General features: G+C 49.3%; 1 long non-coding RNA gene and 1 pseudogene across 1 annotated transcript; both read right to left on the bottom strand.

Annotated features, from left to right (window-relative positions):
- Positions 1 to 23,782: 23,782 nt before the first annotated feature.
- On the bottom strand, positions 23,783 to 28,736 carry LOC135573625 (uncharacterized). The gene is made up of 2 exons (XR_010464800.1): positions 25,223 to 28,736; positions 23,783 to 24,871 (listed from the first exon to the last, which is right to left on the bottom strand). It is a non-coding gene; the product is annotated as an uncharacterized LOC135573625 (long non-coding RNA).
- Positions 28,737 to 34,692: 5,956 nt separating this feature from the next.
- Positions 34,693 to 69,113, bottom strand: LOC115121716 (protein FAM53B-like; annotated as a pseudogene).
- Between the last annotated feature and the right edge of the window lie 2,976 nt (positions 69,114 to 72,089).

Here is a 72,089-nt window from a genome sequence, read left to right as displayed (position 1 = left end):
GGAACAGGAAGTGCTTTAACGAGGAGATAAACGCTTCAAGGTAACACAGCTGGCAGTCGTTTAGGTGGGCCAACCATCTCTCTCTCTCTCTCTCTAACAGATACATAGAAAGAAATATCTAGGCTGTCATCTGTTTGCATACAGATCTCCTTACATGGGTCTGCCTACACACTGTACACACTACACACTACAGACTGCCGTTGTTGTAGGACACCTGTGTTGGGTTGGCCCACCGAAACGACTGCCAACTGTGTTACCTTGAAGCTTTCATCTCCTCTTTAAAGCACTTCCTGTTCCACAGGAAATGGTTATGTCAGCTGACCAACCAGACTTTACTGCACACTCCTGCAGCCACTTGTTTTGATACGAGCATTAAAGTGTTGGTTTCCCCTCCCTTTTGTGTGTCCTGTCTCAGCCCCCAGTGTTTATGCTGCAGTAGTTTATGTGTCGGGGGGCTGGGGTCAGTTTGGACCTGAGCCCTAGGACCATGCCTCAGGACTACCTGACATGATGACTCCTTGCTGTCCCCAGTCCACCTGGCCATGCTGCTGCTCCAGTTTCAACTGACCTGGGCCCTAGGACCATGCCTCAGGACTACCTGACATGATGACTCCTTGCTTTCCCCAGTCCACCTGGCCATGCTGCTGCTCCAGTTTCAACTGTTCTGCCTTATTATTATTCGACCATGCTGGTCATTTATGAACATTTTAACATCTTGGCCATGTTCTGTTATAATCTCCACCCAGCATAGCCAGAAGAGGACTGGCCACCCCTCATAGCCTGGTTCCTCTCTAGGTTTCTTTCTAGGTTCTGGCCTTTCTAGGGAGTTTTTCCTAGCCACCGTGCTTCTACACCTGCATTGCTTGCTGTTTGGGGTTTTAGGCTGGGTTTCTGTACAGCACTTTGAGATATCAGCTGATGTACGAAGGGCTATATAAATACATTTGATTTGATTTGGAGTGGAGCAGTGGTCTCTGTGGACTGCAGAGTGGAGGGAGGCCTCTCTCTTTCTTTCCATGGCCAAGCCGGTGGTCTCTGTGGACTGCAGAGTGGAGGGAGGCCTCTCTCTTTCTTTCCGTGGCCAAGCCGGTGGTCTCTGTGGACTGCAGAGTGGAGGGAGGCCTCTCTCTTTCTTTCCGTGGCCAAGCAGTGGTCTCTGTGGACTGCAGAGTGGAGAGAGGCCTCTCTCTTTCTTTCTGTGGCCAAGCAGTGGTCTCTGTGGACTGCAGAGTGGAGGGAGGCCTCTCTCTTTCTTTCCGTGGCCAAGCAGTGGTCTCTGTGGACTGCAGAGTGGAGGGAAGGGATACCTCCTCGTCTCAACCACAGGCCGAATCATCCCAAATGGCGCCCTATTCCCTACACAGTGCACTACTTTGAACCAGGGTCTATAGGGTAGTAGTGCACTATGTAGGGAATAGGGTACCATTTGGGGGACACACCCTTGATGTCTATTAATGAATTAGAGCATGTGTCAGTTAACCCTCAGACGACGTGAGCAGGCTAGATCCTTGCAACATGGGGTCGTGCATTATCGTACTGTTATTGTGCATTATCGTGCTATTATCATGCATTATCCTACTATTACCATGCTATTACCATACTATCGTCCATTATCATACTGTTGTCATGCATTCTCGTGGTGTTATTGTGCATTATCCTACTATTACCATGCTATTACCATACTATCGTCCATTATCATACTGTTGTCATGCATTATCGTGGTGTTATCATACATTACTGTACTATTATCATGCATGATCATACTGTCATCACACATTATCGTGCTATTATCATATTACTGTCATGCTATTATCATATTACTGTCATGCTATTATCACGCTATTATCACACATTACCATACTATAATCATGCATTATCATGCATTATCATACTATTATCCTGCTGTTATCGTGCTGAAACATGAGGTGATGTCGGTGGATGAAAGGCACAACAACGGGCCCCAGGATCTCGTCACGGTATCTCTCCGCATTCAAATTGCCATCGATAAAATGCAATTGTGTTCGTTGTTAATGACTGCCCCATACCATAACCCCACCACCACCATGGGGCGCTCTGCTGACGTCAACGTCGTGAACAATCTGCCCGGTAAACATGAAACCGGGATTCATCCGTGAAGAGCACACTTCTCCAGCGTGCCGGGGGGCCATCGAAGGTGAGCATGTCCCCACTGAAGTCAGTTACGACACTGAACTGCAGTCAGGTCAAGACTCTAGTGAGGACAACGAGCAGATGAGCTTCCCCGAGACGGTTTCTGACACTTTGTACCCTCCGTATCGGCAGCTTTCCAGGTGGCTGGTCTCGGTTGATCCCGCGGATGAAGAAGACGGATTCTAAGGTCCTGGGCTGGCGTGGTTGGCATGGTTACACGTGGTCTGCGGATGCGAGGCCTGTCGGACATCCTGTCAAAAAAATGTCTCTAAAACGACTTGATGCGGCTTATGGTGTGCGAAATTAACATGAAACTATCTGGCAACAGCTCTGGTGGACATTCCTGCAGTCGGCATGCTAATCGCACGCTCCCTCAAAACATGAGACATCTGTGGCGTTGTGTTGTGTGACAAAACTGCACATTTTAGAGAGTGGCCTTTTGTCGTCCCCAGCACAAGGTGCACCTTTGTAATGATCCTGCTGTTTAATCAGCTTCTTGATATGCCACACCTGTCAGGTGGATGGGATTATCTTTGCAAAGACGAAATGCTCACTAAACATGGGACCATGCTGTGTTCAGTATAGAATAGTAGAATGGTCATGAACCTTCCTATGAAGGGATGAAAGGTCAGCCATGCTGGTCAGGGAGGTGGTCAACCATGGTTTGCCAGTGCTGTGATACGATAGGGTGTAAATAATTAATTGTTTTTACCCAATGTTTGTTAGCCAGCCAGCCAGCCAAGTTTAGAGAGATGATACAATATTGTTTTCAAATTAACTGCCAACATTCTATTGAAACAATGCAGTTGATCCACAGCTATACACTGGCTGACATCAGTTGATCCACAGCTATACACTGGCTGACATCAGTTGATCCACAGCTATACACTGGCTGACATCAGTTGATCCACAGCTATACACTGGCTGACATCAGTTGATCCACAGCTATACACTGGCTGACATCAGTTGATCCACATCTATACACTGGCTGACATCAGTTGATCCACAGCTATACACTGGCTGACATCAGTTGATCCACAGCTATACACTGGCTGACATCAGTTGATCCACAGCTATACACTGGCTGACATCAGTTGATCCACAGCTATACACTGGCTGACATCAGTTGATCCACAGCTATACACTGGCTGACATCAGTTGATCCACAGCTATACACTGGCTGACATCAGTTGATCCACAGCTATACACTGGCTGACATCGGTTGATCCACAGCTATACACTGGCTGACATCAGTTGATCCACAGCTATACACTGGCTGACATCGGTTGATCGACAGCTATACACTGGCTGACATCGGTTGATCCACAGCTATACACTGGCTGACATCGGTTGATCCACAGCTATACACTGGCTGACATCGGTTGATCCACAGCTATACACTGGCTGACATCAGTTGATAGGACAGACTGGCAGACATCAGTTGATAGGACAGACTGACAGACATCAGTTGATAGGACAGACTGGCAGACATCAGTTGATAGGACAGACTGGCAGACATCAGTTGATAGGACAGACTGGCAGACATCAGTTGATAGGACAGACTGGCAGACATCCGTTGATAGGACAGACATCAGTTGATAGGACAGACTGGCAGACATCAGTTGATAGGACAGACTGGCAGACATCAGTTGATAGGACAGACTGGCAGACATCAGTTGATAGGACAGACTGGCAGACATCCGTTGATAGGACAGACATCAGTTGATAGGACAGACTGGCAGACATCAGTTGATAGGACAGACTGGCTGACATCGGTTGATAGGACAGACTGGCAGACATCAGTTGGTAGGACAGACTGACAGACATCAGTTGATAGGACAGACTGACAGACATCAGTTGATAGGACAGACTGACAGACATCAGTTGATAGGACAGACTGACAGACATCAGTTGATAGGACAGACTGACAGACATCAGTTGATAGGACAGACTGACAGACATCAGTTGATAGGACAGACTGGCTGACATCGGTTGATAGGACAGACTGGCTGACATCAGTTGGTAGGACAGACTGGCAGACATCAGTTGATAGGACAGACTGACAGACATCAGTTGATAGGACAGACTGGCAGACATCAGTTGATAGGACAGACTGGCAGACATCCGTTGATAGGACAGACATCAGTTGATAGGACAGACTGGCAGACATCAGTTGATAGGACAGACTGGCTGACATCGGTTGATAGGACAGACTGGCAGACATCGGTTGATAGGACAGATATCAGTTGATAGGACAGACTGGCTGACATCAGTTGATAGGACAGACATCAGTTGATAGGACAGACTGGCAGACATCGGTTGATAGGACAGACTGGCTGACATCGGTTGATAGGACAGACATCAGTTGATAGGACAGATATCAGTTGATAGGACAGACTGGCTGACATCAGTTGATAGGACAGACATCAGTTGATAGGACAGACATCAGTTGATAGGACAGACTGGCTGACATCAGTTGATAGGACAGACTGGCTGACATCAGTTGATAGGACAGACTGGCTGACATCGGTTGATAGGACAGACTGGCAGACATCAGTTGATAGGACAGACTGGCAGACATCAGTTGATAGGACAGACATCAGTTGATAGGACAGACTGGCAGACATCGGTTGATAGGACAGACATCAGTTGATAGGACAGACATCAGTTGATAGGACAGACTGGCTGACATCAGTTGATAGGACAGACTGGCTGACATCGGTTGATAGGACAGACATCAGTTGATAGGACAGACATCAGTTGATAGGACAGACTGGCAGACATCGGTTGATAGGACAGACATCAGTACATAGGACAGACATCAGTTGATAGGACAGACTGGCTGACATCGGTTGATAGGACAGACATCAGTTGATAGGACAGACTGGCAGACATCAGTTGATAGGACAGACTGGCAGACATCGGTTGATAGGACAGACTGGCTGACATCAGTTGATAGGACAGACATCAGTTGATAGGACAGACATCAGTTCATAGGACAGACTGGCAGACATCAGTTGATAGGACAGACATCAGTTGATAGGACAGACATCAGTTGATAGGACAGACATCAGTTGATAGGACAGACTGGCAGACATCGGTTGATAGGACAGACTGGCAGACATCGGTTGATAGGACAGACTGGCAGACATCGGTTGATAGGACAGACTGGCTGACATCGGTTGATAGGACAGACTGGCAGACATCAGTTGATAGGACAGACTGACAGACATCAGTTGATAGGACAGACTGGCTGACATCAGTTGATAGGACAGACATCAGTTGATAGGACAGACTGGCAGACATCAGTTGATAGGACAGACTGGCAGACATCGGTTGATAGGACAGACTGGCTGACATCAGTTGATAGGACAGACATCAGTTGATAGGACAGACATCAGTTCATAGGACAGACTGGCAGACATCAGTTGATAGGACAGACATCAGTTGATAGGACAGACATCAGTTGATAGGACAGACATCAGTTGATAGGACAGACTGGCAGACATCGGTTGATAGGACAGACTGGCAGACATCGGTTGATAGGACAGACTGGCTGACATCGGTTGATAGGACAGACTGGCAGACATCAGTTGATAGGACAGACTGACAGACATCAGTTGATAGGACAGACTGACAGACATCAGTTGATAGGACAGACTGGCAGACATCAGTTGATAGGACAGACTGACAGACATCAGTTGATAGGACAGACTGGCAGACATCAGTTGATAGGACAGACATCAGTTAATAGGACAGACTGGCAGACATCGGTTGATAGGACAGACTGGCTAACATTGGTTGATAGGACAGACTGGCAGACATCAGTTGATAGGACAGACTGACAGACATCAGTTGATAGGACAGACTGGCAGACATCGGTTGATAGGACAGACTGGCAGACATCGGTTGATAGGACAGACTGGCTGACATCAGTTGATAGGACAGACTGGCAGACATCAGTTGATAGGACAGACTGGCATACATCGGTTGATAGGACAGACTGGCTGACATCGGTTGATAGGACAGACTGGCAGACATCAGTTGATAGGACAGACTGGCAGACATCAGTTGATAGGACAGACTGGCAGACATCGGTTGATAGGACAGACTGGCTGACATCGGTTGATAGGACAGACATCAGTTGATAGGACAGACTGGCTGACATCAGTTGATAGGACAGACATCAGTTGATAGGACAGACATCAGTTGATAGGACAGACTGGCTGACATCAGTTGATAGGACAGACTGGCTGACATCGGTTGATAGGACAGACATCAGTTGATAGGACAGACTGGCAGACATCAGTTGATAGGACAGACTGGCAGACATCAGTTGATAGGACAGACATCAGTTGATAGGACAGACTGGCAGACATCGGTTGATAGGACAGACATCAGTTGATAGGACAGACATCAGTTGATAGGACAGACTGGCTGACATCAGTTGATAGGACAGACATCAGTTGATAGGACAGACATCAGTTGATAGGACAGACTGGCTGATATCAGTTGATAGGACAGACTGGCTGACATCGGTTGATAGGACAGACTGGCAGACATCAGTTGATAGGACAGACTGACAGACATCAGTTGATAGGACAGACTGGCAGACATCGGTTGATAGGACAGACATCAGTTGATAGGACAGACTGGCAGACATCAGTTGATAGGACAGACATCAGTTGATAGGACAGACTGGCATACATCGGTTGATAGGACAGACTGGCTGACATCGGTTGATAGGACAGACTGGCAGACATCAGTTGATAGGACAGACTGGCAGACATCAGTTGATAGGACAGACTGGCTGACATCAGTTGATAGGACAGACTGGCAGACATCAGTTGATAGGACAGACTGGCATACATCGGTTGATAGGACAGACTGGCTGACATCGGTTGATAGGACAGACTGGCAGACATCAGTTGATAGGACAGACTGGCAGACATCAGTTGATAGGACAGACTGGCAGACATCCGTTGATAGGACAGACTGGCAGACATCCGTTGATAGGACAGACATCAGTTGATAGGACAGACTGGCAGACATCAGTTGATAGGACAGACTGGCTGACATCGGTTGATAGGACAGACTGGCAGACATCAGTTGATAGGACAGACATCAGTTGATAGGACAGACTGGCAGACATCGGTTGATAGGACAGACTGGCTGACATCGGTTGATAGGACAGACATCAGTTGATAGGACAGATATCAGTTGATAGGACAGACTGGCTGACATCAGTTGATAGGACAGACATCAGTTGATAGGACAGACATCAGTTGATAGGACAGACTGGCTGACATCAGTTGATAGGACAGACTGGCTGACATCAGTTGATAGGACAGACTGGCTGACATCGGTTGATAGGACAGACATCAGTTGATAGGACAGACTGGCAGACATCAGTTGATAGGACAGACTGGCAGACATCAGTTGATAGGACAGACATCAGTTGATAGGACAGACTGGCAGACATCGGTTGATAGGACAGACATCAGTTGATAGGACAGACATCAGTTGATAGGACAGACTGGCTGACATCAGTTGATAGGACAGACATCAGTTGATAGGACAGACATCAGTTGATAGGACAGACATCAGTTGATAGGACAGACTGGCTGATATCAGTTGATAGGACAGACTGGCTGACATCGGTTGATAGGACAGACATCAGTTGATAGGACAGATTGGCAGACATCGGTTGATAGGACAGACATCAGTTGATAGGACAGACTGGCAGACATCGGTTGATAGGACAGACATCAGTTGATAGGACAGACATCAGTTGATAGGACAGACTGGCTGACATCGGTTGATAGGACAGACATCAGTTGATAGGACAGACTGGCAGACATCAGTTGATAGGACAGACTGGCAGACATCAGTTGATAGGACAGACTGGCTGACATCAGTTGATAGGACAGACATCAGTTGATAGGACAGACATCAGTTGATAGGACAGACTGGCAGACATCAGTTGATAGGACAGACATCAGTTGATAGGACAGACATCAGTTGATAGGACAGACATCAGTTGATAGGACAGACATCAGTTGATAGGACAGACTGGCTGATATCAGTTGATAGGACAGACTGGCTGACATCGGTTGATAGGACAGACATCAGTTGATAGGACAGATTGGCAGACATCGGTTGATAGGACAGACATCAGTTGATAGGACAGACTGGCAGACATCGGTTGATAGGACAGACATCAGTTGATAGGACAGACATCAGTTGATAGGACAGACTGGCTGACATCGGTTGATAGGACAGACATCAGTTGATAGGACAGACTGGCAGACATCAGTTGATAGGACAGACTGGCAGACATCGGTTGATAGGACAGACTGGCTGACATCAGTTGATAGGACAGACATCAGTTGATAGGACAGACATCAGTTGATAGGACAGACTGGCAGACATCAGTTGATAGGACAGACATCAGTTGATAGGATAGACATCAGTTGATAGGACAGACTGGCAGACATCGGTTGATAGGACAGACTGGCAGACATCGGTTGATAGGACAGACTGGCTGACATCAGTTGATAGGACAGACATCAGTTGATAGGACAGACTGACAGACATCAGTTGATAGGACAGACTGACAGACATCAGTTGATAGGACAGACTGGCAGACATCAGTTGATAGGACAGACTGGCAGACATCGGTTGATAGGACAGACTGGCTGACATCGGTTGATAGGACAGACTGGCAGACATCAGTTGATAGGACAGACTGACAGACATCAGTTGATAGGACAGACTGGCAGACATCAGTTGATAGGACAGACATCAGTTAATAGGACAGACTGGCAGACATCGGTTGATAGGACAGACTGGCTAACATTGGTTGATAGGACAGACTGGCAGACATCAGTTGATAGGACAGACTGACAGACATCAGTTGATAGGACAGACTGGCAGACATCAGTTGATAGGACAGACATCAGTTGATAGGACAGACTGGCAGACATCAGTTGATAGGACAGACATCAGTTGATAGGACAGACTGGCAGACATCGGTTGATAGGACAGACTGGCTGACATCGGTTGATAGGACAGACTGGCAGACATCAGTTGATAGGACAGACATCAGTTGATAGGACAGACTGGCTGACATCAGTTGATAGGACAGACTGGCAGACATCAGTTGATAGAACAGACTGGCAGACATCAGTTGATAGAACAGACATCAGTTGATAGGACAGACTGGCAGACATCAGTTGATAGGTCAGACATCAGTTGATAGGACAGACTGGCAGACATCAGTTGATAGGTCAGACATCAGTTGATAGGACAGACTGGCAGACATCAGTTGATAGGACAGACTGGCTGACATAAGTTGATAGGACAGACATCAGTTGATAGGACAGACTGGCAGACATCAGTTGATAGGACAGACTGGCAGACATCAGTTGATAGGACAGACATCAGTTGATAGGACAGACTGGCAGACATCAGTTGATAGGACAGACTGGCAGACATCAGTTGATAGGACAGACTGGCAGACATCAGTTGATAGGACAGACATCAGTTGATAGGACAGACTGGCAGACATCAGTTGATAGGACAGACTGGCAGACATCAGTTGATAGGACAGACTGGCAGACATCAGTTGATAGGACAGACATCAGTTGATAGGACAGACATCAGTTGATAGGACAGACATCAGTTAATAGGACAGACATCAGTTAATAGGACAGACATCAGTTGATAGGACAGACATCAGTTGATAGGACAGACTGGCAGACATCAGTTGATAGGACAGACATCAGTTGATAGGACAGACTGGCATACATCGGTTGATAGGACAGACTGGCTGACATCGGTTGATAGGACAGACTGGCAGACATCAGTTGATAGGACAGACTGGCAGACATCAGTTGATAGGACAGACTGGCAGACATCAGTTGATAGGACAGACTGGCAGACATCCGTTGATAGGACAGACATCAGTTGATAGGACAGACTGGCAGACATCAGTTGATAGGACAGACTGGCTGACATCGGTTGATAGGACAGACTGGCAGACATCAGTTGATAGGACAGACATCAGTTGATAGGACAGACTGGCAGGCATCGGTTGATAGGACAGACTGGCTGACATCGGTTGATAGGACAGACATCAGTTGATAGGACAGATATCAGTTGATAGGACAGACTGGCTGACATCAGTTGATAGGACAGACATCAGTTGATAGGACAGACATCAGTTGATAGGACAGACTGGCTGACATCAGTTGATAGGACAGACTGGCTGACATCAGTTGATAGGACAGACTGGCTGACATCGGTTGATAGGACAGACATCAGTTGATAGGACAGACTGGCAGACATCAGTTGATAGGACAGACTGGCAGACATCAGTTGATAGGACAGACATCAGTTGATAGGACAGACTGGCAGACATCGGTTGATAGGACAGACATCAGTTGATAGGACAGACTGGCTGACATCAGTTGATAGGACAGACATCAGTTGATAGGACAGACATCAGTTGATAGGACAGACTGGCTGACATCAGTTGATAGGACAGACTGGCTGACATCGGTTGATAGGACAGACATCAGTTGATAGGACAGATATCAGTTGATAGGACAGACTGGCTGACATCAGTTGATAGGACAGACATCAGTTGATAGGACAGACTGGCAGACATCGGTTGATAGGACAGACATCAGTTGATAGGACAGACATCAGTTGATAGGACAGACTGGCTGACATCGGTTGATAGGACAGACTGGCAGACTTCAGTTGATAGGACAGACTGGCAGACATCGGTTGATAGGACAGACTGGCTGACATCAGTTGATAGGACAGACACCATATATCCCTGGTAACCTAGGAAACAAGCCACACCCTGGAGTGAAGTTTCAACACACAACATATATCCCCGGTAACCTAGGAAACAAGCCACACCCTGGAGTGAAGTTTCAACACACAACATATATCCCCGGTAACCTAGGAAACAAGCAACACCCTGGAGTGAAGTTTCAACACACAACATATATCCCCGGTAACCTAGGAAACAAGCCACACCCTGGAGTGAAGTTTCAACACGGACCATATATCCCCGGTAACCTAGGAAACAAGCCACACCCTGGAGTGAAGTTTCAACACGCACCATATATCCCCGGTAACCTAGGAAACAAGCCACACCCTGGAGTGAAGTTTCACGAGACCAAGCCTTTAGTGTTGCATTTATTCAAGTGGACATGTTCTGTGGCTTTAGCGGAGACCAAGAGAGGGTTTCTCAGATTCAACCACATGAACTGCCTCTTTAGAGGTAGAGGGTAGTACTAGCCTGGAGGCACAGCTCAGCTCTGTGGTGTGTGTGTGTGTATGTGTGTGTATATATATTTGTTACTTAGGTTTCTCTCTTACTTCCAGGGGAGCTGTGCCTAACAGGGCATGTTGCTTTCAGACTCAAATTCTGTTTGTTTGTGGTGTGCTGTCTGCCTGTCTGTCTGTATGCCTGCCTGTCTATATGCCTGCCTGTCTGTATGCCTGCCTGCCTGTCTGTATGCCTGCCTGCCTGTCTGTATGCCTACCTGCCCTGCCTGTCTATATGCCTGTCTGTCTGCCTGTCTGTATGCCTGCCTGCCTGTCTGTATGCCTGTCTGTCTGCCTGTCTGTCTGTATGCCTGCCTGCCTGTCTGTATGCCTGTCTGTCTGTATGCCTGCCTGTCTGTCTGTCTGTCTGTCTGCATGCCTGTCTGTATGCCTGTCTGTATGCCTGTCTGTCTATATGCCTGCCTGCCTGCCTGTCTGTCTGTCTGTGTCTGTCTGTCTGCCTGCCTGTCTGTCTGTCTGCATGCCTGTCTGCCTGTCTGTATGCCTGTCTGCCTGTCTGTATGCCTGTCTGTATGCCTGTCTGTATGCCTGTCTGCCTGCCTGCCTGTCTATATGCCTGTCTGTCTGTCTGTCTGTCTGTCTGTATGCCTGCCTGCCTGGCTGTATGCCTGTCTGTCTGTCTGTCTGCCTGCCTGTCTGTCTGTCTGCATGCCTGTCTGCCTGTCTGTATGCCTGTCTGCCTGCCTGCCTGTCTGTCTGCCTGTCTGTCTATATGCCTGCCTGCCTGTCTGTCTGTCTGTCTGTATGCCTGCCTGCCTGGCTGTCTGTCTGTATGCCTGTCTGTCTGTCTGCCTGCCTGTCTGTCTGTCTACTTTGTGAGACCAACCAGGAAATGCTTTAAACTTCAAATGTCTTACATTTGTGTGTGAGAGTATAAGATACAGAAACAAGCTGCCTAGCGGTGCTGTGTGTCAGGTTGAGAACGGTGCTGTGTGTCAGGTTGAGGAGAACGGGGCTGTGTCAGGTTGAGGAGAACGGTGCTGTGTGTCAGGTTGAGGAGAACGGTGCTGTGTGAGGTTGAGGAGAACGGTGCTGTGTGAGGTTGAGGAGAACGGTGCTGTGTGAGGTTGAGGAGAACGGTGCTGTGTGTCAGGTTGAGGAGAACGGTGCTGTGTGAGGTTGAGGAGAACGGTGCTGTGTCAGGTTGAGGAGAACGGTGCTGTGTGAGTGTGTCAGGTTGAGGAGAACGGTGCTGTGTGTTAGGTTGAGGAGAACGGTGCTGTGTGAAGTTGAGGAGAACGGTGCTGTGTCAGGTTGAGGAGAACGGTGCTGTGTGTCAGGTTGAGGAGAACGGTGCTGTGTGAGTGTGTCAGGTTGAGGAGAACGGTGCTGTGTCAGGTTGAGGAGAACGGTGCTGTGTCAGGTTGAGGAGAACGGTGCTGTGTCAGGTTGAGGAGAACGGTGCTGTGTCAGGTTGAGGAGAACGGTGCTGTGTCAGGTTGAGGAGAACGGTGCTGAGTGTGTCAGGTTGAGGAGAATGGTGCTGTGTGTCAGGTTGAGGAGAAGGGTGCTGTGTCAGGTTGAGGAGAACGGTGCTGTGTCAGGTTGAGAACGGTGCAGTGCTGTGTCAGGTTGAGGAGAACGGTGCTGTGTCAGGTTGAGGAGAACGGTGCTGTGTCAGGTTCAGGTTGTCAGTGCTGTGTGTTGTTGAGCGGTGGGAGAACGGTGCTGTGTCAGGTTGAGGAGAACAGTGCTGTGTGAGGTTGAGGAGAACGGTGCTGTGTGAGTGTGTCAGGTTGAGGAGAACGGTGCTGTGTGAGTGTGTCAGGTTGAGGAGAACGGTGCTGTGTGTCAGGTTGAGGAGAACGGTGCTGTGTGTCAGGTTGAGGAGAACGGTGCTGTGTGTCAGGTTGAGGAGAACGGTGCTGTGTGTCAGGTTGAGGAGAACGGTGCTGTGTGTTAGGTTGAGGAGAACGGTGCTGTGTCAGGTTGAGGAGAACGGTGCTGTGTGTCAGGTTGAGGAGAACGGTGCTGTGTGTCAGGTTGAGGAGAACGGTGCTGTGTGAGGTTGAGGAGAACGGTGCTGTGTGAGGTTGAGGAGAACGGTGCTGTGTGAGTGTGTCAGGTTGAGGAGAACGGTGCTGTGTGTCAGGTTGAGGAGAACGGTGCTGTGTGAGTGTGTTAGGTTGAGGAGAACGGTGCTGTGTGTCAGGTTGAGGAGAACGGTGCTGTGTGAGTGTGTTAGGTTGAGGAGAACGGTGCTGTGTCAGGTTGAGGAGAACGGTGCTGTGTCAGGTTGAGGAGAACGGTGCTGTGTCAGGTTGAGGAGAACGGTGCTGTGTGTCAGGTTGAGGAGAACGGTGCTGTGTGTGATCGTGGAAGAGCAACAACAGCAAATTAGAATTTAATGAACATGTTTCTGTCTGAGCTGGTTAGAGGTCCCAGCCCTGTACAGGGACACAACACGTCCCCTCTGACCCCATAACAGTCCCATCTGACCCCAAAACAGTCCCATCTGACCCCAAAACAGTCCCATCTGACCCCAAAACAGTCCCATCTGACCCCAGAACAGTCCCATCTGACCCCAGAACAGTCCCTCCTGTAGTCCCATCTGACCCCAGAACAGTCCCATCTAACCCCAGAACAGTCCCATCTGACCCCAGAACAGTCCCATCTGACCCCAGAACAGTCCCTCCTGTTGTCCCATCTAACCCCAGAACAGTCCCATCTGACCCCAGAACAGTCCCATCTGACCCCAAAACAGTCCCATCTGACCCCAGAACAGTCCCATCTGACCCCAAAACAGTCCCATCTGACCCCAAAACAGTCCCATCTGACCCCAAAACAGTCCCATCTGCCCCCAAAACAGTCCCATCTGACCCCAAAACAGTCCCATCTGACCCCAGAACAGTCCCATCTGACCCCAGAACAGTCCCATCTGACCCCAAAACAGACCCATCTGACCCAAGAACAGACCCATCTGACCCAAGAACAGTCCCTCCTGTTGTCCCATCGGACCCCAGAACAGTCCCTCCTGTTGTCCCATCTGACCCCAAAACAGTCCCTTCTGACCCCAAAACAGTCCCTTCTGACCCCAAAACAGTCCCATCTAACCCCAAAACAGTCCCATCTAACCCCAAAACAGTCCCTCCTGTTGTCCCATCTGACCCCATAACAGTCCCTCCTGTAGTCCCATCTGACCCCAGAACAGTCCCTCCTGTTGTCCCATCTAACCCCAGAACAGTCCCATCTGACCCCATAACAGTCCCTCCTGTAGTCCCATCTGACCCCAGAACAGTCCCTCCTGTTGTCCCATCTGACCCCAGAACAGTCCCATCTGACCCCAGAACAGTCCCATCTGACCCCAGAACAGTCCCATCTGACCCCAGAACAGTCCCTCCTTTAATTTCTGTCACTAGTCAGATTAAAGGCTGTGGAGGTCGGAGAGAGCGTGTGTGTCTCCTCTCTTTACAAGGCCCTGCTGGCTCCACTCGTTTCCTTCTGAACTCACTACCCCAAAGAGGTCGACTCAGCCAAACCAAGCCTCCTTGTACAGCCAAACCAAGCCTCCTTCTCACTCAGAACAGCCATTTCACTCTCTCTCGCTCTCTCTCTCTCTCTCTCTCTCTCTCTCTCACTCTCTCCCTCACTCTCTCTCTCACTCTCTCTCTCTCGCTCTCTCAAGGCCAAGTTTTTTAAAAAAGGTCATTGTGCAAGAGGACAGATTCCTCTCAGGCATAACCTAATCCAATCCATTAAATAAATACCATTCGTCCCGTTTTTAGGGTAATTAAAGTCTCCAATTATTCTGTGTTGTATGTAGCGTGTCAACCGGTGGGGAGGTTATCTGATTGGCCTATTAGAGGAGGAGTTGTTCCACTTACACAGCAGGCTGACACTGCGTGTCATTTCACGACAAGAAGGAGTGAAGGTCTGCGTTGAGGGTAGCAGGTCTGAACTACGAGGGAAGGAGGTCTGAAGGAAGGCGTTGTGGTAGCAGGTCTGAACTACGAGAGAAGGGGTGGAGGACGTTGTGGTAGCAGGTCTGAACTACGAGGGAAGGAGTGAAGGACGTTGTGGTAGCAGGTCTGAACTAAGAGGAAGTGTAGGACGTTGTGGTAGCAGGTCTGAACTACGAGGAAGGAGACGGAGGACGTTGTGGTAGCAGGTCTGAACTACGAGGGAAGGAGGAAGGACGTTGTGGTAGCAGGTCTGAACTACGAGGGAAGGAGTGTAGGACGTTGTGGTAGCAGGTCTGAACTACGAGGGAAGGAGGAAGGGCGTTGTGAGCAGGTCTGTAGCAGGTCTGAACTACGAGAGGAAGGAGTGAAGGACGTTGTGGTAGCAGGTCTGAACTACGAGGGAAGGAGAACGGAGGGACGTCGTGGTAGCAGGTCTGAACTACGAGGAAGGAGAACGTAAGGCCCAAAGCCATGGCAGGTGACACAGTCGTGGCCAAAAGTTTTGAGAATGACACAAATATTAATTTACAAAAAGTTTGCTGCCTCAGTCTGATATTTTTGTCAGATGTTACTATGGAACACTGAGGTATAATTACAAGCATTTCATAAGTGTCAAAAGGCTTTTATTGACAATTACATGAAGTTGATGCAAAGAGTCAATATTTGAGTCAATATTTGCAGTGTTGACCCTTCTTTTCAAGACCTCTGCAATCCGCCCTGGCATGCTGTCAATTAACTTCTGGGCCACATCCTGACTGATGGCAGCCCATTCTTGCATAATCAATGCTTGGAGTTTGTCAGAATTTGTGGGGTTTTGTTTGTCCACCCGCCTCTTGAGGATTTACCACAAGTTCTCAATGAGATTCAGGTCTGGGGAGTTTCCTGGCGATGGACCCAAAATATTGATGTATTTTTCCCCGAGCCACTTAGTTATCACTGTTGCCTTATGGCAAGGTGCTCCATCATGCTGGAAAAGGCATTGTTCATCACCAAACTGTTCCTGGATGGTTGGGAGAAGTTGCTCTCGGAGGATGTGTTGGTACCATTCTTTATTCATGGCTGTGTTCTTGGGCAAAATTGTGAGTGAGCCACTCCCTTGGTTGAGAAGCAACCCCACACATGAATGGTCTCAGGATGCTTTACTGTTGGCATGACACAGGACTGATGGTAGCGCTCACCTTGTCTTCTCCGGACAAGCTTTTTTCTGGATGCCCCAAAAAATCGGAAAGAGGATTCATCAGAGAAAATGACTTTACCCCAGTCCTCAGCAACTCCCTGTACCTTTTACAGAATATCAGTCTCCCTGATGTTTTTCCTGGAGAGAAGTGGCTTCTTTGCTGCCCTTCTTGACAGGACTAGAGAACCCAGGGGGGAGGGAGGGAGACAGTACTAGAGAACCCAGTGGGGAGGGAGGGGAGAGACAGAACTAGAGAGCAATGGAGAGAAGCAGCACCAGCAGTCCTGACACATGGCCCACATTCACAGCCGTCCGCCTGCCTGCCCTCTCCTCCCTCCCTCCCTGTCCTCTCATCCCCTCATACAGCTCCTCTCCCTCCTCTCCTCTCCTCTCCTCTCCTCTCTCCTCCTCCTCCCTCGCTCTTCCCTGCCCTCTCCTCCCTCCCTCCCTGTCCTCTCATCCCCTCATACAGCTTCTCCTTCCCTCTCTTCTCCTCCCATGTCACTGCTGCTCTTCAGATAAAAAGCCCTTTGTTTCCCAGGAGGGAGGGAGGGAGAGGAAGGGAGGGAGAGAGGAAGGGAGGGAGAGGAAGGAGGGAGGGAGAAAGGAAGGGAGGGAGAGAGGAAGAAAGGAAGGAGGGAGGGAGAGAAAGGAAGGGAGGGAGAGAGGAAGGGAGGGAGAGAAAGGAAGGGAGGGAGAGAGAAAGGAAGGAGGGAGAGAGGAAGGAAGGGAGGGGAGAGAGAAAGGAGGGGAGGAGAGAGGAAGGGAGGAGAGAGAAAGGAAGGGAGGAGAGAGGAAAGGGAGGGAGAGGAGAAGAAAGGGAGGGAGAGAGAGGAAGGAAGGAGGAGAGAGGAAGGGGAGGAGAAAGGAAGGGAGGGAGAGAGGAAGGGAGGGAGAGAGAAGGGAGGGAGGGAGAGGAAGGGAGGGAGAGAGGAAGGGGAGGGAGAGAGGAAGGAGGGAGAGAGAAAGGAGAGAGGAAGGGAGGGAGAAAGGAAGGGAGGGAGAGAGGAAGGGAGGGAGAAAGGAAGGGAGGGAGAAAGGAGGGAAGGAAGGGAGGAGAGAGAGGAAGGGAGGGAGAGAGGAAGGGGAGAGAGAGAAAGGAAGGGAGGGAGAGAGGAAGGAGGGAGAAAGGAAGGGAGGGAGAAAGGAAGGGAGGGAGAAAGGAAGGGAGGGAGAGAGGAAGGGAGGGAGAAAGGAAGGGAGGGAGAGAGGGGAGGAGGGAGAAAGGAAGGGAGGGAGAGAGGAAGGAGGGAGAAGGAAGGGAGGGAGAAAGGAAGGGAGAGTGGGAAGGAAGGGAGGGAGAAAGGAAGGGAGGGAGAGAGGAAGGGAGGGAGAGAGGAAGGGAGGGAGAAAGGAAGGGAGGGAGAAAGGAAGGGAGGGAGAGAGGAAGGGAGGGAGAGAGGAAGGGAGGGGAGAGAGAAAGGGAGGGAGAGAGAGGAAGGGAGGGAGAAAGGGAGGGGAGGGAGAGAGGAAGGGAGGGAGAGAGGAAGGGAGGGAGAGGAGGAAGGGAGGGAGAGAGGAAGGGAGGGAGAGAGGAAGGGGGAGGGAGAAAGGAAGGGAGGGAGAGAGGAAGGAGGGAGGAGAGAGGAAGGGAGGGAGGGAGAGAGGAAGGGAGGGAGGGAGAGAGGAAGGGGGAGGGAGGGAGAAAGGAAGGGAGGGAGAGAGGAAGGAAGGGGGTCTCTAGGCTGCACTGCCACGATGCAACCCATCATTTAACATGGAAAAGAGGACTTCCCCAATGCCTGCCATCCCCTTCGCCTGTCATCCCCCTTGGCCTGTCATCCCCCTTGGCCTGTCATCCCCCCCTGGCCTGTCATCTCCCCTTGGCCTGTCATCTCCCCTTGGCCTGTCATCTCCCCTTGGCCTGTCATCTCCCCTTGGCCTGTCATCTCCCCTTGGCCTGTCATCTCCCCTTGGCCTGTCATCTCCCCTTGGCCTGTCATCTCCCCCTGGCCTGTCATCTCCCTTGGCCTGTCATCCCCCTTGGCCTGTCATCTCCCTGGCCTGTCATCCCCCCCTGGCCTGTCATCTCCCCTTGGCCTGTCATCTCCCCTTGGCCTGTCATCTCCCCTTGGCCTGTCATCTCCCCTTGGCCTGTTATCTCCCCCTTGGCCTGTCATCTCCCCTTGGCCTGTCATCTCCCCCTGGCCTGTCATCCCCCTGGCCTGTCATCCCCCTGGCCTGTCATCCCCCTTGGCCTGTCATCCCCCTGGCCTGTCATCTCCCCTGGCCTGTCATCCCCCCTGGCCTGTCATCCCCCTGGCCTGTCATCCCCCTTGGCCTGTCATCTCCCTGGCCTGTCATCCCCCTGGCCTGTCATCTCCCCTTGGCCTGTCATCTCCCCTTGGCCTGTCATCTCCCCTTGGCCTGTTATCTCCCCCTTGGCCTGTCATCTCCCCCTTGGCCTGTCATCCCCCTTGGCCTGTCATCCCCCTTGGCCTGTCATCTCCCACTGGCCTGGCTTTGCTTCAGTGCTCAAACACAGGGTCATCGGAGTCCACTACAGTGTCTGTGTAGTCCACTACAGTGAGCGTGTCTGTGTAGTCCACTACAGTGAGCGTGTCTGTGTAGTCCACTACAGTGAGCGTGTCTGTGTAGTCCACTACAGTGTCTGTGTAGTCCACTACAGTGTCTGTGTAGTCCACTACAGTGTCTGTGTCTGTGGAGTCCACTACAGTGAGCGTGTCTGTGTAGTCCACTACAGTGAGCGTGTCTGTGTAGTCCACTACAGTGAGCGTGTCTGTGTAGTCCACTACAGTGAGCGTGTCTGTGTAGTCCACTACAGTGTCTGTGTAGTCCACTACAGTGTCTGTGTAGTCCACTACAGTGTCTGTGGAGTCCACTACAGTGTCTGTGTCTGTGGAGTCCACTACAGTGAGCGTGTCTGTGTAGTCCACTACAGTGAGCGTGTCTGTGTAGTCCACTACAGTGAGCGTGTCTGTGTAGTCCACTACAGTGAGCGTGTCTGTGTGGTCCACTACAGTGAGCGTGTCTGTGCCATATTTATACACACGTTGGCCTGTCATACACACATGTTTCTTCTTGGGCCTCTATAACTATATCTATTGTTTTTATTTTTTTGTTGTTGTGTGATTTGGACTAATCCCCTCTACAACACGGAACTCCACTAATCTACTGACGGAACGCAAGAGGTGGCTAACAACAGACCTCCATCCTATGCTAGCTTGCTACCGATGTCCTGGCTAGCTGTCTAAATCGCCGCGACCCCCAAACCAACCTCTCCACTCCCTGGACCCTTTTGATCACTCGACTAAGGATGCCTCTCCTTAATGTCAATATGTCTTGTCCATTGCTGTTCTGGTTAGTGTTTATTGGCTTATTTCACTGTAGAGCCTCTAGTCCTGCTCACTATACCTTATCCAACTTATTAGTTCCACCACCCACACATGCAATGACATCTCCTGGTTTCAATGATGTTTCTAGAGACAATATCTCTCTCTTCATCACTCAATACCTAGGTTTACCTCCACTGTACTCACATCCTACCATACCTTTGTCTGTACATTATACCTTGATGCTATTTTATCGCCCCCAGAAACCTCCTTTTACTCTCTGTTCCAGACGTTCTAGACGACCAATTCTTATTGCTTTTAGCCGTACCCTTATTCTTCTCCTCCTATGTTCCTCTGGCGATGTAGAGGTGAATCCAGGCCCTGCAGTGCCTAGCTCCACTCCTATTTCCCAGGCGCTCTCTTTTGATGACTTCTGTAACCGTAATAGCCTTGGTTTCATGCATGTTAACATTAGAAGCCTCTTCCCTAAGTTTGTTCTTTTCACCGCTTTAGCACACTCTGCCAACCCGGATGTTCTAGCTGTGTCTGAATCCTGGCTTAGGAAGACCACCAAAAATTCAGAAATTTTAATTCCAAACTACAACATTTTCAGACAAGATAGAACTGCTAAAGGGGGCGGTGTTGCAATCTACTGCAAAGATAGCCTGCAGAGTTCTGTCCTACTATCCAGGTCTGTACCCAAACAATTTGAACTTCTACTTTTAAAAATCCACCTCTCTAAAAACAAGTCTCTCACCGTTGCCGCCTGCTATAGACCACCCTCTGCTCCCAGCTGTGCTCTGGACACCATATGTGAACTGATTGCCCCCATCTATCTTCAGAGCTCGTGCTGCTAGGCGACCTAAACTGGAACATGCTTAACACCCCAGCCATCCTACAATCTAAACTTGATGCCCTCAATCTCACACAAATTATCAATGAACCTACCAGGTACCCCCAAAGCCTTAAACACGGGCACCCTCATAGATATCATCCTAACCAACTTCCCCTCTAAATACACCTCTGCTGTCTTCAACCAAGATCTCAGCGATCACTGCCTCATTGCCTGCATCCGTAATGGGTCAGCGGTCAAACGACCTCCACTCATCACTGTAAAACGCTCCCTGAAACACTTCAGCGAGCAGGCCTTTCTAATCGACCTGGCCGGGGTGTCCTGGAAGGATATTGATCTCATCCCGTCAGTAGAGGATGCCTGGATATTTTTAAAAATGCCTTCCTAACAATGTTAAATAAACATGCCCCATTCAAGAAAATTAGAACCAGGAACAGATATAGCCCTTGGTTCTCCCCAGACCTGACTGCCCTTAACCAACACAAAAACATCCTATGGCGTACTGCATTAGCATCCAACAGCCCCCGTGATATGCAGCTGTTCAGGAAAGCTAGAAACCGTTATACACAGGCAGTTAGAAAAGCCAAGGCTAGCTTTTTCAAGCAGAAATTTGCTTCCTGCAACACTAACTCTAAAAAGTTCTGGGACACTGTAAAGTCCATGGAGAATAAGAACACCTCCTCCCAGCTGCCCACTGCACTGAAGATAGGAAACACTGTCACCACTGATAAATCCACCATAATTGAGAATTTCAATAAGCATTTTTCTACGGCTGGCCATGCTTTCCACCTGGCAACTCCTACCCCGGTCAACAGCACTGCACCCCCAACAGCAACTCGCCCAAGCCTTCCCATTTCTCCTTCTCCCAAATCCATTCAGCTGAAGTTCTGAAAGAGCTGAAAATCTGGACCCCTACAAATCAGCCGGGCTAGACAATCTGGACCCTTTCTTTCTAAAATTATCTGCCGAAATTGTTGCCACCCTATTACTAGCCTGTTCAACCTCTCTTTCGTGTCATCTGAGATTCCCAAAGATTGAAAGCAGCTGCGGTCATCCCCCTCTTCAAAGGGGGACACTCTTGACCCAAACTGCTATAGACCTATATCTATCCTACCATGCCTTTCTAAGGTCTTCGAAAGCCAAGTCAACAAACAGATTACCGACCATTTCGAATCTCACCATACCTTCTCTGCTATGCAATCTGGTTTCAGAGCTGGTCATGGGTGCACCTCAGCCACGCTCAAGGTCCTAAACGATATCTTAACCGCCATCGATAAGAAACATTACTGTGCAGCCGTATTCATTGATCTGGCCAAGGCTTTCGACTCTGTCAACCACCACATCCTCATCGGGCAGACTCAACAGCCTTGGTTTCTCAAATGATTGCCTCGCCTGGTTCACCAACTACTTCTCTGATAGAGTTCAGTGTGTCAAATCGGAGGGTCTGCTGTCCGGACCTCTGGCAGTCTCTATGGGGGTGCCACAGGGTTCAATTCTTGGACCGACTCTCTTCTCTGTATACATCAATGAGGTCGCTCTTGCTGCTGGTGAGTCTCTGATCCACCTCTACGCAGACGACACCATTCTGTATACTTCCGGCCCTTCTTTGACACTGTGTTAACAACCCTCCAGGCAAGCTTCAATGCCATACAACTCTCCTTCCGTGGCCTCAATTGCTCTTAAATACAAGTAAAACTAAATGCATGCTCTTCAACCGATCGCTACCTGCACCTACCCGCCTGTCCAACATCACTACTCTGGACGGCTCTGACTTAGAATACGTGGACAACTACAAATACTTAGGTGTCTGGTTAGACTGTAAACTCTCCTTCCAGACCCATATCAAACATCTCCAATCCAAAGTTAAATCTAGAATTGGCTTCCTATTTCGCAACAAAGCATCCTTCACTCATGCTGCCAAACATACCCTTGTAAAATTGACCATCCTACCAATCCTCGACTTTGGCGATGTCATTTACAAAATAGCCTCCAATACCCTACTCAACAAATTGGATGCAGTCTATCACAGTGCAACCGCTTTGTCACCAAAGCCCCATATACTACCCACCATTGCGACCTGTACGCTCCGTTGGCTGGCCCTCGCTTCATACTCGTCGCCAAACCCACTGGCTCCATGTCATCTACAAGACCCTGCTAGGTAAAGTCCCCCTTATCTCAGCTCGCTGGTCACCATAGCATCTCCCACCTGTAGCACACGCTCCAGCAGGTATATCTCTCTAGTCACCCCCAAAACCAATTCTTTCTTTGGCCGCCTCTCCTTCCAGTTCTCTGCTGCCAATGACTGGAACGAACTACAAAAATCTCTTAAATTGGAAACACTTATCTCCCTCACTAGCTTTAAGCACCAACTGTCAGAGCATCTTACAGATTACTGCACCTGTACATAGCCCACCTATAATTTAGCCCAAACAACTACCTCTTTCCCAACTGTATTTAATTTATTTATTTATTTTGCTCCTTTGCACCCCATTATTTTTATTTCTACTTTGCACATTCTTCCATTGCAATACTACCATTCCAGTGTTTTACTTGCTATATTGTATTTACTTTGCCACCATGGCCTTTTTTGCCTTTACCTCCCTTCTCACCTAATTTGCTCACATTGTATATAGACTTGTTTATACTGTATTATTGACTGTATGTTTGTTTTACTCCATGTGTAACTCTGTGTCGTTGTATGTGTCGAACTGCTTTGCTTTATCTTGGCCAGGTCGCAATTGTAAATGAGAACTTGTTCTCAACTTGCTTACCTGGTTAAATAAAGGTGAAATAAAAATAAAAAAAACACACAGTTGAAGTCAGAAGTTTACATACACCTAAACTGGAAACATTTCAACTCAGTTTGTCCCAATTCCTGACATTTAATCCCAGTAAATAACCATTCCTGACATTTAATCCCAGTAAATAACCATTCCTGACATTTAATCCCAGTAAAAAGTCAGTTAGGATCACTACTTTATTTTAAGAATGCGAAATGTCAGAATAATAGTAGAGAGAATGATTTATTTCAGCTTTTATTTCTTTCATCACATTCCCAGTGGGTCAGAAGTTTACATACACTCAATTAGTATTTGGTAGCATTGCCTTTAAATTGTTTAACTTTGGTCAAACGTTTCGGGTAGCCTTCCACAAGCTCCCCACAATAAGTTGGGTGAATTTTGTCCCATTCCTCCTGACAGCTGGGTAACGGAGTCAGGTTTGTAGGCCTCCTTGCTCGCACACGCCTTTTCAGTTCTGCCCACAAATGTTCTTTAATATTGAGGTCAGGGATTTGTGATGGACACTCCAATACCTTGACTTTGTTGTCCTAAAGCCATTTTGCCACAACTTTGCTTGCAAGTATGCTTGGAGCCATTCTCCATTTGGAAGACCTATTTGCGACCTGACTGATGTCTTGAGATGTTGCTTCAATATATCCTCAGAAATATCCATCCTCATGATGCCATTTATTTTGTGAAGTGCACCAGTCCCTCCTGGAGCAAAGCACCCCCACAACATGATGCTGCCACCCCCATGCTTCACGGTTGGGATGATGTTCTTTGGCTTGCAAGCCTCCCCCTTTTTCCTCCTAACATAACGATGGTCATTATGGCCATCATTATAGTTCTATTTTTGTTTTCATCAGACCAGAGGAAAGAACGATCTTTGTCCCCATGTGCAATTGTAGTCAGGCTTTTTTTTATGGCGGTTTGGTGCTGAGCGGCCTTTCAGGTTATGTAGGACTATATTAGGTTGTCGAAATAGTATTCGTTTTACTGTGGATATAGATACATTTGTACCCGTTTCCTCCAGCATCTTCACAAGGTCCTTTGCTGTTATTCTGGGATTGATTTACACTTTTCGCACCAAAGTACGTTCATCTCTAGGAGACAGAATGCGTCTCCTCCCTGAGCAGTATGATGGCTGCGTGGTCCCCTGGTGTTTATACTTGCATACTATTGTTTGTACAGATGAACGTGGTACCTTCAGGCGTTTGGAAATTTTTCCCAAGGATGAACCAGACTTGTGGAGGTCTATTATTTTTTGGGGGCTGATTTCTTTTGATTTTCCCATGATGTCAAGCAAAGAGGCACCGAGTTTGAAGGTAGGCCTTGAAATACATCCACAGGAACACCTCCAATTGACTCAAATTATGTCGATTAGCCTATCAGAGGCTTCTAAAGCCATGACATCGTCTTCTGGAATTTTCCAAGTTGTTTAAAGGCACAGTCAACTTGGTGTATGTAAACTCCTGACCCACTGGAATTATAAGTGAAATAATCTGTAAACAATAGTTGTCAAAATGACTTGTCATACACAAAGTAGATGTCCTAACCAACTTGCCAAAACTATAGTTTGTTAACAACAAATGTGTGGAGTGGTTGAAAATCGAGTTTTAATGACTACAACCTAAGTGTCTGTAAACTTCCGACTTCAACTGTGTGTGTGTGTATACACACACCTTGGGGGTGTGTCTCTGTGTTATCCGTTTCTAAGGCAACACTTCCTTCTACACTACTGGGTCAATATGTCCAGGACAAGGTAGACATTTATGAAGGACAGATGTCTTTGTTTTGAATACAATATAATATAATAATATTAATAATAATAATAAATAATGAATAATATATTAATCTAAGTAGTTCTTTTGACTTTTAGAACTTCTATAAAAAAAATATATAAAAATACCATCAATGAAGAAGGCTTCAAAGTGCTGATCAGTATGTAAACTCAGCAAAAAAAGAAACCCATTTTCAGGATTCTCACTTACAAAGATAATTCGTAAAAATCCAAATAACTTCACAGATCTTCATTGTAAAGGGTTTTAACAATGTTTCCCTGCTTGTTCAATGAACCATAAACAATTAATGAACATGCACCTGTGGAACGGTCGTTAAGACACTAACAGCTTACAGACGGTAGGCAATTAAGGTCACAGTTCTGAAAACTTAGGACACTAAAAAGAGGACTTCCGAATGTCTCTGGACAAACACCAAAAGAAAGATTCCCATGCTCCCTGCTCACCTGCGTGAACGTGCCTTAGGCATGCTGCAAGGAGGCGTGAGGACTGCAGATGTGGCCAGGGCAATACATTGCAATGTCCTCACTGTGAGATGCCTAAGACATCGCTACAGGGAGACAGGACGGACAGCTGATCGTCCTCGCAGTGGCAGACCACGTGTAACAACACCTGCACAGGATCGGTAAATCCGAACATCACGCATGGATAGAAACAACTGCCCGAGTTGTTTCTATCAGGAACACACAATTCCTCCATCAGTGCTCAGACTGTCCACAATAGGCTGAGAGGGGCTGGACTGAGGGCTTCTAGGCCTGCTTTAATGCAGGTCCTCACCAGACATCACCAGCAACAACGTCGCCTATGGGCACAAACCCACCGTCGCTGGACCAGACAGGACTAGAAAAAAGTGCTCTTTACTGACGAGTCACGGTTTTTGTCTCACCAGGGGTGATGGTAGGATTCGCATTTATTGTTGAAGGAATGAGCGTTACACCGAGGCCTGTACTCTGGAGCGAGATCGATTTGAAGGTGGAGGGTCCGTCCTGGTCTGGGGCGGTGTGTCACAGCATCATCAGACTGAGCTTGTTGTCATTGCAGGCAATCTCAACGCTGTGCGTTACAGGGAAGACATCCTCCTCCCTCATGTGGTACCCTTCCTGCAGGCTCATCCTGACATGACAATGCCACCAGCCATACTGCTCGTTCTGTGCGTGATTTCCTGCAAGAGAGGAATGTCAGTGCTCTGCCATGGCCAGCGAAGAGCCCGGATCTCAATCCCATTGAGCACGTCTGGGACCTGTTGGATCAGAGGGTGAGGGCTAGGGTCATTCCATCCAGAAATATCCGGGAACTTGCAGGTGCCTTGGTGGAAGAGTGGGGTAACATCTCACAGTAAGAACTGGCAAATCTGGTGCAGTCCACGAGGAGGAGATGCACTGCAGTACTTAATGCAGCTGCTGGCCACACCAGATACTGACTGTTACTTTTGATTTTGACCCCCCCCCCTTTGTTCAGGGACACATTATTCCATTTCTGTTAGTCACATGTCTGTTAGTCACATGTCTGTTTGTCTGTTAGTCACATGTCTGTTAGTCACATGTCTGTTTGTCTGTTAGTCACATGTCTGTTAGTCACATGTCTGTTTGTCTGTTAGTCACATGTCTGTTAGTCACATGTCTGTGGAACTGGTTCAGTTTATGTCTCAGTTGTTGAATCTTGTTATGTTCATACAAATATTTACACCTGTTAAGTTTTGCTGAAAATAAATGCAGTTGACAGTGAGAGGACGTTTCTGTTTTGTTGTTGCCGAGTTTATATTCATATATCTTAAGACGGTAGCTGAACATGTAAAACAACCATGTTTATTCCAATAGAAATGTGTTCATGTTTTTTACCTTACATCGCGTTGTAGTAACAACTTGTTAAAAATAAAAGAATATTTAAAAACGCCATTAGCATCATCACTAAGTTTCTCTCTCAGACGAATGAGGAGAAACGCCATGAGCATCATCACTAAGTTTCTATTTCATTTCAATGTTATTGTGCGACATGTTCATTGATTCACTCTGTGTGTGTGTGTGTGTGTGTACACTCTGTATAGGCTGTGTGTGTGTGTGTGTGTGTGTGTGTGTGTGTGTGTGTCAGACCTGGGTTCAAATACTATTTGAAATCATTTCAATACTTTAACTGGGCTGATCTGGTCTGTTTAACCAGAATAATAGTCCCATCATCCAGACAGGCCTAAAGCACTCCAGACAGGCCTAAAAGGCCTAAAGCACTCCAGGCCTAAAAGGCCTAAAGCACTCCAGGCCTAAAGCACTCCAGACCTAAAGCACTCCAGACCTAAAGCACTCCAGGCAGGCCTAAAGCACTCCAGGCAGGCCTAAAGCACTCCAGGCAGGCCTAAAGCACTCCAGGCAGGCCTAAAGCACTCCAGGCAGGCCTACAGCACTCCAGGCAGGCCTAAAGCACTCCAGGCAGGCCTAAAGCACTCCAAAAGCACTCCAGGCAGGCCTAAAGCACTCCAGACTAAAGCAAACGGTCAAAGTGTTTATCGTCAGATGGGGCCACAGTGTCTCCTGACCCCTCCTGTCTCAGCCTCCAGTGTTTATGCTGCAGTAGTTTATGTGTCGGGGGGCTAGGGTCAGTTTGTTATATCTGGAGTATTTCTCCTGTCTTATCCGGTGTCCAGTGTGAATTTAAGTGTGCGTTCTCTAATTCTCTCCTTCTCTTCTCTCTCTCTGAGGACCTGAGCCCTAGGACCATGCCCCAGGACTACCTGGCATGATGAATCCTTGCTGTCCCCAGTCCACCTGGCCGTGCTGCTGCTCCAGTATCAACTGTTCTGCCTGCGGCTATGGAACCCTGACCTGTTCACCGGACGTGCTACCTGTTCCAGACCTGCTGTTTTCAAATCTAGAAACAGCAGGAGAGGTAGAGATACTCTTAATGATCGGCTATGAAAAGCCAACTGACATTTACTCCTGAGGTGCTGACCTGTTGCTCCCTCTACAACTACTGTGATTATTATTATTTGACCCTGCTGGTCATTTATGAACATTTGAACATCTTGGCCATGTTCTGTTATAATCTCCACCCGGCACAGCCAGAAGAGGACTGGCCACCCCTCATAGCCTGGTTCCTCTCTAGGTTTATAATCTCCACCTGGCACAGCCAGAAGAGGACTGGCCACCCCACATAGCCTGGTTCCTCTCTAGGTTTATAATCTCCACCTGGCACAGCCAGAAGAGGACTGGCCACCCCACATAGCCTGGTTCCTCTCTAGGTTTATAATCTCCACCCGGCACAGCCAGAAGAGGACTGGCCACCCCTCATAGCCTGGTTCCTCTCTAGGTTTATAATCTCCACCCGGCACAGCCAGAAGAGGACTGGCCACCCCTCATAGCCTGGTTCCTCTCTAGGTTTATAATCTCCACCTGGCACAGCCAGAAGAGGACTGGCCACCCTCATAGCCTGGTTCCCTCTAGGTTTATAATCTCCACCTGGCACAGCCAGAAGAGGACTGGCCACCCCTCATAGCCTGGTTCCTCTCTAGGTTTATAATCTCCACCTGGCACAGCCAGAAGAGGACTGGCCACCCCTCATAGCCTGGTTCCTCTCTAGGTTTATAATCTCCACCTGGCACAGCCAGAAGAGGACTGGCCACCCCTCATAGCCTGGTTCCTCTCTAGGTTTCTAATCTCCACCTGGCACAGCCAGAAGAGGACTGGCCACCCCTCATAGCCTGGTTCCTCTCTAGGTTTCTAATCTCCACCTGGCACAGCCAGAAGAGGACTGGCCACCCCATATAGCCTGGTTCCTCTCTAGGTTTCTTCCTAGAGTTCTGGCCTTTCTAGGGAGTTTTTCCTAGCCACCGTGCTTCTACACCTGCATTGCTTGCTGGTTTGGGGTTTTAGGCTGGGTTTCTGTACAGCACTTTGAGATATCAGCTGATGTACGAAGGGCTATATAAATAAATTTGATTTATTTGAAAGATTTCAAATAGTATTTGAACCCAGGTCTGGGGGTGCTGTGTGTAAAATTACATTTTCCCCATTAAAAAGGTAAGAGGAAGGAATGTACAGACAGACGGTATCTCTCAAAGTCTCCATCCTCACGTCCCTGTTAATGTACTGTGGGAGGAATCGGCGTTGAGAAACAGCCCAATCCCAGACGGACCCCTAGCGCCCTACGCCCTCTCCATCGCCATCCTCACGTCCCTGTTAACGTACTGTGGGAGGAATCGGTGGTGAGAAACAGCCCAATCCCAGACGGACCCCTAGCGCCCTCTCCATCGCCATCCTCACGTCCCTGTTAACGACTTCCGGGTTGGAGCGATCTGTCGCATCCGCGCTTTTTCGGTCTGCAGGTTGTATAACTTTTTCATTACATTTCATTACATTTCATTATAGTACAACGGTCTGATTTGTCTAATCTTAGCAATTTCCTCTTAGCTAGCTACATAGTCGCTTTGCGTTGTATCAAAGATAATTGCGTAATTATCGTATTTCGTCATCTCCTATCTGTCCAACACGTTCACCGTCTACCGTAGCACTGTAGTAACTATCACACTCAACTGAACGTCTTGATTAGTGTAGTGTTAGCTAGCTACATAGCTAGCTACATAGTTGTCTTTGCTGTCTTCGTATCCAAGATAATTGTGTAGCTTAGAGTGTGGAGTCTTGGAGTGATAATTGCGTTATTATCGTATTTCGTCGCCCTCCTATCTGCCTAGCAGCTAGCCAGCTAGCATACGTTCACCGGCTACCGTAGCACTGTAGTAACTATCACACTCAACCGAATGACTTGATTAGTGTAGTATTAGATAGCTACATAGTTGTCTTTGCTGTCTTCGTATCCAAGATAATTGTGTAGTTTAGAGTGTGTAGTCTTAGAGTGATTATCTTAATTCACCGAGGTTAGCTAGCCAGCTATTTTGTCGTCCTTAACGTAGGAGACACTCCTAGCTAGCCAATAGCCAGCCAACGTCTACTGAATAGAACTTTCGCATTCCGGTCGCATTCGTCGCTCCACAGGTAGTATCACTTTTTCATTTAATTTCATTACAGTCCCAACGGTGTGATTTGTTTGATCGTAGCTAGCTACATAGCTAGCTACATAGCCGTCTTTGTTTCAAAGATAATTGTGTAGTCTAGAGCGATTTTCTAGGTTAGCTAGCCAGCTATTGTCGTTCTCCTAACGCAACGTAACGTAACCAACACTGCTAGCTAGCCAGCTAGCTCCCGATAAGCAGCATTGTAGAAACTTCACACTCAACGGTACGACTTGATTAGGGTAGTGTCAACAACGCAGCTAGCCTACCCCAGCAGTACTCTATCATTTTAATCATTTTAGTCAATTAGATTCTTGCTACGTAAGCTTAACTTTCTGAACATTCGAGACGTGTAGTCCACTTGTCATTCCAATCTCCTCTGCATTAGCGTAGCCTCTTCTCTAGCCTGTCAACTATGTGTCTGTCTATCCCTGTTCTCTCCTCTCTGCACAGACCATACAAACGCTCCACACCGCATGGCCGCAGCCACCCTAATCTGGTGGTCCCAGCGCGCACGACCCACGTGGAGTTCCAGGTCTCCGGTAGCCTCTGGAACTGCCGATCTGCGGCCAACAAGGCAGAGTTCATCTCAGCCTATGCCTCCCTCCAGTCCTCGACTTCTTGGCTCTGACGGAAACATGGATCACCACAGACAACACCGCTACTCCTACTGCTCTCTCTTCGTCCGCCCACGTGCTCTCGCACACCCCGAGAGCTTCTGGTCAGCGGGGTGGTGGCACCGGGATCCTCATCTCTCCCAAGTGGTCATTCTCTCTTTCTCCCCTTACCCATCTGTCTATCGCCTCCTTTGAATTCCATGCTGTCACAGTTACCAGCCCTTTCAAGCTTAACATCCTTATCATTTATCGCCCTCCAGGTTCCCTCGGAGAGTTCATCAATGAGCTTGATGCCTTGATAAGCTCCTTTCCTGAGGACGGCTCACCTCTCACAGTTCTGGGCGACTTTAACCTCCCCACGTCTACCTTTGACTCATTCCTCTCTGCCTCCTTCTTTCCACTCCTCTCCTCTTTTGACCTCACCTCTCACCTTCCCCCTACTCACAAGGCAGGCAATACGCTCGACCTCATCTTTACTAGATGCTGTTCCTCCACTAACCTCATTGCAACTCCCCTCCAAGTCTCCGACCACTACCTTGTATCCTTTTCCCTCTCGCTCTCATCCAACACTTCCCACACTGCCCCTACTCGGATGGTATCGCGCCGTCCCAACCTTCGCTCTCTCTCCCCCGCTACTCTCTCCTCTTCCATCCTATCATCTCTTCCCTCTGCTCAAACCTTCTCCAACCTATCTCCTGATTCTGCCTCCTCAACCCTCCTCTCCTCCCTTTCTGCATCCTTTGACTCTCTATGTCCCCTATCCTCCAGGCCGGCTCGGTCCTCCCCTCCCGCTCCGTGGCTCGACGACTCATTGCGAGCTCACAGAACAGGGCTCCGGGCAGCCGAGCGGAAATGGAGGAAAACTCGCCTCCCTGCGGACCTGGCATCCTTTCACTCCCTCCTCTCTACATTTTCCTCCTCTGTCTCTGCTGCTAAAGCCACTTTCTACCACTCTAAATTCCAAGCATCTGCCTCTAACCCTAGGAAGCTCTTTGCCACCTTCTCCTCCCTCTTGAATCCTCCTCCCCCTCCCCCCTCCTCCCTCTCTGCAGATGACTTCGTCAACCATTTTGAAAAGAAGGTCAACGACATCCGATCCTCGTTTGCTAAGTCAAACGACACCGCTGGTTCTGCTCACACTGCCCTACCCTGTGCTCTGACCTCTTTCTCCCCTCTCTCTCCAGATGACATCTCGCGTCTTGTGACGGCCGGCCGCCCAACAACCTGCCCGCTTGACCCTATCCCCTCCCTCTCTTCTCCAGACCATCTCCGGTGACCTTCTCCCTTACCTCACCTCGCTCATCAACTCATCCCTGACCGCTGGCTACGTCCCTCCCGTCTTCAAGAGAGCGAGAGTTGCACCCCCTTCTGAAAAACCTACACTCGATCCCTCCGATGTCAACAACTACAGACCAGTATCCCTTCTTTCTTTTCTCTCCAAAACTCTTGAACGTGCCGTCCTTGGCCAGCTCTCCCGCTATCTCTCTCAGAATGACGTTCTTGATCCAAATCAGTCAGGTTTCAAGACTAGTCATTCAACTGAGACTGCTCTTCTCTGTATCACGGAGGCGCTCCGCACTGCTAAAGCTAACTCTCTCTCCTCTGCTCTCATCCTTCTAGACCTATCGGCTGCCTTCGATACTGTGAACCATCAGATCCTCCTCTCCACCCTCTCCGAGTTGGGCATCTCCGGCGCGGCCCACGCTTGGATTGCGTCCTACCTGACAGGTCGCTCCTACCAGGTGGCGTGGCGAGAATCCGTCTCCTCACCACGTGCTCTCACCACTGGTGTCCCCCAGGGCTCTGTTCTAGGCCCTCTCCTATTCTCGCTATACACCAAGTCACTTGGCTCTGTCATAACCTCACATGGTCTCTCCTATCATTGCTATGCAGACGACACACACAATTAATCTTCTCCTTTCCCCCTTCTGACGACCAGGTGGCGAATCGCATCTCTGCATGTCTGGCAGACATATCAGTGTGGATGACGGATCATCACCTCAAGCTGAACCTCGGCAAGACGGAGCTGCTCTTCCTCCCGGGGAAGGACTGCCCGTTCCATGATCTCGCCATCACGGTTGACAACTCCATTGTGTCCTCGTCCCAGAGCGCTAAGAACCTTGGCGTGATCCTGGACAACACCCTGTCGTTCTCAAATAACATCAAGGCGGTGGCCCGTTCCTGTAGGTTCATGCTCTACAACATCCGCAGAGTACGACCCTGCCTCACACAGGAAGCGGCGCAGGTCCTAATCCAGGCACTTGTCATCTCCCGTCTGGATTACTGCAACTCGCTGTTGGCTGGGCTCCCTGCCTGTGCCATTAAACCCTACAACTCATCCAGAACGCCGCAGCCCGTCTGGTGTTCAACCTTCCCAAGTTCTCTCACGTCACCCCGCTCCTCCGCTCTCTCCACTGGCTTCCAGTTGAAGCTCGCATCCGCTACAAGACCATGGTGCTTGCCTACGGAGCTGTGAGGGGAACGGCACCTCACTACCTCCAGGCTCTGATCAGGCCCTACACCCAAACAAGGGCACTGCGTTCATCCACCTCTGGCCTGCTCGCCTCCCTACCACTGAGGAAGTACAGTTCCCGCTCAGCCCAGTCAAAACTGTTCGCTGCTCTGGCCCCCCAATGGTGGAACAAACTCCCTCACGACGCCAGGACAGCGGAGTCAATCACCACCTTCCGGAGACACCTGAAACCCCACCTCTTTAAGGAATACCTAGGAAAGGATAAAGTAATCCTTCTCCCCCTCCCCCTTAAAAGACCTAGATGCACTATTGTAAAGTGGCTGTTCCACTGGATGTCATAAGGTGAAAGCACCAATTTGTAAGTCGCTCTGGATAAGAGTGTCTGCTAAATGACTTAAATGTAAATGTAATGTAAATGTACTGTGGGAGGAATCGGTGGTGAGAAACAGCCCAATCCCAGACGGACCCCTATCCCAGACAGACCTCTATCCCAGACGAACCCCAATCCCAGACGGACCCCTAGCGCCCTACGCCCTCTGAGTGGATTTGATTGGTATAAGCAATAGGGTGAAACTTCCCCCTAGCCTATCAGAGGGAAAGGGGGAGGGGGGGTCTACGACCATATTGATTGACCTAATAATTATAAATAATTTATTGATCGACACGGATCAAATCATCTCAGATCCCCACGTGCGTCAGGTTTAGGTGATCGATTGGGACGACATCCACGTGCAGAGAATTAATACAAACCAGCTGTGTGTTCTGTTCATACCCAGTACAAACCAGCTGTTTATCCTGTTCATACCCAGTACAAACCAGCTGTGTTCTGTTCATACCCAGTACAAACTAGCTGTGTTCTGTTCATACCCAGTACAAACCAGCTGTGTTCTGTTCATACCCAGTACAAACCAGCTGTGTTCTGTTCATACCCAGTACAAACCAGCTGTTTATTCTGTTCATACCCAGTACAAACCAGCTGTGTTCTGTTCATACCCAGTACAAACCAGCTGTTTATTCTGTTCATACCCAGTACAAACCAGCTGTGTTCTGTTCATACCCAGTACAAACCAGCTGTGTTCTGTTCATACCCAGTACAAACCAGCTGTGTTCTGTTCATACCCAGTACAAACCAGCTGTGTTCTGTTCATACCCAGTACAAACCAGCTGTGTTCTGTTCATACCCAGTACAAACCAGCTGTGTTCTGTTCATACCCAGTACATCACAGTACAAACCAGCTGTGTTCTGTTCATACCCAGTACATCACAATACAAACCAGCTGTTTATTCTGTTCATACCCAGTACATCGTTATACAAACCAGTACATCGTTGTAGATAAGGCATTCAGGCTACGAGAGAAATGCTGATAGTCCAGACAGACGACAAAGAGAGACCCTCCTTCACCTTTCACTCCCAGAGACATGACCTGGTCGCTTCACATGGACTACTGTAGTCTACAGGGTTTAGTCAGAGCAGGAGCCTGGTCTCTTCACAAGGACTACTGTAGTCTACAGGGTTTAGTCAGAGCAGGAGCCTGGTCTCTTCACATGGACTACTGTAGTCTACAGGGTTTAGTCAGAGCAGGAGCCTGGTCTCTTCACATGGACTACTGTAGTCTACAGGGTTTAGTCAGAGCAGGAGCCTGGTCTCTTCACAAGGACTACTGTAGTCTACAGGGTTTAGTCAGAGCAGGAGCCTGGTCTCTTCACAAGGACTACTGTAGTCTACAGGGTTTAGTCAGAGCAGGAGTCTGGTCTCTTCACATGGACTACTGTAGTCTACAGGGTTTAGTCAGAGCAGGAGTCTGGTCTCTTCTCATGGACTACTGTAGTCTACTTGTCTTTGTCCTTTAAGCCTGTCATAGTTCAGGGTCATTCAGTCCCATTCTCCTGAGGGTGGTAAGAATAGTTCAGGGTCATTCAGTCCCATTCTCCTGAGGGTGGTAAGAATAGTTCAGGGTCATTCAGTCCCATTCTCCTGAGGGTGGTAAGAATAGTTCAGGGTCATTCAGTCCCATTCTCCTGAGGGTGGTACGAATAGTTCAGTCCCATTCTCCTGAGGGTGGTAAGCATAGTTCAGGGTCATTCAGTCCCATACTCCTGAGGGTGGTAAGCATAGTTCAGGGTCATGTTCATTCAGTCCCATTCTATTGAGGGTGGTAAGTATAGTTCAGGGTCATTCAGTCCCATTCTCCTGAGGGTGGTAAGCATAGTTCAGGGTCATTCAGTCCCATTCTCCTGAGGGTGGTAAGTATAGTTCAGGGTCATGTTCATTCGGGAACATGAGGAAAAAAAAGCATTAACATTTTGCAGCATTTCTCATTGGACATATCCAGGTTCTCTGTCCTCGTTTCAGTCTGTTTTGTTCCGTTTGGTGCCTAATGAAAATGACCCGGGTTCAGTTCCTCTCGATCTGATCGATGTCCAGATCTCCTCCCAGCTGATACACATCCTTCCTGGTGCCAGTGGCTGCCCCTTCTGTCACGTCGTCGCAGACCGGGGAGCTCAGCCAATCCAGCTCCTCGATGGAGATGGCTAGATCCTCTTCCCCAGAGACACTAGTGACAACTCCGCCATCTTTGGAGCTGGCGGTTGGCTCGTCCAATCCCTGATCGCCTGCAGAGGTGAAGTCAGTCTCACATTGGTCAGTGGTCCTCAGAGGGGGCGGGCCCTGGGTTGATTGATAGCTGTGGTCCCCAGTGATCCCAGGGCAGCTGAGGCTTTGGAAATTCCGAAGTTTCTGTGGATAAAAAAATATATATATTTTTTTTATATGTTTTTGTTATGAATATTTATTTGGTCACACAGGAAAAAGAAACTAAAGCAAACCGTGACTGGACTGGGATAGAGAGGAGAGAGAACTACACAGCATGCAGGATACTGAACAGACATTGGCAGATACTCTGCAGTTGGTTTCCATGGAGATGCAATATTTCCCTGGCCTAGACGGGACACTATTGGACTTGTTCAATAATAGCGGTTGAAGAAACACACAACTTGACCTTTTTAAATGGTTTGCTTTACCCAACAGTGCAGGAAAGATTTGAGCTAGCTAGCAGACCAGATCCTAGTGAATTACAACACAGGTAAACCCATTATATATTCGTCCCCTTCTAACCTGTGTCATCTTGGTCAGGTCCAGAGAAGGCCTCTGTTTGTGTGAGTCGGCTGGTCTCCTCCGCTTCATACCAGTCTTCTTGTCGCTGAGGACGCAGGGCTGAGAGCAACTCCGGGCCAGCCCCCCCTGCCCAGCACGGCGCTTCATCTCTGGGGTGGAGTCTGGGGAGCTCAGGGGCGACGCCGGCACTCCCTGGATCTCTGGGAGGCAGATCTGTTCATGAGAGAGGTAGAGGAAGGACCTGGGGGGCTCGGAGGACCGGGAGGAGTAAGAGGGAGGGGCTAAGCCACTGAAGTAGGAAGGGCAGGGGGTGAAGCCAGTGAGATCCAGGGAGAGGGTGTTGGAGTGAGCTGGCAGGCTGAAGCTGAAGCTACGCTGCCTGACAGGGAACCCTAGCTGCTGAGAGCGCGTCCCTCCTCCTGTTGCAAATCCTCTCTGGACACTTCCTCCGCTGTGGGATCGCCTCTTCGCCACAGCCGTCCACACCCCGGACCCCTGGGGCCTCCAGGCCGACGACCGGCCTCCCAGGTCCTCTGAGCAGGAGACGGAGCGGCACTGGCGTTTGGAGGGTGGAGCGGCGGAGGGTGAGGAGGCTGCGGCTGACGTCTCACCCAGGCTCAGGTCCTGTAGCAGGCTGGTGATGGTGCCCGGGATGGAGGTGGTGCTGGTGGGACCCAGTCCGCGTCTCTGACTGAGCTCGGGTAGTAGTGGCGGGGTAGAACCTCGGAGGGCAGGACATCCCACAGGTTCTCCAGGCAACAGGACTCCACTGAGGGTCTCTGGTGAGGCAGGGCTCCACAACACCCCGGCCCAGACCCCACCTGCTGCCGGTCTCTGAAACACAACATGGTAATAGTCAGGGGGGGACATATAGCCTACAACACAACATGGTAATAGTCAGGGGGACATATAGCCTACAACACAACATGGTAATAGTCAGGGGGAGGGACATATAGCCTACAACACAACATGGTAATAGTCAGGGGGACGGACATATAGCCTACAACACAACATGGTAATAGTCAGGGGGGGGACATATAGCCTACAACACAACATGGTAATAGTCAGGGGGGGACATATAGCCTACAACACAACATGGTAATAGTCAGGGGGACGGGACATATAGCCTACAACACAACATGGTAATAGTCAGGGGGGACATATAGCCTACAACACAACATGGTAATAGTCAGGGGGACATATAGCCTACAACACAACATGGTAATAGTGAGGGGGGGACATATAGCCTACAACACAACATGGTAATAGTCAGGGGGGACATATAGCCTACAACACAACATGGTAATAGTCAGGGGGACATATAGCCTACAACACAACATGGTAATAGTCAGGGGGACATATAGCCTACAACACAACATGGTAATAGTCAGGGGGGGACATATAGCCTACAACACAACATGGTAATAGTCAGGGGGGGGGACATATAGCCTACAACACAACATGGTAATAGTCAGGGGGGGGACATATAGCCTACAACACAACATGGTAATAGTCAGGGGGGACATATAGCCTACAACACAACATGGTAATAGTCAGGGGGGGGGACATATAGCCTACAACACAACATGGTAATAGTCAGGGGGGGACATATAGCCTACAACACAACATGGTAATAGTCAGGGGGGGACATATAGCCTACAACACAACATGGTAATAGTCAGGGGGGACATATAGCCTACAACACAACATGGTAATAGTCAGGGGGGGGACATATAGCCTACAACAACGTGGTAATAGTCAGGGGGGGACATATAGCCTACAACATGGTAATAGTCAGGGGGGGCCATATAGCCTACAACACAACATGGTAATAGTCAGGGGGGGACATATAGCCTACAACACAACATGGTAATAGTCAGGGGGGGACATATAGCCTACAACACAACATGGTAATAGTCAGGGGGGACATATAGCCTACAACACAACATGGTAATAGTCAGGGGGGGATGACATATAGCCTACAACACAACATGGTAATAGTCAGGGGGGGACATATAGCCTACAACACAACATGGTAATAGTCAGGGGGGACATATAGCCTACAACACAACATGGTAATAGTCAGGGGGACGACATATAGCCTACAACACAACATGGTAATAGTCAGGGGGGGACATATAGTCTACAACACAACATGGTAATAGTCAGGGGGGGACATATAGCCTACAACACAACATGGTAATAGTCAGGGGGACATATAGCCTACAACACAACATGGTAATAGTCAGGGGGGTATATAGCCTACAACACAACATGGTAATAGTCAGGGGGGGGCATATAGCCTACAACATGGTAATAGTCAGGGGGGGACATATAGCCTACAACACAACATGGTAATAGTCAGGGGGGGGACATATAGCCTACAACATGGTAATAGTCAGGGGGACATATAGCCTACAACGTGGTAATAGTCAGGGGGGGACATATAGCCTACAACACAACATGGTAATAGTCAGGGGGGGACATATAGCCTACAACACAACATGGTAATAGTCAGGGGGGGACATATAGCCTACAACACAACATGGTAATAGTCAGGGCGGGGGACATATATAGCCTACAACACAACATGGTAATAGTCAGGGGGGGGGGACATATAGCCTACAACACAACATGGTAATAGTCAGGGGGGGACATATAGCCTACAACACAACATGGTAATAGTCAGGGGGGACATATAGCCTACAACACAACATGGTAATAGTCAGGGGGGACATATAGCCTACAACACAACATGGTAATAGTCAGGGGAGGCATATAGCCTACAACACAACATGGTAATAGTCAGGGGGGGGGACATATAGCCTACAACACAACATGGTAATAGTCGGGGGGACATATAGCCTACAACACAACATGGTAATAGTCAGGGGGACATATAGCCTACAACACAACATGGTAATAGTCGGGGGGGACATATAGCCTACAACACAACATGGTAATAGTCAGGGGGGGGGGACATATAGCCTACAACACTAGTAGAACAATAATAGCCTAGTAGAAGTTAGCCGACTGGAAGCTAACGGTATGGTTTTGCATTTCAAAAGAGTGTTGTAGCCTGTGTGGACATTGATCAGTGAACAGTTTCAACATTTCTACATGCCGTTTTGCATTTATACACGCGTGTCAACATCTGTGCAGCGCGAGCGGGGAACTAACAACGCAGCCAAACAGCTCTAGCAATGAATGAGGAAGTGCATACGTGGACTGTATCTGAAAATGGGCGTTGTGAAACCAGTGGGATGAACAAAACCCAGTCGGTGTATCAAAACCTAACAGCTAAATTGGAAAGATTGGTTGCCAAACAAGACTGTTATATGTATTATGGATCCCCATTAGTTCCTGCCAAGGTAGCAGCTACTCTTCCTGGGGTTTATTATGGATCCCCATTAGTTCCTGCCAAGGCAGCAGCTACTCTTCCTGGGGTTTATTATGGATCCCCATTAGTTCCTGTCAAGGCAGCAGCTACTCTTCCTGGGGTTTATTATGGATCCCCATTAGTTCCTGCCAAGGAAGCAGCTACTCTTCCTGGGGTTTATTATGGATCCCTATTAGTTCCTGCCAAGGCAGCAGCTACTCTTCCTGGGGTTTATTATGGATCCCTATTAGTTCCTGTCAAGGCAGCAGCTACTCTTCCTGGGGTTTATTATGGATCCCTATTAGTTCCTGCCAAGGCAGCAGCTACTCTTCCTGGGGTTTATTATGGATCCCCATTAGCTGCAAGGCAGCAGCTACTCTTCCTGGGGTTTATTATGGATCCTCATTAGTTCCTGTCAAGGCAGCAGCTACTCTTCCTGGGGTTTATTATGGATCCCCATTAGCTGCAAGGCAACAGCTACTCTTCCTGGGGTTTATTATGGATCCCCATTAGCTGCAAGGCAGCAGCTACTCTTCCTGGGGTTTATTATGGATCCCCATTAGCTGCAAGGCAGCAGCTACTCTTCCTGGGGTTTATTATGGATCCAGATGTAGTTCCTGCCAAGGCAGAAGCTACTGTTCCTGGGGTTTATTATGGATCCCTATTAGTTCCTGCCAAGGCAGCAGCTACTCTTCCTGGGGTTTATTATGGATCCTCATTAGTTCCTGCCAAGGCAGCAGCTACTCTTCCTGGGGTTTATTATGGATCCCCATTAGCTGCAAGGCAACAGCTACTCTTCCTGGGGTTTATTATGGATCCCTATTAGTTCCTGGGGTTTATTATGGATCCCCATTAGTTCCTGCCAAGGCAGCAGCTACTCTTCCTGGGGTTTATTATGGATCCCCATTAGTTCCTGCCAAGACAGCAGCTACTCTTCCTGGGGTTTATTATGGATCCCCATTAGTTCCTGCCAAGGCAGCAGCTACTCTTCCTGGGGTTTATTATGGATCCCCATTAGTTCCTGCCAAGGCAGCAGCTACTCTTCCTGGGGTTTATTATGGATCCCCATTAGTTCCTGTCAAGACAGCAGCTACTCTTCCTGGGGTTTATTATGGATCCCTATTAGTTCCTGCCAAGGCAGCAGCTACTCTTCCTGGGGTTTATTATGGATCCCCATTAGCTGCAAGGCAGCAGCTACTCTTCCTGGGGTTTATTATGGATCCTCATTAGTTCCTGTCAAGGCAGCAGCTACTCTTCCTGGGGTTTATTATGGATCCCCATTAGCTGCAAGGCAACAGCTACTCTTCCTGGGGTTTATTATGGATCCCCATTAGCTGCAAGGCAGCAGCTACTCTTCCTGGGGTTTATTATGGATCCCCATTAGCTGCAAGGCAGCAGCTACTCTTCCTGGGGTTTATTATGGATCCAGATGTAGTTCCTGCCAAGGCAGAAGCTACTGTTCCTGGGGTTTATTATGGATCCCTATTAGTTCCTGCCAAGGCAGCAGCTACTCTTCCTGGGGTTTATTATGGATCCTCATTAGTTCCTGCCAAGGCAGCAGCTACTCTTCCTGGGGTTTATTATGGATCCCCATTAGCTGCAAGGCAACAGCTACTCTTCCTGGGGTTTATTATGGATCCCTATTAGTTCCTGGGGTTTATTATGGATCCCCATTAGTTCCTGCCAAGGCAGCAGCTACTCTTCCTGGGGTTTATTATGGATCCCCATTAGTTCCTGCCAAGACAGCAGCTACTCTTCCTGGGGTTTATTATGGATCCCCATTAGTTCCTGTCAAGGCAGCAGCTACTCTTCCTGGGGTTTATTATGGATCCCCATTAGTTCCTGCCAAGGAAGCAGCTACTCTTCCTGGGGTTTATTATGGATCCCTATTAGTTCCTGCCAAGGCAGCAGCTACTCTTCCTGGGGTTTATTATGGATCCCTATTAGTTCCTGTCAAGGCAGCAGCTACTCTTCCTGGGGTTTATTATGGATCCCTATTAGTTCCTGCCAAGGCAGCAGCTACTCTTCCTGGGGTTTATTATGGATCCCCATTAGCTGCAAGGCAGCAGCTACTCTTCCTGGGGTTTATTATGGATCCTCATTAGTTCCTGTCAAGGCAGCAGCTACTCTTCCTGGGGTTTATTATGGATCCCCATTAGCTGCAAGGCAACAGCTACTCTTCCTGGGGTTTATTATGGATCCCCATTAGCTGCAAGGCAGCAGCTACTCTTCCTGGGGTTTATTATGGATCCCCATTAGCTGCAAGGCAGCAGCTACTCTTCCTGGGGTTTATTATGGATCCAGATGTAGTTCCTGCCAAGGCAGAAGCTACTGTTCCTGGGGTTTATTATGGATCCCTATTAGTTCCTGCCAAGGCAGCAGCTACTCTTCCTGGGGTTTATTATGGATCCTCATTAGTTCCTGCCAAGGCAGCAGCTACTCTTCCTGGGGTTTATTATGGATCCCCATTAGCTGCAAGGCAACAGCTACTCTTCCTGGGGTTTATTATGGATCCCTATTAGTTCCTGGGGTTTATTATGGATCCCCATTAGTTCCTGCCAAGGCAGCAGCTACTCTTCCTGGGGTTTATTATGGATCCCCATTAGTTCCTGCCAAGACAGCAGCTACTCTTCCTGGGGTTTATTATGGATCCCCATTAGTTCCTGCCAAGGCAGCAGCTACTCTTCCTGGGGTTTATTATGGATCCCCATTAGTTCCTGCCAAGGCAGCAGCTACTCTTCCTGGGGTTTATTATGGATCCCCATTAGTTCCTGTCAAGACAGCAGCTACTCTTCCTGGGGTTTATTATGGATCCCTATTAGTTCCTGCCAAGGCAGCAGCTACTCTTCCTGGGGTTTATTATGGATCCCCATTAGCTGCAAGGCAGCAGCTACTCTTCCTGGGGTTTATTATGGATCCTCATTAGTTCCTGTCAAGGCAGCAGCTACTCTTCCTGGGGTTTATTATGGATCCCCATTAGCTGCAAGGCAACAGCTACTCTTCCTGGGGTTTATTATGGATCCCCATTAGCTGCAAGGCAGCAGCTACTCTTCCTGGGGTTTATTATGGATCCCCATTAGCTGCAAGGCAACAGCTACTCTTCCTGGGGTTTATTATGGATCCAGATGTAGTTCCTGCCAAGGCAGAAGCTACTGTTCCTGGGGTTTATTATGGATCCCTATTAGTTCCTGCCAAGGCAGCAGCTACTCTTCCTGGGGTTTATTATGGATCCTCATTAGTTCCTGCCAAGGCAGCAGCTACTCTTCCTGGGGTTTATTATGGATCCCCATTAGCTGCAAGGCAACAGCTACTCTTCCTGGGGTTTATTATGGATCCCTATTAGTTCCTGGGGTTTATTATGGATCCCCATTAGTTCCTGCCAAGGCAGCAGCTACTCTTCCTGGGGTTTATTATGGATCCCCATTAGTTCCTGCCAAGACAGCAGCTACTCTTCCTGGGGTTTATTATGGATCCCCATTAGTTCCTGCCAAGGCAGCAGCTACTCTTCCTGGGGTTTATTATGGATCCCCATTAGTTCCTGTCAAGACAGCAGCTACTCTTCCTGGGGTTTATTATGGATCCCTATTAGTTCCTGGGGTTTATTATGGATCCCTATTAGTTACTGGGGTTTATTATGGATCCCCATTAGTTCCTGTCAAGGCAGCAGCTACTCTTCCTGGGGTTTATTATGGATCCCTATTAGTTCCTGGGGTTTATTATGGATCCCTATTAGTTCCTGGGGTTTATTATGGATCCCTATTAGTTCCTGGGGTTTATTATGGATCCCCATTAGTTCCTGCCAAGGCAGCAGCTACTCTTCCTGGGGTTTATTATGGATCCAGATGTAGTTCCTGCCAAGGCAGCAGCTACTCTTCCTGGGGTTTATTATGGATCCAGATGTAGTTCCTGCCAAGGCAGCAGCTACTCTTCCTGGGGTTTATTATGGATCCCCATTAGTTCCTGCCAAGGCAGCAGCTACTCTTCCTGGGGTTTATTATGGATCCCTATCAGTTCCTGCCAAGGCAGCAGCTACTCTTCCTGGGGTTTATTATGGATCCAGATGTAGTTCCTGCCAAGGCAGCAGCTACTCTTAATTCAAACTAAATCCATTATTGGGCTAAATTCAGAGCTGTTATTTGGTCTCGGGTAAATCAGAAACATCTCATTCTCAGTAAGCCAGCCACTCCTACAGCCATTATATCCACACTCACCCATGACTCCATAAGAGAAGAGTGCTGTCCCCTGAAGGCTCATGGTCTCTGCCTTGATCTGTGGAAACACAAGACATCACATCAGGAAACACCTGCCTGTGGGTTGGAAAGCCCCTCCGCCAAGTCACCTCAACACTGGAGCTTAACGTTCTGTCACCAAGTCACCTCACCTCAACACTGGAGCTTAACGTTCTGTCACCAAGTCACCTCACCACTGGAGCTTATTAATGTTCTGTCACCAAGTCACCTCTCCTCAACACTGGAGCTTAACGTTCTGTCACCAAGTCACCTCAACACTGGAGCTTATTAACGTTCTGTCACCAAGTCACCTCACCTCAACACTGGGGCTTAACGTTCTGTCACCAAGTCACCTCCCCTCAACACTGGAGCTTAACGTTCTGTCACCAAGTCACCTCAACACTGGAGCTTATTAACGTTCTGTCACCAAGTCACCTCAACACTGGAGCTTATTAACGTTCTGTCACCAAGTCACCTCACCTCAACACTGGAGCTTAACGTTCTGTCACCAAGTCACCTCTCCTCAACACTGGAGCTTATTAACGTTCTGTCACCAAGTCACCTCTCCTCAACACTGGAGCTTAACGTTCTGTCACCAAGTCACCTCCCCTCAACACTGGAGCTTAACGTTCTGTCACCAAGTCACCTCAACACTGGGGCTTAACGTTCTGTCACCAAGTCACCTCACGACTGGAGCTTAACGTTCTGTCACCAAGTCACCTCAACACTGGAGCTTATTAACGTTCTGTCACCAAGTCACCTCACCTCAACACTGGGGCTTAACGTTCTGTCACCAAGTCACCTCACCACTGGAGCTTATTAACGTTCTGTCACCAAGTCACCTCTCCTCAACACTGGAGCTTAACGTTCTGTCACCAAGTCACCTCCCCTCAACACTGGAGCTTAACGTTCTGTCACCAAGTCATCTCACCACTGGAGCTTATTAACGTTCTGTCACCAAGTCACCTCTCCTCAACACTGGAGCTTAACGTTCTGTCACCAAGTCACCTCCCCTCAACACTGGAGCTTAACGTTCTGTCACCAAGTCACCTCAACACTGGGGCTTAACGTTCTGTCACCAAGTCACCTCACGACTGGAGCTTAACGTTCTGTCACCAAGTCACCTCAAAACTGGGGCTTAACGTTCTGTCGCCAAGTCACCTCAACACTAGGGCTTAACGTTCTGTCACCAAGTCACCTCACCTCAACACTGGAGCTTAACGTTCTGTCACCAAGTCACCTCAACACTGGGGCTTAACGTTCTGTCACCAAGTCACCTCACCTCAACACTGGAGCTTAACGTTCTGTCACCTCAACACAAGGGCTTAACGTTCTGTCACCAAGTCACCTCACCTCAACACTGGAGCTTAACGTTCTGTCACCAAGTCACCTCAACACTGGGGCTTAACGTTCTGTCACCAAGTCACCTCACCTCAACACTGGAGCTTAACGTTCTGTCACCTCAACACTAGGGCTTAACGTTCTGTCACCAAGTCACCTCAACACTGGGGCTTAACGTTCTGTCACCAAGTCACCTCAACACTGGGGCTTAACGTTCTGTCACCAAGTCACCTCAACACTGGGGCTTAACGTTCTGTCACCAAGTCACCTCAACACTGGAGCTTAACGTTCTGTCACCAAGTCACCTCACCTCTGGAGCTTAACGTTCTGTCACCAAGTCACCTCACCTCAACACTGGAACTTAACGTTCTGTTACCAAGTCACCTCCCCACTGGAGCTTAACGTTCTGTCACCAAATCACCTCACGACTGGGGCTTAACGTTCTGTCATCTCAACACTGGGGCTTAACGTTCTGTCACCAAGTCACCTCACCTCTGGAGCTTAACGTTCTGTCATCTCAACACTGGGGCTTAACGTTCTGTCACCAAGTTACCTCACCTCAACACTGGGGCTTAACGTTCTGTCACCAAGTCACCTCACCACTGGAGCTTATTAACGTTCTGTCACCAAGTCACCTCCCCTCAACACTGGAGCTTATTAACGTTCTGTCACCAAGTCACCTCACGACTGGGGCTTAACGTTCTGTCACCAAGTCACCTCACCACTGGGGCTTAACGTTCTGTCACCAAGTCAGCTCCCCACTGGAGCTTAACGTTCTGTCACCAAGTCACCTCACCTCTTCACTGGAGCTTAACGTTCTGTCACCAAGTCACCTCACCACTGGAGCTTAACGTTCTGTCACCAAGTCATCTCACCTCTTCACTGGAGCTTAACGTTCTGTCACCAAGTCATCTCACCTCTTCACTGGAGCTTAACGTTCTGTCACCAAGTCACCTCTTCACTGGAGCTTAACGTTCTGTCACCTAGTCACCTCCCCACTGGAGCTTAACGTTCTGTCACCAAGTCACCTCCCCACTGGAGCTTAACGTTCTGTCTGTACATACACAGAACTCTACACAATGAAACAGGAAGTGTAAGCTAGCATCACCTACCCCGTAGAAATGGAATGCAAAGATGGGTCTACTGCAAACCACAGAAACAATAGTGTCAACCAATGTGTGTGTGTGTGGTGTTTTTGTAGGTCTATGTAAATGTGGCATGAAAGAGGCCGTTAGAGACTGCAGCTGTGGAATGGATTCCCCCTAGGCACATCTAAAATGGCGTCTTATCCACTACATATTGGCCCATAGGGCTCTGGACCAAAGTCACGTGACTGTATTAGAAATAGGGTGCCCTTTAAAAGACACAGTCCTAGTCAGTCCAGTCTCCACTTTAAACTGAGGATCAGTCTCCTGAGACTGGGCATGACGATGATGTTTCACGTGGACAGAGGGAAAACTCACGTCCACATTACAGGGAGAATTTTCACTCGGAACATTTCTCTTCTCCGGTGAGAAAACACGAGTCAGAGTTGACCAGCCTTGTTGTTTCTAAAGGTTGAGTGATATAGTCCTCTACTGTTGACCAGAACCCTATGGGCCCGGGTCAAAAGTAGTGGACTTTATAGATAACAGCCCTTTGTTTTTCAGAAGAGGCTTCCGGAATGTCAGGAAACAAGAGGCTTCCGGAATGTCAGGAAACAAGAGGCTTCCGGAATGTCAGGAAACAAGAGGCTTCCGGAATGTCAGGAAACAAGAGGCTTCCGGAATGTCAGGAAACAAGAGGCTTCCGGAATGTCAGGAAACAAGAGGCTTCCGGAATGTCAGGAAACAAGAGGCTTCCGGAATGTCAGGAAACAAGAGGCTTCCGGAATGTCAGGAAACAAGAGGCTTCCGGAATGTCAGGAAACAAGAGGCTTCCGGAATGTCAGGAAACAAGAGGCTTCCGGAATGTCAGGAAACAAGAGGCTTCCGGAATGTCAGGAAACAAGAGGCTTCCGGAATGTCAGGAAACAAGAGGCTTCCGGGATGGAAGGAACTACATGACACAGCCTTCCTTCAGTCCCTCGTGATAACATGCTGAGCTTTCACCATTCAACCATGATTCAATGTGATAAAAACTATCCTTTTAAATCGAGTAATGTTCAATTAATGTAAGAGCGTTTTCCATCACTTCCTGAATGGAAATGATAGTAGGAGAAAGCAATGCTTTTGAGTTGGAGTGAATTCAACCCAAGGGAAGTCGGGCCTAAGTCCATTAGTAAAAGCTTACAGCATCAAACCCAGCCGCAGTAATCACAGTAAGCATCCCAAATGGAACAGCCATATTCCCTTTATAGTGGAATAGGTTGATGGTCTGTATAGTGGAATAGGTTGATGGTCTGTACAGTGGAATAGGTTGATGGTCTGTAGAGTGGAATAGGTTGATGGTCTGTAGAGTGGAATAGGTTGATGGTCTGTAGAGTGGAATAGGTTGATGGTCTGTAGAGTGGAATAGGTTGATGGTCTGTAGAGTGGAATAGGTTGATGGTCTGTAGAGTGGAATAGGTTGATGGTCTGTAGAGTGGAATAGGTTGATGGTCTGTAGAGTGGAATAGGTTGATGGTCTGTAGAGTGGAATAGGTTGATGGTCTGTATAGTGGAATAGGTTGATGGTCTGTATAGTGGAATAGGTTGATGGTCTGTATAGTGAAATAGGTTGATGGTCTGTATAGTGAAATAGGTTGATGGTCTGTATAGTGAAATAGGTTGATGGTCTGTATAGTGAAATAGGTTGATGGTCTGTAGAGTGGAATAGGTTGATGGTCTGTATAGTGGAATAGGACAAATCTATCATTTATTATACTGTAAGGCCGTAAACTGTTCCATCTTTGGGATGGTGAAGAACGTGGCAGCGAGATTAGACGGTCAAGACGTTATTCTACACTGGGCTTGGTGTTTCCTACCAACTGACAGGATGGTTGACATCATACTGACTAAACACTGGGCTTGGTGTTTCCTACCAACTGACAGGATGGTTGACATCATACTGACTAAACACTGGGCTTGGTGTTTCCTACCGACTGACAGGATGGTTGACATCATACTGACTAAACACTGGGCTTGGTGTTTCCTACCAACTGACAGGATGGTTGACATCATACTGACTAAACACTGGGCTTGGTGTTTCCTACCAACTGACAGGATGGTTGACATCATACTGACTAAACACTGGGCTTGGTGTTTCCTACCAACTGACTGACAGGATGGTTGACATCATACTGACTAAACACTGGGCTTGGTGTGTCCTACCGACTGACAGGATGGTTGACATCATACTGACTAAACACTGGGCTTGGTGTTTCCTACCGACTGACAGGATGGTCAACACTGGGCTTGGTGTTTCCTACTGACAGGATGGTTGATATCATACTGACTAAACACTGGGCTTGGTGTTTCCTACTGACAGGATGGTTGACATCATACTGACTAAACACTGGGCTTGGTGTTTCCTACTGACAGGATGGTTGACATCATACTGACTAAACACTGGGCTTGGTGTTTCCTACCGACTGACAGGATGGTTGATATCAACATACTGACTAAACACTGGGCTTGGTGTTTCCTACCGACTGACAGGATGGTCAACACTGGGCTTGGTGTTTCCTACCGACTGACAGGATGGTCAACACTGGGCTTGGTGTTTCCTACCAACTGACAGGATGGTTGACATCATACTGACTAAACACTGGGCTTGGTGTTTCCTACCGACTGACAGGATGGTTGACATCATACTGACTAAACACTGGGCTTGGTGTTTCCTACCGACTGACAGGATGGTTAACACTGGGCTTGGTGTTTCCTACCGACTGACAGGATGGTTGATATCAACATACTGACTAAACACTGGGCTTGGTGTTTCCTACCGACTGACAGGATGGTCAACACTGGGCTTGGTGTTTCCTACCAACTGACAGGATGGTTGACATCATACTGACTAAACACTGGGCTTGGTGTTTCCTACCGACTGACAGGATGGTCAACACTGGGCTTGGTGTTTCCTACCGACAGGATGGTTGACATCATACTGACTAAACACTGGGCTTGGTGTTTCCTACCAACTGACAGGATGGTTGACATCATACTGACTAAACACTGGGCTTGGTGTTTCCTACCGACTGACAGGATGGTTGACATCATACTGACTAAACACTGGGCTTGGTGTGTCCTACCGACTGACAGGATGGTTGACATCATACTGACTAAACACTGGGCTTGGTGTTTCCTACCGACTGACAGGATGGTCAACACTGGGCTTGGTGTTTCCTACTGACAGGATGGTTGATATCATACTGACTAAACACTGGGCTTGGTGTTTCCTACTGACAGGATGGTTGACATCATACTGACTAAACACTGGGCTTGGTGTTTCCTACTGACAGGATGGTTGACATCATACTGACTAAACACTGGGCTTGGTGTTTCCTACCGACTGACAGGATGGTTGATATCAACATACTGACTAAACACTGGGCTTGGTGTTTCCTACCGACTGACAGGATGGTCAACACTGGGCTTGGTGTTTCCTACCGACTGACAGGATGGTCAACACTGGGCTTGGTGTTTCCTACCAACTGACAGGATGGTTGACATCATACTGACTAAACACTGGGCTTGGTGTTTCCTACCGACTGACAGGATGGTTGACATCATACTGACTAAACACTGGGCTTGGTGTTTCCTACCGACTGACAGGATGGTTAACACTGGGCTTGGTGTTTCCTACCGACTGACAGGATGGTTGATATCAACATACTGACTAAACACTGGGCTTGGTGTTTCCTACCGACTGACAGGATGGTCAACACTGGGCTTGGTGTTTCCTACCAACTGACAGGATGGTTGACATCATACTGACTAAACACTGGGCTTGGTGTTTCCTACCGACTGACAGGATGGTTGACATCATACTGACTAAACACTGGGCTTGGTGTTTCCTACCGACTGACAGGATGGTTAACACTGGGCTTGGTGTTTCCTACCGACTGACAGGATGGTCAACACTGGGCTTGGTGTTTCCTACCGACAGGATGGTTGACATCATACTGACTAAACACTGGGCTTGGTGTTTCCTACCGACTGACAGGATGGTTGACATCATACTGACTAAACACTGGGCTTGGTGTTTCCTACCAACTGACAGGATGGTTGACATCATACTGACTAAACACTGGGCTTGGTGTTTCCTACCAACTGACAGGATGGTTGACATCATACTGACTAAACACTGGGCTTGGTGTTTCCTACCGACTGACAGGATGGTTGACATCATACTGACTAAACACTGGGCTTGGTGTTTCCTACCGACTGACAGGATGGTTGACATCAACATACTGACTAAACACTGGGCTTGGTGTTTCCTACCGACTGACAGGATGGTTGACATCAACATACTGACTAAACACTGGGCTTGGTGTTTCCTACCAACTGACAGGATGGTTGACATCATACTGACTAAACACTGGGCTTGGTGTTTCCTACCAACTGACTGACAGGATGGTTGACATCATACTGACTAAACACTGGGCTTGGTGTTTCCTACCGACTGACAGGATGGTTGACATCATACTGACTAAACACTGGGCTTGGTGTTTCCTACCAACTGACAGGATGGTTGACATCATACTGACTAAACACTGGGCTTGGTGTTTCCTACCAACTGACAGGATGGTTGACATCATACTGACTAAACACTGGGCTTGGTGTTTCCTACCGACTGACAGGATGGTTGACATCATACTGACTAAACACTGGGCTTGGTGTTTCCTACCGACTGACAGGATGGTTGACATCATACTGACTAAACACTGGGCTTGGTGTTTCCTACCAACTGACAGGATGGTTGACATCATACTGACTAAACACTGGGCTTGGTGTTTCCTACCAACTGACAGGATGGTTGACATCAACATACTGACTAAACACTGGGCTTGGTGTTTCCTACCAACTGACAGGATGGTTGACATCATACTGACTAAACACTGGGCTTGGTGTTTCCTACCAACTGACAGGCTGGTTGACATCATACTGACTAAACACTGGGCTTGGTGTTTCCTACCAACTGACAGGATGGTTGACATCATACTGACTAAACACTGGGCTTGGTGTTTCCTACCAACTGACAGGATGGTTGACATCAACATACTGACTAAACACTGGGCTTGGTGTTTCCTACCAACTGACAGGATGGTTGACATCATACTGACTAAACACTGGGCTTGGTGTTTCCTACCAACTGACAGGATGGTTGACATCAACATACTGACTAAACACTGGGCTTGGTGTTTCCTACCAACTGACAGGATGGTCAACACTGGGCTTGGTGTTTCCTACTGACAGGATGGTTGACATCATACTGACTAAACACTGGGCTTGGTGTTTCCTACCAACTGACAGGATGGTTGACATCAACATACTGACTAAACACTGGGCTTGGTGTTTCCTACCAACTGACAGGATGGTTGACATCAACATACTGACTAAACACTGGGCTTGGTGTTTCCTACTGACAGGATGGTTGACATCATACTGACTAAACACAGTACAAACATACAATCACAAAGGATATATGCAAATAACAAAGTCATATACAAAGGTGTGTGTGTGTGTGTGGAGAACTTCTCACCAGCTCCAAATCGGTCTTTTTGACTTTGGACTTTACATCGTCGACACCCGGCTTCTTTTCCAGTAATGTTGTGTAAATGATCACCAAGGCAACGCCGCCCCACATCTCCGCTGCCACACTCTATTCCGGCGCATTTTGGCTGTGAACCGGGTTGGCGATGGAGGCCATCTTGACGATCCTCAGCACCTCCTGGAATGTCTACTTCCTGTCCCTCCTCTGTCGCAGGAGACACACAGACGAACAAAGGGATTAGAATCCTGTCCGTTTCTGGAGTTCAGGACCTTGTTTCTCAACAACCCTCAACCCTGACCTCATGACCCAGCTGAACTGTGGGGCGGTGATTAGAATCCTGTCCGATTAAAACCCTGACCTCGTGACCCACCTGAACTGTGGGGCGGTGATTAGAATCCTGTCAGATTAAAACCCTGACCTCATGACCCACCTGAACTGTGGGGCGGTCAGTAAGAATCCCTGAAGGGGCTTCCTCTCAAGGGGCTTCCTCTCAAGGGGCTTCCTCCCAAGGGGCTTCCTCTCATAAGCCTGATCTAAGATCTGTTTGCAATGGAAATGACAGTGATCGTGAGAGTTGGTGACACCGTACAAACAGATCTGGGACCAGACTACTGCATCTCTCCAGTGCTGATTTAAACTCTCTGGTAGCTCAACTCAGACTGTGTCTGTCAGTATCATCAGAATTTGAGGTCTCCAACGACACACTCTTGTAGATACCAAAAAGGAGAACGGCAGTGGTTGGACAAGATCCATTCATTCCAGAACCACAGTAGAAGATGAGGAGGACTGCACAGAGGGGTCAGAGATGAGGAGGACTGCACAGAGGGGTCAGGTATGAGGAGGACTGCACAGAGGGGTCAGGTATGAGGAGGACTGCACAGAGGGGTCAGGTATGAGGAGGACTGCACAGAGGGGTCAGGTATGAGGAGGACTGCACAGAGGGGTCAGGTATGAGGAGGACTGCACAGAGGGGTCAGGTATGAGGAGGACTGCACAGAGGGGTCAGGTATGAGGAGGACTGCACAGAGGGGTCAGGTATGAGGAGGACTGCACAGAGGGGTCAGGTATGAGGAGGACTGCACAGAGGGGTCAGGTATGAGGAGGACTGCACAGAGGGGTCAGGTATGAGGAGGACTGCACAGAGGGGTCAGGTATGAGGAGGACTGCACAGAGGGTCAGGTATGAGGAGGACTGCACAGAGGGGTCAGGTATGAGGAGGACTGCACAGAGGGGTCAGGTATGAGGAGGACTGCACAGAGGGGTCAGGTATGAGGAGGACTGCACAGAGGGGTCAGGTATGAGGAGGACTGCACAGAGGGGTCTGGTATGATGAGGACTGCACAGAGGGGTCAGAGGAGGAGGACTGCACAGAGGGGTCAGGTATGAGGAGGACTGCACAGAGGGGTCAGGTATGAGGAGGACTGCACAGAGGGGTTGGGTGAAGAGAGAGTCAGATGAATGACAGAACAACTGGAGAGAGGAGCGCTGGGAGAGAGGAGAGCTGGGAGAGAGGGAGTAGAGAGCAGGGAGAGAGTCATTGTCTGTGGAACAAAAGGCACGTTGTTTTGATCATAATGAACAGAGGGGGGGACACAATAAGAGCTGACAAGAGAGGAGAGAAGTCAGAATATAAACTCATCACAAGACTGCAGGGGGCTGACTGACCATGGTGACCTCCATCACTAGGCCTAACAGTGATCACATCAAGTCACAGCAACAAGACTGGTAACATGGGGCCCTCAGTAAGTAGACTGGACACCAGCTGTAACATGGGGCCCTCACTAAGTAGACTGGACACCAGCTGGTAACATGGGCCCTCAGTACGTAGACTGGACACCAGCTGGTAACATGGGCCCTCAGTACGTAGACTGGACACCAGCTGTAACATGGGTCCCTCACTAAGTAGACTGGACACCAGCTGTAACATGGGCCCTCAGTACGTAGACTGGACACCAGCTGTAACATGGGGTCCTCAGTAAGTAGACTGGACACCAGCTGTAACATGGTCCCTCAGTACGTGGACTGGACACCAGCTGGTAACATGGGGCCCTCAGTAAGTAGACTGGACACCAGCTGGTAACATGGGCCCTCAGTACGTGGACTGGACACCAGCTGGTAACATGGGGCCCTCACTAAGTAGACTGGACACCAGCTGTAACATGGGGCCCTCAGTAAGTAGACTGGACACCAGCTGGTAACATGGGGTCCTCAGTAAGTAGACTGGACACCAGCTGGTAACATGGGGTCCTCAGTAAGTAGACTGGACACCAGCTGGTAACATGGGGCCCTCAGTAAGTAGACTGGACACCAGCTGTAACATGGGGCCCTCAGTAAGTAGACTGGACACCAGCTGGTAACATGGGGTCCTCAGTACATAGACTGGACACCAGGTCTGTCTGTCTGTCCCAGGAGTCCCTAGACATGCTGCTAGTTCTGTCTTTTTTTTTTATTCACCTTTATTTAACCAGGTAGGCCAGTTGAGAACAAGTTCTCATTTACAACTGCGTCCTGGTCAAGATAAAGCAAAGCAGTGCGACACAAACAGAGTTACACATGGAGTAAACAAACATACAGTCAATAACGCAATAGAAAAGGTGACACAAATGAGTGTATGCAAATGAGGTAAGATTAGGGAGGTAAGGCAGTGAATAAGCCGTAGTGGCGAAGTAATTACAATTTAGCAATTAAACACTGGAGTGGTCTGCCAGCAGACAGACTGGTTATTTAGTTTTTACAAGGGAACAGGGCACATTAATAAACAGGCCTGTCAACGTGCCAGTTTTAACCGGCGAGCCTCTCGACAACGTGCCAGTTTTAACCAGCGGAGACCAAGACTTCTTCCTCTGTGGTCAGTCAGCCTGTCAAACAGTGGCCTTTCTGAGGTGTCTAAAGTTGCTGAAACGGCGAAGGCCGTCGCACTGAAAACACCAGAGAGACACAACTGGGTCTAGAGGAAACCACAGTGCCAAATGAGGACAGGAGGATGGGTATACACAAAAGTGTAGAATACTCTGAGCCGGGTCACTCAGGGGGCTGATAGGAGGAGAGCCGGGTCACTCAGGGGGCTGATAGGAGGAGAGCCGGGTCACTCAGGGGGCTGATAGGAGGAGAGCCGGGTCACTCGCTGTATATAGACTTTTTGTTTTCTACTGTATGTTTTGTTTACTCCATGTGTAACTCTGTGTTGTTGTTTACTCCATGTGTAACTCTGTGTTGTTGTTTACTCCATGTGTAACTCTGTGTCGTTGTTTACTCCATGTGTAACTCTGTGTTGTTGTTTACTCCATGTGTAACTCTGTGTTGTTGTTTACTCCATGTGTAACTCTGTGTCGTTGTTTACTCCATGTGTAACTCTGTGTCGTTGTTTACTCCATGTGTAACTCTGTGTCGTTGTTTACTCCATGTGTAACTCTGTGTCGTTGTTTACTCCATGTGTAACTCTGTGTTGTTGTTTACTCCATGTGTAACTCTGTGTTGTTGTTTACTCCATGTGTAACTCTGTGTTGTTGTTTACTCCATGTGTAACTCTGTGTTGTTGTTTACTCCATGTGTAACTCTGTGTTGTTGTTTACTCCATGTGTAACTCTGTTGTTGTTTACTCCATGTGTAACTCTGTGTTGTTGTTTCTGTCGCACTGCTTTGCTTTATCTTGACCAGGTCTCAGTTGTAAATGAGAACTTGTTCTCAACGGGGCCTACCTGGTTAAATAAAGGTGTTCTCAACGGGGCCTACCTGGTTAAATAAAGGTGTTCTCAACGGGGCCTACCTGGTTAAATAAAGGTGTTCTCAACGGGGCCTACCTGGTTAAATAAAGGTGAAATAAAAATAAATATAAATAAATGTTTACTGGTCATTAGTGGGAAGCAAACTGGTGACCAGAAGCTGTAAGCAGCAAATCTAATGTACAACATTTAAAAAGGGATCATGTGAGAATCTGGCTAGTTAGCATTGGCTCTCAAAACCAGCCCTTACTTCCTTCATACTGCACACAGAGACATATACAAACGCTACCCACTAGTTCGTCTGACGCTGGGTAAGTGTCCCGCCAGGCCCCCGGCCGTGTCCCACCAGGGCCCCGGGGACATATACAAACGCTACCCACTAGTTCGTCTGACGCTGGGTAAGTGTCCCGCCAGGCCCCCGGCCGTGTCCCACCAGGGCCCCGGGGACATATACAAACGCTACCCACTAGTTCGTCTGACGCTGGGTAAGTGTCCCGCCAGGCCCCCGGCCGTGTCCCACCAGGCCCCCGGGGACATATACAAACGCTACCCACTAGTTCGTCTGACGCTGGGTAAGTGTCCCGCCAGGCCCCCGGCCGTGTCCCACCAGGGCCCCGGGGACATATACAAACGCTACCCACTAGTTCGTCTGACGCTGGGTAAGTGTCCCGCCAGGCCCCCGGCCGTGTCCCACCAGGGCCCCGGGGACATATACAAACGCTACCCACTAGTTCATCTGACGCTGGGTAAGTGTCCCGCCAGGCCCCCGGGGTCTGGGTCAAACTGTCTCAGGATTGTAGCCCTCGTCTGTACTGTAGCCTAATCCTAGTGTCTGCTAGCTAGGCAGTGGGCACCTGAGGAAGGCCCAACAACTCCCCCCAGGTGATGAAGTCTAGCCCAAATCATCCATTTATGCTACTGCTAGCTGGTGATCAAGTAGCCTGGTCCCAGATCAGTTTCTGCCATCTTGCCAACCTCTATGGTCATTGTCATAAGTGTGAGAATGACCATAGGAGTTGGCAAAACAGATCTGGGACCAGACTAGAGGCTAGTGCTTGAGAAGAACCAGTCATGTTTCCTGAAAAGTCTCTACTAGCTAACTCTGTTCCTATTGGCTGCTGGTACATTTCTTTCAGCGCTGCATTCAGCTTGAAGAAGGATCCACACGTCCATCTCATGCCCATTGGTTCATAGGCCCTAGACGTCTTCCTATTGGCTGCTGGTACATTTCTTTCAGCGCTGCATTCAGCTTGAAGAAGGATCCACACGTCCATCTCATGCCCATTGGTTCATAGGCCCTAGACGTCTTCCTATTGGCTGCTGGTACATTTCTTTCAGCGCTGCATTCAGCTTGAAGAAGGATCCACACGTCCATCTCATGCCCATTGGTTCATAGGCCCTAGACGTCTTCCTATTGGCTGCTGGTACATTTCTTTCAGCGCTGCATTCAGCTTGAAGAAGGATCCACACGTCCATCTCATGCCCATTGGTTCATAGGCCCTAGACGTCTTCCCATTGGCTGCTGGTCTATGTTGACATGGTATGTAATACAGGACAGGAACAGAGGGAACAATGAACAGACTGAGGAAAGAAAACCGGTTCAGACCAGTTCAGACCAGCTCAGACCTCTTGTTGCTTCCTATGTCCTGATGGTCTATGTTGACATGGTATGTAGTACAGGAACAATGAACAATGAAAAGACTGAGGAAAGAAAACCGGTTCAGACCAGCTCAGACCTCTTGTTGCTTCCTATGTCCTATGTTGACATGGTATGTAGTACAGGAACAATGAACAATGAACAGACTGAGGAAAGAAAACCGGTTCAGACCGGTTGTTGATGCATCAGCAAATCATCACCGTTGTGAAATGAAAACACCCGTACCTTGAGAAGTTAAGCCTGGGTCGGGGGAACGTGTTGTAGGATACAGAACCTTGAGAAGTTAAGCCTGGGTCGGGGGAACGTGTTGTAGGATACAGAACCTTGAGAAGTTAAGCCTGGGTCGGGGAACGTGTTGTAGGATACAGAACCTTGAGAAGTTAAGCCTGGGTCGGGGGAACGTGTTGTAGGATACAGAACCTTGACAGTTAGGCCTGGGGTCGGGGGACGTGTTGTAGGATACAGAACCTTGAGACTTGAGAAGTTAGGCCTGGGGTCGGGGGAACGTGTTGTAGGATACAGAACCTTGAGACTTGAGAAGTTAGGCCTGGGGTCGGTGAACGTGTTGTAGGATACAGAACCTTGAGACTTGAGAAGTTAGGCCTGGGGTCGGTGAACGTGTTGTAGGATACAGAACCTTGAGACTTGAGAAGTTAGGCCTGGGGTCGGTGAACATGTTGTAGGATACAGAACCTTGACAGTTAGGCCTGGGGTCGGTGAACGTGTTGTAGGATACAGAACCTTGACAGTTAGGCCTGGGTCGGTGAACGTGTTGTAGGATACAGAACCTTGACAGTTAGGCCTGGGGTCGGTGAACGTGTTGTAGGATACAGAACCTTGACAGTTAGGCCTGGGTCGGTGAACGTGTTGTAGGATACAGAACCTTGACAGTTAGGCCTGGGTCGGTGAACGTGTTGTAGGATACAGAACCTTGACAGTTAGGCCTGGGTCGGTGAACGTGTTGTAGGAAACAGAACCTTGACAGTTAGGCCTGGGTCGGTGAACGTGTTGTATTCCAATTGGTCAAAGCAGGATTTGTGGTGGTTACAGTGCTCTGGAGATAACAGTACATCAATTAGTCCTATTGTTTGGCAGACTAAAGGCTAAAGGCTATAGGCTATAGGCTAAGGGCTATAGGCTAAAGGCTATAGGCTAAAGGCTATAGGCTAAAGGCTATAGGCTATAGGCTAACCAAACCACATTACAGAGGAGACGACTAGGCATCGTCTTGTGTTTCCCTGAAGTTGACTTGGGGACACAACACTATAATTCTCCCATTCGAAGGCCAGTCTACCATACCGAAACATCTAGGTTGGATGCACTCTCACCTTGCTGCGAGCTACACTACTGCTTATAAAACTATAAGGACTAAGAGGGCTCCAGCTATGCATCAGGGTTTCTAACTTGCTAAGTGGCTAGATGTCAACATCAAGCTTCTTGGTTACAGCAGAGATATTCAACCCCCTTCTGGAGCAAGTTCCCCTGTTGCCTAAATCGTTTTGTGCGTCAAAAACAATTTGAGCCGTGTCTGAGACTAGTGGGACACAGTAATGGTTTAGGGTTGAGGAGACCCTGAGCTGTGTCAGAGACTAGTGGGACACAGTAATGGTTTAGGGTTGAGGAGACCCTGAGCTGTGTCAGAGACTAGTGGGACACAGTAATGGTTTAGGGTTGAGGAGACCCTGAGCTGTGTCAGAGACTAGTGGGACACAGTAATGGTTTAGGGTTGAGGAGACCCTGAGCTGTGTCAGAGACTAGTGGGACACAGTAATGGTTTAGGAGACCCTGAGCTGTGTCAGAGACTAGTGGGACACAGTAATGGTTGAGGAGACCATGAGCTGTGTCAGAGACTAGTGGGACACAGTAATGGTTTAGGAGGCCCTGAGCTGTGTCAGAGACTAGTGGGACACAGTAATGGTTTAGGGTTGAGGAGACCCTGAGCTGTGTCAGAGACTAGTGGGACACAGTAATGGTTTAGGGTTGAGGAGACCCTGAGCTGTGTCAGAGACTAGTGGGACACAGTAATGGTTTAGGGTTTAGGAGACCCTGAGCTGTGTCAGAGACTAGTGGGACACAGTAATGGTTTAGGACCGTGTCAGAGACTAGTGGGACACAGTAATGGTTTAGGACCGTGTCAGAGACTAGTGGGACACAGTAATGGTTTAGGACCGTGTCAGAGACTAGTGGGACACAGTAATGGTTTAGGACCGTGTCAGAGACCAGTAATGGTTTCATAAGCATGCAGCTGCCCCAGCCACTTACCATAAACACAAAGACCCACCCAGCAAGCCTATGCATGGCAGCCAAGGCAGAGAGGCCTGCTTTTTAGTGGGTTTACTTTATAAAAAGAAGGCCTACAGCCTGCAACAGCGGCACCGGGTGTGTTAGGAAACAACGGCACCGGGTGGGTTAGGAAGCAACGGCACCGGGTGGGTTAGGAAGCAACGGCACCGGGTGGGTTAGGAAGCAACGGCACCGGGTGGGTTAGGAAGCAACGGCACCGGGTGGGTTAGGAAGCAACGGCACCGGGTGGGTTAGGAAACAGCACCGGGTGGGTTGACGTCTATACAGGCCTCCATGGTTCAGAAACAAGAGAATGGTGGAGGTCTTTAAAACAGCATGTCTTTCCACCAGCCCCGTCAATGTCTACATGAATATTCATGCCCATTAAAGTAACAGGGCCAACCTACACTGCAGGTAGGGCTTTTTTAGAAAAGTGACTCGTCGGCATTAGGCCAAATATCTGATCCATGGGAAGATGAGGTACTGTGAGCAATCTAGAGACGCTCTCAAACAACCTTTAAAAAGACAAGTCTAACTGAGCAATCTAGAGACACTCCCAAACAACCTTTAAAAAGACAAGTCTAACTGTCACTGACCTATTTAAACAGCAGTACATGGACAGTAACCCACAACAGTCATCTCAACGTTCAGTTCCTGCTGTCTCAGCTAAAAACAGAGCCTTGTGACTGTAACAACTAGACCACAACTGACAACATATTCTACCATCCAGCCGTGATAAAGATCAAGAGGTGTAAGACCACATGTTAACGTACGACTCAAACGCCTGGCTGTTTACCATGAACGACCCCCTCCCCCCTCTCTGGCTGTTTACCATGAACGACCCCCCCCCTCCCCCTCTGGCTGTTTACCATGAACGGCGACCCCCCTCTGGCTGTTTACCATGAACGACCCCCCCTCTCCCTCTCTGGCTGTTTACCATGAACAACCCCCCTCCCTCTCTGGCTGTTTACCATGAACAACCCCCCTCCCTCTCTGGCTGGCTGTTTACCATGAACGACCCCCCTCTCTGGCTGTTTACCATGAACGACCCCCTCCCCTCTCTGGCTGTTTACCATGAACGACCCCCCCTCTCTGGCTGTTTACCATGAACAACCCCCTCCCTCTCTGGCTGTTTACCATGAACAACCCCCCCTCCCTCTCTGGCTGTTTACCATGAACAACCCCCCCTCTCTGGCTGTTTACCATGAACGACCCCCCTCTCTGGCTGTTTACCATGAACGAGCCCCCCTCTGGCTGTTTACCATGAACGACCCCCTCCCTCTCTGGCTCCTGTTTACCATGAACGACCCCCCTCCCTCTCTGGCTGTTTACCATGAACGACCCCCTCCCTCTCTGGCTGTTTACCATGAACGACCCCCTCCCTCTCTGGCTGTTTACCATGAACGACCCCCCCTCCCTCTCTGGCTCCTGTTTACCATGAACGACCCCCCCTCCCTCTCTGGCTCCTGTTTACCATGAACGACCCCCTCCCTCTCTGGCTCCTGTTTACCATGAACGCCCCCCTCCCTCTCTGGCTCCTGTTTACCATGAACGCCCCCCCTCCCTCTCTAGCTCCTGTTTACCATGAACGACCCCCCCTCCCTCTCTGGCTGTTTACCATGAACGACCCCCTCCCTCTCTGGCTGTTTACCATGAACGACCCCCCTCCCTCTCTGGCTCCTGTTTACCATGAACGACCCCCCCCCTCCCTCTCTGGCTCCTGTTTACCATGAACGACCCCCCCCTGGCTCCTGTTTACCATGAACGACCCCCCTCTCCCTCTCTGGCTCCTGTTTACCATGAACGACCCCCCCTCCCCTCCCTCTCTGGCTCCTGTTTACCATGAACGACCCCCCCCCCTCCCTCTCTGGCTCCTGTTTACCATGAACGACCCCCTCCCTCCCTCCCTCTCTGGCTCCTGTTTACCATGAACGACCCCCTCCCTCCCTCTCTGGCTCCTGTTTACCATGAACGCCCCCCCCCCTCTCTGGCTCCTGTTTACCATGAACGACCCCCCCTCTCTGGCTCCTGTTTACCATGAACGACCCCCCTCCCTCTCTGGCTCCTGTTTACCATGAACGACCCCCTCCTCCCTCCCTCTCTCTCTGGCTCCTGTTTACCATGAACGACCCCCTCCCTCCCTCTCTGGCTCCTGTTTACCATGAACGACCCCCCTCCCTCTCTGGCTCCTGTTTACCATGAACGACCCCCCTCCTCCCTCCCTCTCTCTCTGGCTCCTGTTTACCATGAACGACCCCCCCTCCCTCTCTGGCTCCTGTTTACCATGAACGACCCCCCCTCCCTCTCTGGCTCCTGTTTACCATGAACGACCCCCCTCCCTCTCTGGATCCTGTTTACCATGAACGACCCCCCCCCCCTCTCTGGATCCTGTTTACCATGAACGACCCCCTCCTCCCTCCCTCTCTCTCTGGCTCCTGTTTACCATGAACGACCCCCCCTCCCTCTCTGGCTCCTGTTTACCATGAACGACCCCCCTCCCTCTCTGGCTCCTGTTTACCATGAACGACCCCCCCCCTCTCTGGATCCTGTTTACCATGAACGACCCCCCCCCTCTCTGGCTCCTGTTTACCATGAACGACCCCCCTCCCTCTCTGGCTCCTGTTTACCATGAACGACCCCCCGTCCCTCTCTGGCTCCTGTTTACCATGAACGACCCCCCACCCCCTCCCTCTCTGGCTCCTGTTTACCATGAACGACCCCCCACCCCCTCCCTCTCTGGCTCCTGTTTACCATGAACGACCCCCACCCCCTCCCTCTCTGGCTCCTGTTTACCATGAACGACCCCCTCCCTCTCTGGCTCCTGTTTACCATGAACGACCCCCCCTCCCTCTCTGGCTCCTGTTTACCATGAACGACCCCCCCTCCCTCTCTGGCTCCTGTTTACCATGACGACCGACCCCCACCCCCTCCCTCCCTCCCTCCTCTCTGGCTCCTGTTTACCATGAACGACCCCCCACCCCTCCCTCTCTGGCTCCTGTTTACCATGAACGACCCCCCCTCCCTCTCTGGCTCCTGTTTACCATGAACGACCCCCTCCCTCTCTGGCTCCTGTTTACCATGAACGACCCCCCTCCCTCTCTGGCTCCTGTTTACCATGAACGACCCCCCCCCCTCTCTCTCTGGCTCCTGTTTACCATGAACGACCCCCCCCTCCCTCCCTGGCTCCTGTTTACCATGAACGACCCCCTCCCTCCCTCCCTCCCTCTCTGGCTCCTGTTTACCATGAACGACCCCCTCCCCCCTCCCTCTCTGGCTCCTGTTTACCATGAACGACCCCCCCTCCCTCTCTGGCTCCTGTTTACCATGAACGACCCCCCCCCTCCCTCTCTCTCTGGCTCCTGTTTACCATGAACGACCCCCCTCCCTCCCTGGCTCCTGTTTACCATGAACGACCCCCCCCCTCTCTGGCTCCTGTTTACCATGAACGACCCCCCTCCTCTCTGGCTCCTGTTTACCATGAACGACCCCCTCCCTCTCTGGCTCCTGTTTACCATGAACGACCCCCCCCCTCCCTCTCTGGCTCCTGTTTACCATGAACGACCCCCCTCCCTCTCTGGCTCCTGTTTACCATGAACGACCCCCTCCCTCTCTGGCTCCTGTTTACCATGAACGACCCCCCCCTCTCTGGCTCCTGTTTACCATGAACGACCCCCCCCTCTCTGGCTCCTGTTTACCATGAACGACCCCCCTCCCTCTCTGGCTCCTGTTTACCATGAACGACCCCCTCCCTCCCTCCCTCCCTCCCTCTCTGGCTCCTGTTTACCATGAACGACCCCCCCCCTCCCTCTCTGGCTCCTGTTTACCATGAACGACCCCCCCTCCCTCTCTGGCTCCTGTTTACCATGAACGACCCCCCCTCCCTCTCTGGCTCCTGTTTACCATGAACGACCCCCTCCCTCTCTGGCTCCTGTTTACCATGAACGACCCCCCCCTCCCTCTCTGGCTCCTGTTTACCATGAACGACCACCCCCTCCCTCTCTGGCTCCTGTTTACCATGAACGACCCCCCTCTCTCTGGCTCCTGTTTACCATGAACGACCCCCCTCCCTCTCTGGCTCCTGTTTACCATGAACGACCCCCCCCCCCTCCCTCTCTGGCTCCTGTTTACCATGAACGACCCCCCTCCCTCTCTGGCTCCTGTTTACCATGAACGACCCCCCTCCCTCTCTGGCTCCTGTTTACCATGAACGACCCCCCCCTCTCTGGCTCCTGTTTACCATGAACGACCCCCCCTCCCTCTCTGGCTCCTGTTTACCATGAACGACCCCCTCCCCCCTCCCTCCCTCCCTCTCTGGCTCCTGTTTACCATGAACGACCCCCCCTCCCTCTCTGGCTCCTGTTTACCATGAACGACCCCCTCCCTCCCTGGCTCCTGTTTACCATGAACGACCTCCCCCCCCCCCTCTCTGGCTCCTGTTTACCATGAACGACCCCCCCCTCCCTCTCTCTCTGGCTCCTGTTTACCATGAACGACCCCCTCCCTCCCTGGCTCCTGTTTACCATGAACGACCCCCCCCCCCTCTGGCTCCTGTTTACCATGAACGACCCCCCTCCCCTCTCTGGCTCCTGTTTACCATGAACGACCCCCCTCCCTCTCTGGCTCCTGTTTACCATGACGACCCCCCCCCCCTCTCTGGCTCCTGTTTACCATGAACGACCCCCTCCCTCTCTGGCTCCTGTTTACCATGAACGACCCCCCTCCCTCTCTGGCTCCTGTTTACCATGAACGACCCCCCCTCCCTCTCTGGCTCCTGTTTACCATGAACGTCCCCCTGTTTACCCCCCCCCCTCTCTGGCTCCTGTTTACCATGAACGACCCCCCCCCTCCCTCTCTGGCTCCTGTTTACCATGAACGACCCCCCCCTCCCTCTCTGGCTCCTGTTTACCATGAACAACCCCCTCTGGCTCCTGTTTACCATGAACAACCCCCCTCCCTCTCTGGCTCCTGTTTACCATGAACGACCCCCCTCCCTCTCTGGCTCCTGTTTACCATGAACGACCCCCCCCTGGCTCCTGTTTACCATGAACGACCCCCCTCCCTCTCTGGCTCCTGTTTACCATGAACGACCCCCCTCCTCCCCCCTCTGGATCCTGTTTACCATGAACGACCCCCTCTCTGGCTCCTGTTTACCATGAACGACCCCCACCCTCTCTGGCTCCTGTTTACCATGAACGACCCCCCCCCCTCTCTGGATCCTGTTTACCATGAACGACCCCCCCTCCCTCTCTGGCTCCTGTTTACCATGAACGACCCCCCCCTCTCTGGCTCCTGTTTACCATGAACGACCCCCCCCCTCTCTGGCTCCTGTTTACCATGAACGAGCCCCCCTCCCTCTCTGGCTCCTGTTTACCATGAACGACCCCCTCCCTCCCTCCCCTCCCTCTCTGGCTCCTGTTTACCATGAACGACCCCCTCCCTCTCTGGCTCCTGTTTACCATGAACGACCCCCCTCCCTCTCTGGCTCCTGTTTACCATGAACGACCCCCCCCTCCCTCTCTGGCTCCTGTTTACCATGACACGACTCCCTCCCTCCCCTCCCTCCCTCCCTCTCTGGCTCCTGTTTACCATGAACGACCCCCCCCCTCCTGGCTCCTGTTTACCATGAACGACCCCCCTCCCTCTCTGGCTCCTGTTTACCATGAACGACCCCCCCCTCCCTCTCTGGCTCCTGTTTACCATGAACGACCCCCCCTCCCTCTCTCTCTGGCTCCTGTTTACCATGAACGACCCCCCCTCCCTCTCTGGCTCCTGTTTACCATGAACAACCCCCCCCCCTCTGGCTCCTGTTTACCATGAACGACCCCCTCCCTCTCTGGCTCCTGTTTACCATGAACGACCCCCCCTCCCTCTCTGGATCCTGTTTACCATGAACGACCCCCCCCCCTCTCTGGCTCCTGTTTACCATGAACGACCCCCCTCCCTCTCTGGCTCCTGTTTACCATGAACGACCCCCCTCCCCCTGGCTCCTGTTTACCATGAACGACCCCCCCCCTCCCCCCCTGGCTCCTGTTTACCATGAACGACCCCCCTCTGGCTCCTGTTTACCATGAACGACCCCCCCCCCTCTGGCTCCTGTTTACCATGAACAACCCCCCCCTCCCTCTCTGGCTCCTGTTTACCATGAACGACCCCCCCCCTCCTCTCTGGCTCCTGTTTACCATGAACGACCCCCCCTGGCTCCTGTTTACCATGAACAACCCCCCTCTGGCTCCTGTTTACCATGAACACCCCCCCCCTCTGGCTCCTGTTTACCATGAACGAATGCCCCTCTCTGGCTCCTGTTTACCATGGACCCCAAATTTACCTCAAAGATTTACTGTCATGAACAGGATCTGCTTGTCAAACTCATGGGAGATGGCTAACAATGCAACCTATTAGTTAACAACTATTCAGTTTTTAAAAAACAACAACTCTCGCTACAGTTCATTCTGGGTTGATTTTGATTTAAGGGGACGTCAACGCAGCAGCAGAACAGTTCAGCTGACAAATCTCTCCTGGATAAACTCGCGTCAACGCAATGATGCTTTTTTTGAAAACAGAAAGGCATCTCGCAGAGCAGGTTCAGCAGCACAGTCAGCTAGCAGATGCTATAGTAGATTAGCAGTCACAGTCAGCTAGATGGCTTGGTAGTCCAAGCCAGCACAGTCAGAGGCAGTAAATGGCATTTTGTTACACTTTTACAGAAAAGTGGCTTGGTAGCAATAGAGCATTCAGTCAGCTTTAGATGGAAAAGGTAGTTAGTTTCAGTCAGCTCAGATGGCTAATTATCATGTTTACATTTTTAATCAAACAGCACACCTCAGCTAGATGGCTTGGTAACTAGGCAGCACAGTCAGCTAGATAGAGCAAAGTTGAAAAGTTGTAGCACTTTTTCAGCTAGATGTTTCCTTCCTAGCAGAAGATATCACAGCAAGCTTGATGGCTGAATGGTAGCTAGCAGCAACACAATTATTGCTTTGACATAAGCCTAGATGGCTTGGTACGCATGTTTACTACTAGTTTGCTTTATGCAGCCAGCTAGATGGCTTGGTAGCTAGCTTTTTATGCAGCCAGTCAGCTAGATGGCTTGGTAGCTAGCTTTTTATGCAGCCAGCTAGATGGCTTGGTAGTTAGCAGCACAGTCAGCTAGATGGCTTGGTAGCTAGCAGCACAGTCAGCTAGATGGCTTGGTAGTTAGCAGCACAGTCAGCTAGATGGCTTGGTAGTTAGCAGCACAGTCAGCTAGATGGCTTGGTAGTTAGCAGCACAGTCAGCTAGATGGCTTGGTAGCTAGCAGCACAGTCAGCTAGATGGCTTGGTAGCTAGCAGCACAGTCAGCTAGATGGCTTGGTAGTTAGCAGCACAGTCAGCTAGATGGCTTGGTAGTTAGCTGCACAGTCAGCTAGATGGCTTGGTAGCAGCACAGTCAGCAGCACAGTCAGCTAGATGGCTTGGTAGTTAGCAGCACAGTCAGCTAGATGGCTTGGTAGTTAGCAGCACAGTCAACTAGATGGCTTGGTAGTTAGCAGCACAGTCAGCTAGATGGCTTGGTAGTTAGCAGCACAGTCAGCTAGATGGCTTGGTAGTTAGCAGCACAGTCAACTAGATGGCTTGGTAGTTAGCAGCACAGTCAGCTAGATGGCTTGGTAGTTAGCAGCACAGTCAGCTAGATGGCTTGGTAGTTAGCAGCACAGTCAACTAGATGGCTTGGTAGTTAGCAGCACAGTCAGCTAGATGGCTTGGTAGTTAGCAGCACAGTCAGCTAGATGGCTTGGTAGTTAGCAGCACAGTCAGCTAGATGGCTTGGTAGTTAGCAGCACAGTCAGCTAGATGGCTTGGTAGTTAGCAGCACAGTCAACTAGATGGCTTGGTAGTTAGCAGCACAGTCAACTAGATGGCTTGGTAGTTAGCAGCACAGTCAGCTAGATGGCTTGGTAGTTAGCAGCACAGTCAACTAGATGGCTTGGTAGTTAGCAGCACAGTCAGCTAGATGGCTTGGTAGTTAGCAGCACAGTCAGCTAGATGGCTTGGTAGTTAGCTGCACAGTCAGCTAGATGGCTTGGTAGTTAGCAGCACAGTCAGCTAGATGGCTCGGTAGTTAGCAGCACAGTCAGCTAGATGGCTCGGTAGTTAGCAGCACAGTCAGCTAGATGGCTCGGTAGCTAGCAGCACAGTCAGCTATATGGCTTGGTAGTTAGCAGGACAGTCAGCTAGATGGCTTGGTAGTTAGCAGCAGTCAGCTAGATGGCTCGGTAGTTAGCAGCACAGTCAACTAGATGGCTTGGTAGTTAGCAGCAGTCAGCTAGATGGCTCGGTAGCTAGCAGCACAGTCAGCTATATGGCTTGGTAGTTAGCAGGACAGTCAGCTAGATGGCTTGGTAGTTAGCAGCAGTCAGCTAGATGGTTTGGTAGTTAGCTGCACAGTCAGCTAGATGGCTTGGTAGTTAGATGGCTTGGTAGCTAGCAGCACAGTCAGCTAGATGGCTTGGTAGTTAGCAGCACAATCAGCTAGATGGCTTGGTAGTTAGATGGCTTGGTAGCTAGATGGCTTGGTAGCTAGCAGCACAGTCAGCTAGATGGCTTGGTAGTTAGATGGCTTGGTAGCTAGCAGCACAGTCAGCTAGATGGCTTGGTAGTTAGCAGCACAGTCAGCTAGATGGCTTGGTAGTTAGCAGCACAGTCAGCTAGATGGCTTGGTAGTTAGCAGCACAGTCAGCTAGATGGCTTGGTAGTTAGCAGCACAGTCAGCTAGATGGCTTGGTAGCTAGCTGCACAGTCAGCTAGATGGCTTGGTAGCTAGCAGCACAGTCAGCTAGATGGCTTGGTAGCTAGCAGCACAGTCAGCTAGATGGCTTGGTAGCTAGATGGCTTGGTAGTTAGCAGCACAGTCAGCTAGATGGCTTGGTAGCTAGATGGCTTGGTAGTTAGCAGCACAGTCAGCTAGATGGCTTGGTAGTTAGCAGCACAGTCAGCTACCTAGCTTGCTAACCTAGAATATCCTAGCTAAAATGTATAACTATAGTAGTAACTCACGAGAATCAAGCTGCACATCTCGATGGGTCCCAATGTCTGTCTGACTCCCACACCAACTTACAGTTCGAAATGCAGAATCATCTTCCAAGTTTATTTTGTTGCAAAAAACATAGTACTGCAACAACAAACAAACAAACAAACAAAAACAAGACAAAGCATTGAGTTCAAACGTCCCGTGCTGCATGGACACCCACCCAGGGAACTGAACTCTCACAACTACCAGACATTGAGCCAGAGTCTGAATTTACACGCTGTGACAACATGCACTTTGGAGCGAACCATTTATTAGTCGTAGGGGTGGTCGGGTCTACTTATTAAATATCATGATATCAAGGCTGTCGCGTATTTAGATATACATTATGTGGTTATGACTGTTTTGATACGGTCAATAATCAAACGTATGTAAAGATAGTGAGAGATACTGTATCAGACTTTACCGATCACATAGCGGCCGCCTCACCTAAACGATGGTCTCATCCACACCGCACTAATCGAAAGCACATTAAAAAAATTAAATCAGATTTAAAGGTTTGTAATAGTTGTTGACTGACCGTAAACAACTTTGTGAAAAAGTAGGTCATATGTACAAGGATTACACAATGCACATGTATGTGTAAACCACGATAAAGGAGTTATAGTTAGTTATATTGCCAAAACTACTGAAATGCGTTGGATATTTTATTTGAGTGACTTTCTGAGCAAATAGTCTCACAGTGGAAGTTGTTTTTGTAAAGTGTTTTCAAATGACCTAAAAGCATTATGGGTTGGGATGATGTCACTAGAATACCACCAGATATTTGCATAATGTTATGCAGTATGTCAATAGAACACTTGTTTCTAGTCCAGGAAAAGGTGCAAATGTGGTCCAATTTATTTGAGGGTTAACTGCATTTCACCTCTAGTCATGTTTCATTATTTATCCTTGATTAGAGGAGTACCGGAACGCCAATTCTAAATAAAATAAAAACTTCCTAACAGCTTCTACCCCCAAGCCATAAGACTCTTGAGGACTATTTGCTTATTCCTGTCTGGTGGTAATGGGGTACATTTAACATTTACATTTAAGTCATTTAGCAGACGCTCTTATCCAGAGCGACTTACAAATTGGTGCATTCACCTTAAGACATCCAGTGGAACAGTAGTGCATCTAAATCTTTTAAGGGGGGGGGAGGGATTACTTTATCCTATCCTAGGTATTCCTTAAAGAGGTGGGGTTTCATGGTAACACGTCAGTGTTCATACCTTCCTGTGTGGTGGTAATGGGGTTACCGTGGTAACATATCAGAGTGTTTATACCTTCCTGTGTGGTGGTAATGGGGTTACCGTGGTAACACGTTAGAGTGTTCATACCTTTCTGTGTGGTGGTAATGAGGTTACCATGGTAACATATGAGAGTGTTCATACCTTCCTGTGTGGTGGTAATGAGGTTACCATGGTAACACGTCAGTGTTCATACCTTCCTGTGTGGTGGTAATGGGGTTACCGTGGTAACATATGAGAGTGTTCATACCTTCCTGTGTGGTGGTAATGAGGTTACCATGGTAACACGTCAGTGTTCATACCTTCCTGTGTGGTGGTAATGGGGTTACCGTGGTAACATATCAGAGTGTTTATACCTTCCTGTGTGGCGGTAATGGGGATACCGTGGTAACACGTCAGAGTGTTCATACCTTTCTGTGTGGTGGTAATGAGGTTACCATGGTAACATATGAGAGTGTTCATACCTTCCTGTGTGGTGGTAATGAGGTTACCATGGTAACACGTCAGTGTTCATACCTTCCTGTGTTGTGGTAATGGGGTTACCGTGGTAACATATCAGAGTGTTTATACCTTCCTGTGTGGTGGTAATGGGGTTACCGTGGTAACACGTCAGAGTGTTCATACCTTTCTGTGTGGTGGTAATGAGGTTACCATGGTAACATATGAGAGTGTTCATACCTTCCTGTGTGGTGGTAATGGGGTTACCATGGTAACACGTCAGTGTTCATACCTTTCTGTGTGGTGGTAATGAGGTTACCATGGTAACATATGAGAGTGTTCATACCTTCCTGTGTGGTGGTAATGGGGTTACCGTGGTAACACGTCAGAGTGTTCATACCTTTCTGTGTGGTGGTAATGAGGTTACCATGGTAACATATGAGAGTGTTCATACCTTCCTGTGTGGTGGTAATGGGTTTACCGTGGTAACACGTCAGAGTGTTCATACCTTTCTGTGTGGTGGTAATGAGGTTACCATGGTAACATATGAGAGGGTTCATACCTTCCTGTGTGGTGGTAATGGGTTTACCGTGGTAACATGTCAGCGTCGGCATACCTTCCTGTCTGGTGTCCCATGTACAACAGGAGTTCTCTGATCCTGGTCCAGAACACACAGGGTTCCTCCCTCCCCATATTGACTGATACCTGATCCTGGTCCTACACAGGGTTTCTTCCCATATTGACTGATCCTGGTCCAGAATACACAGGGTTTCTCCCTCCCCATATTGACTAATCCTGGTCCAGAATACACAGGGTTTCTCCCTTCCCATATTGACTGATCCTGGTCCAGAATACACAGGGTTTCTCCCTCCTCATATTGACTGATACCTGATCCTGGTCCAGAATACACAGGGTTTCTCCCTCCCCATATTGACTGATCCTGGTCCAGAATACACAGGGTTTCTCCCTCCCCATATTGACTGATCCTGGTCCAGAATACACAGGGTTTCTCCCTCCTCATATTGGTTTCCTGGTCCAGAATACACAGGGTTTCTCCCTTCCCATATTGACTGATCCTGGTCCAGAATACACAGGGTTTCTCCCTCCTCATATTGACTGATCCTGGTCCAGAATACACAGGGTTTCTCCCTCCTCATATTGACTGATACCTGATCCTGGTCCAGAACACACAGGGTTTCTCCCTCCTCATATTGACTGATACCTGATCCTGTTCCAGAATACACCGGGTTTCTCCCTCCACATATTGACTGATCCTGGTCCAGAATACACAGGGTTTCTCCCTCCCCATATTGACTGATACCTGGTCCAGAACACACAGGGTTCCTCCCTCCCCATATTGACTGATCCTGGTCCAGAATACACAGGGTTTCTCCCTCCCCATATTGGCTCCAGAACCCTATGCAGGAAATAATGGTCCTAGTTCCAGAACCCCATGCAGGAAGTAATGGTCCTAGCTCCAGAACCCCATGCAGGAAGTAATGGTCCTAGTTCCAGAACCCCATGCAGGAAGT

The sequence above is a fragment of the Oncorhynchus nerka genome, linkage group LG10 (genome assembly GCF_034236695.1).
Source record: "Oncorhynchus nerka isolate Pitt River linkage group LG10, Oner_Uvic_2.0, whole genome shotgun sequence".
In the NCBI taxonomy this organism is placed as follows: Eukaryota; Metazoa; Chordata; class Actinopteri; order Salmoniformes; family Salmonidae; genus Oncorhynchus; species Oncorhynchus nerka.
The sequence above is the reverse complement of the archived record's forward strand: the minus strand, read 5'-3'. Positions and strand labels throughout refer to the sequence as shown.